The 72,089-nt window shown below is 42.4% G+C and overlaps 1 protein-coding gene across 2 annotated transcripts; it reads right to left on the bottom strand.

Annotated features, from left to right (window-relative positions):
- Nucleotides 1-14,383: 14,383 nt before the first annotated feature.
- Nucleotides 14,384-59,632, bottom strand: PKDCC (protein kinase domain containing, cytoplasmic). 2 transcript variants are annotated; one of them, XM_073339045.1, is made up of 8 exons: nucleotides 58,724-59,632; nucleotides 40,827-40,949; nucleotides 37,574-37,845; nucleotides 32,699-32,778; nucleotides 31,237-31,344; nucleotides 18,530-18,703; nucleotides 17,978-18,087; nucleotides 14,384-15,554 (listed from the first exon to the last, which is right to left on the bottom strand). In XM_073339045.1, exons 1-8 carry the CDS (start codon nucleotides 59,414-59,416, stop codon nucleotides 15,492-15,494), a joined length of 1,623 nt encoding a protein of 540 aa, XP_073195146.1. In that variant the 5' UTR covers nucleotides 59,417-59,632; the 3' UTR covers nucleotides 14,384-15,491. The 2 variants fall into 2 exon arrangements, with proteins under 2 accessions (XP_073195146.1, XP_073195147.1); XM_073339046.1 differs by lacking the exon at nucleotides 17,978-18,087 and having other exon boundaries at nucleotides 58,724-59,627.
- Nucleotides 59,633-72,089: the final 12,457 nt, after the last annotated feature.

Raw genomic sequence — 72,089 nt, 5'->3', positions numbered from 1 at the left:
GGGTGGGCAGTTTGGTGTTTTGGGGCCTGATCCTGCAGGCTTCATTCAGACCAGCAGTCATGCTGAAATGAATGGGACTCCTTGTGTGGGTAAGAGAACGGTGAGTAAGAGATGCAGGATTGAGCTCTCATTTTACGGTCAAATTCAAAGTGATGGATAAAGTGGTGTAAGTTTGACCCCTTTCAGTTAACTTCAGTGCCTTTACATTCACCCAGGCTCCTCTCAATCTACTGAAACCTGCTCTACCAATGTGTAGGAGAATCGGAGTGTAACTTACCCAGCAAGGAATAGAAAGAAGGAGTAAGAAGGGTAAGTTGAAGTAGCCTTTAGGCCTTTCAGAGTCACTTTTTTGGCTGTCATGCACTGAGTACTGATAGCAAGACGACGTATGTGCTGAGTCCAATGAGTAGATGTAACAGTTCACGGATATTGCAAGCACTCGCTTTCTCTAGCAGGAAACATTCTGCACACCTGCATTTTGAGAGATTTCCCAAATGTTTTTCTTTGGGAATACACGAGTAGCTCTCAGTGGTAAGGGGAACGTTGGTCTTAGTCTTCGGCTTCTGTAAACTGGCTAATCCGCACTGTGCTGGGAAACTGGCTGACAGTACCTTTGACATTTGGAAAACTAAAGGATTGTGGATAAATCTTCATGTAGTTTGAAAAGAGGATCAAATCTCTTTTTGTGATGTGCCGAGGCATTCAGTATATACAGCACGATGATGCTTTTGTGGGGTTTTCAAGTAACGTTGTCACATTAAATGCACTTGGAACTATGGATCAATAACTTCATACATGCAAATGTCTACTGGTAAGTAACTTTGATTTCATTTATGACCTCGGGGATGTGCTGGTCACACTTTGAAATTTGCATCTCATCTGTCCCTTCCAAGGGACAGCTGGCTACGCACTCTACAGACTCCAGCTCTGGTCAGCCATAGGTAAGATACGCGACGGGTGATGTGCCGCCACGGGCTGGGATCTCACCACATTCTGCAGATTTAGGAGTCAGATTACAACAGGCACTAAAACAATTGCGCAGACCTGCAGTGTCTTGTGTGACCTGCAGAAGGAGCCACCACAATTTTGTACTCCCTGCACCGAGGGCAGAATGGTGCCTCAAGGGAGGCAGAGATAGGCATGGAGGAGATGAGGCTATGACCCTGTCCTGTCCCTCCCCTCTCCCCTGGCCCATAGCTCAGGCCAGCTGCTCCAGGGGAAGTGGGCTGCATGACTCCAAAGGACAGTGCAGTCTATGAAGTTGCCTGGCACACTTGGTTGCTCACGGGGAGGTTATGCCTCTTTAAGGCACTATTCCTCCATGAATTCCTAACGCAGCAGCACAGCTCGGCACCGATCCCGTATCTCAGCTAGTGGCTAAATGGCCCAATTTGGCCTAAGCAGGATTGGATCTGGTCTGTACTTGGATGGGAGACCTCCAAAGGAATTCTAGTTGCTAGGTGAAAATTAGGCAGTGTTGATGAGTGATCCCGTTTTGAACCAATGCCCCCAGCATAATGTGGAAGAAGGAACTGCACTGCTGTGGGTGCCACATTTCGAAAGAGAACTGAGGTCCTGGCCACTCACATTCCTGGTGATCAAATGATTCCCTGGCATATACCAGAATGAGAAAAGCGATAACACTTTACACTCATGTAGAGCCTTTCCTCTGAGGATGAGTAAGTGCTTTAAAATGCTGGGAACAGCAAGGGTGTTTGCCAGTATCCTGGCAAATTCCAGCTTGGTTAAGTACATTCCTGCCTATATAAAATTTCCCCTGCAGTCTCGGTTTCAAAAGTTTATAGCAAGTGAAAAATAACCTATTGTGTAGCGTTGCTGGTACAGAAGGACTGCTTAGCCCCACCAAAGAATTTCTATGGTGGACAAATGATCCTTGTATGCTGCGTACAAGCTATAAAGGGCCTTGGGAATCCTTGTAGGCGACAAATGCTGTGTACATGTAAGCTATTTGTATGTGTAGCTGTGGCAAAGGTGCGGATAGGGTTTTACAGGGATCCCCTGGGTCGGATGTACACCTAATAGCTTTACCAGGATCCAGGAGCCCACTAGTCGTCATAATCACTTCAAAAATGTATGGATGGATAATATTTAAGGAATTATATATCTATACTGAAAATTACATTCTTAATGTCTCGGAGTAAAGGAAGTTTTGAAAGTTTTTTTTTTTTTTTAAAGAGAGAACCTTCTTATAACCGTAAGGTACATACTTGTTCCACATAGCGCTGCAAACTTTACATGATACCTTATATTACAGAGCTGGAAAAATACATGAACAGGGATTAATCTTTCCCTCTCCCTTCCATGTATATTTCCATTGGCAAATGGTACAGGTTAGAATTTAAACATTGTATCATTGATTGTTCCTTACCATGTTCAGCCAACATAAACAATTGTCAGCAACTGACGCTTCATTATACCCTACAGAGCAAGAGCCATAAGACCAGTAGAAAAGAGAAACTTTTACTTCTCTACTTGCACTTTGTAGCCTACCTTAGATAATGTAGCCAGTGCTCTGTAGGGTCCTTCCCAGCTGTTTGATTGTGTAAGGCAAATGTGATCCAAAAAGCACTTACTGGTGGTTCCTGGAAAACTCCTCCTTATTTACATCAGTTAGTTCACATCAAAAGGTAGCTAAACAAACATTAAATACATTCCTAATTTAAATTTTTCATGAAAGCAATTGTTCTAATTGCCATATGAATACAATGCAATTGTGAATAAGAGGGGGAGGGTGGCCTGTGCTGTTGTGAATGAGAGGGGAGGTGATTCTCAAGGTGATCCTTACATTAATATATGGTAAACTTTCTGAAAAAGTTTGAAACCACTTGATTTGGAGCAAAGTCCCTTTCACCATTGGGATTATACACCTACACTAACCGCCTGTTTTGAAAACCTCTCCCATCTAAACTCCCTTGACTTTGGGGTTTCCTAGTTCAGAGGGAAGTGTGTTATGCACCAACATCTAAAGCACTCAACATTTGAATGGAACTGCAGCACAATTCATATTGTGAATGAAAAACCCAGCAGCAAGACCACCAGACTTGCTGCACCCCTCTAGAAGGTCCTCAGCGCCAGAGAGGCGTCTATGGTGGACACTCGGGAATGAGTACATTACCTTTTTGAGGTCACAGGGAATGGGGAAGGCAGTAGAGGAGTAGTCTCATCATTTAATCCATAATAAAGGTTTTACTCCTGTGTTTTATACAGCAAGTCAGACTAGAGGATCACAGTGGTCCTTCTGGCCTTGAAATCCATGAATCTAGGAGTATGAGAGGAAGGCTGATCCAGTGGTTAGAACTTTAACCTGAGACTTCTTGCTCTGTCCCTGACTTCCTATGCATCCTTGGGCAAGTGACTTAATATCTCTGAATCTCACTTCCTCATCTGTAAAGCAGGGATAACAGTACTGCCCTACCTCACATGGCTGTTGTGAGGATAAATATATTAAAGATTATGAGGTGCCTAGATACTACAGTAGTGGTGGGGGGCATACAAGTGCCTCAGATTTAGGGCAAGGGGCTGAAGTATGGGCCAAATTGAATTGTGGGGGCGGTGTTTACATGATAGAGATGGAGCGAGCCCCATGGAACTTGGAGGTTATTCACAAACCCGAGTACAAACGCTTGATTCCATATCTACATAATAAAAATGTATATGGAAATGAATGTACTACTCTTTTTTTTTCTGATTGGTGAGTATCGATTTAAATATTTACCTAAAGAAACTTGTCCAAATACAGATTTTCAAAGGAAGGGTGACAGACAATGCCAGCCTGCATCTATCAGTGCCAACCACTGAAAGAGGTTTGACTTATTCTCCAATGAAAAAGCCCATCTGTCCTAGAGATGCCGCTTTATTAAATGCATGTTTTTTTACCATCTTGTATTGGCTCCGTGTGCTAATATGAAAGAACTAAACTGAACAGTATTTCTAACTTCCCTTGGAATAGATTTCTGGCCAGCGAACAAACAAATATTGAAAGTACTTTGCAGGGGAAAAAAAATACTGGAAACACAAAAAGATGAGTTCCATTTGTAGATTTAATTAGGAGATCATGTCAATAGAGCATTGCACTGTCACTGGATAATGGTCTCCTGCTGCTATACAAATAGTGAGGCAAAGCTAAGGCGTTTATTTTCAAAGCAGGAGACACTGGTCCTGCGACCCCTTTCGAGTGAAGTGACTTTGATTCTCTTATACCTAGTGACTGATGTTGATTTAATAATTTCCCTGGTGCAGTAGAGCGACAAGTTCTCGCTGTGGGCATGATTCCGATACCCTTCCTTGTGTTACTCCACAAGTGGCCCCTCTAAAGCCAGGTGCTACTCAGTGGGAGAAGAGGAACCAGACTCTGGTCCTGTATCACTATTGAATAGATTCATTCTCACTGATTAGTAAAAGAGGCTTATTGTGTGCTGTAGCCAATCAGAGAACAGCTTATCTATAAACATCTGGGGGGTGTGGGGTTTGAAAGTGAAATGAACAATTAACCTAGTGTCTGGCTAAAATATATTCTTTCAGATCTTATCAGAGCATAACAGTGATTCAGCTTTCTGACTGGTTGATGCATTTTTGATTGGACAAAATAAAACATACATGGAGCCAGATTCTCAACCTCTCTCCACTTCTTTTTGGGTCCCTGAGTAGCACCAAAGGACCTGAAGCTCCCTCAAGTGCCTTGCTGTGGATGCTCCCAGCATGAGGAAGTGCCCAGGAGGCCCAGCAATGGCAGAGCTGCCTGCCAGGCTCTGTGTCATAGTGGGATAGGGGTTGGGAGTCAAGGTGAGGAGAGGTGGCTGGAGCCTGATGCATTCTGGCATATGGTATGTAGGGAATCACAGAAAGCCAACACACTTCAGAGAATTCCCCTAGGCTGCTATACCCCATACCGTGGGCCAGGGTCAAGGAGAGAATCATGAGCTCCCTTTCCAGCTCTGCTGCTGCACTCAGCCTACGCTGGACACAGTGGAGGATACGACTGCATACGTTTATCTTTTAAAACAAATAAAGATTAGACCTTGGCTTAACATGCAAGAAGCTGTTTCCTTTTGAAAAAAAAGTAATATCAAAATGTTTATTAAACACCAAAAGGAAATCGCTGGCCTGGCCAAATTATAGCATGTGAATTTACCGTTTAAAGGGAGTATTTTCATTTCCTCACTGAGCTACTCTAATTATTTCAAGTAGAGCTAGATACCGCACAAACCAGAACACATTCTGGAGCAGTACCTTTCACAAAACATGCAACATTAGGTGTAAAACTTACAGTAAATCATCTTTCTGACAATGAGCATAATGTGAACAGAAAATGGGTTAAAACGCAACCAGAATCATGCAAAGGACATAACAAAAATGAGCATGCATTCAAATTCTTATTAGTACAACCTCAGAGTTCTTCTCAAGTTCCTTTTTGGATACTCTGGTTGCCCCACTTAAACAGAGACTTATATAACCGCCTAGGAGAAACATTACATTGGGACTAAACTACTAAATTGGCATTAATTACTTTACTCAAATGGTCTGCAAAATGAGATATTTTACTTCAGCCCTAATATTTAAGGTTCCATTGAATATTTTTGGCTAACATACTAGATGCTTTTGAAGTCTACTCTGGAGCATGAAGTGATAGTGTCTGCTGAATCCATCAGTTCTTATTGACAAGTCTGGTTAAATTATCAGGTTGTAGGTAATTTTATTTGAGTGTAGGAAAACGCATGTTACAGCCAGGAGCTTGGTGGGGTTTTTCTTTCCTGAGATGCTGATTTATTCCTTTTGGCTTCAATCGCTCTGGTGTCAGGCATATTTTATATTTCTCCAACTCTGACACTTCAAACATTTGATTTCCCTTTGCAACTTCCAACCTAAAACATGTTTCCCATTATAGATATTCAAGGGACTGCCATGCACATACTGAGTCAAGAGGCTGTTTTTTATTTTCACAAAATATATAACCCTATTTGAATAAAATACAGATGGTGTCCAATACGTAAAAAAAAAGCAAATTTGCATTCCCTCCTCCATCCTTCCCCCCATCTTACATCCCCCAAATTTTCTGCTCTACAGTGATATGAAATCTTATCACTCTGAGTCTGAATAGATCAGAGATGTAATGGCAACAGAACTTTTTATAACGTGTTCATATTTTGTCCATTTCACTAAATATTAAGCAGAAAAAAAAATGTAAGGACCCAGTTAGGCCAGTGCATGGTCTCTGAAGCTTTGTGAGGATGATCATAAATGTTAATGTAACCAATCTTGACCATCAGTGGAGTTTGAACCAGAAATATACAGTGCAAAAAGCATGAGTTTCTACCGCTGAGCTAAACACTAAGCTTAGTGGCACACTAAGTGACCTCTTATATTGACCAGCCACCAGAGGGGGGACAAAGACTTATATTGCTCTAATAGGCTGTGATCTATTCAGAAGAAAGTTAGCTTTGCTCAGAAGGCAGTGGACCCATACTGTAATAAGAAAAGGAGGACTTGTGGCACCTTAGAGACTAACCAATTTATTTGAGCATAAGCTTTCGTGAGCTACAACTCACTTCATCGGATGCATACTGTGGAAAATACAGAAGATGTTTTTATACACACAAAGCATGAAAAAATACCTCCTCCCACCCCACTACCCAGCTGGCAATTGCCCATCTAAAGTGATCACTCTCCTTACAATGTGTATGATAATCAAGTTGGGCCTTCTCCCCCCCCCCCACCACCACAAACCCACTCTCCTGTTGGTAATAGCTTATCTAAAGTGACCACTCTCCTTACAATGTGTATGATAATCAAGGTGGGCCATTTCCGGCACAAATCCAGGGTTTAACAAGAACATCAGGGGGTGGGGGTAGGAAAAAACAAGGGGAAATAGGTTACCTTGCATAATGACTTAGCCACTCCCAGTCTGTATTCAAGCCTAAGTTAATTGTATCCAATTTGCAAATGAATTCCAATTCAGCAGTCTCTCACTGGACCCTACCAACCCTACCAAAAGAAGGATTCTAGGTGGACTCCTCCTGAAGGTCAAGACAGCAGACTGGACTTCTACATAGAGTGCTTCTGCCGACGTGCACGGGCTGAAATTGTGGAAAAGCAGTATCACTTGCTCCATAACCTCAGCCGTGCGGAACAGAATGCCATCCACAGCCTCAGAAACAACTCTGACATCATAATCAAACAGGCTGACAAAGGAGGTGCTGTTGTCGTCATGAATAGGTCGGAATATGAACAAGAGGCTGCTCGGCAGCTCTCCAACACCACTTTCTACAAGCCATTACCCTCTGATCCCACTGAGAGTTACCAAAAGAAACTACAGCATTTGCTCAAGAAACTCCCTGAAAAAGCACAAGATCAAATCCGCACAGATACACCCCTGGAATCCAACCTGGAATATTCTATCTACTACCCAAGATCCATAAACCTGGAAATCCACACAACAGAACCACTAACCCAGGAACCTATCCTTGCAACAAAGCCCGTTGGCAACTGTGCCCACATATCTATTCAGGGGACACCATCACAGGGCCTAATAACATCAGCCACACTATCAGAGGCTCGTTCATCTGCACATCCACCAACGTGATATATGCCATCATGTGCCAGCAATGCCCCTCTGCCATGTACATTGGTCAAACTGGACAGTCTCTACGTAAAAGAATAAATGGACACAAATCAGATGTCAAGAATTATAACATTCATAAACCAGTTGGAGAACACTTCAATCTCTCTGGTCACGCGATTACAGACATGAAAGTTGCGATATTACAACAAAAAAACTTCAAATCCAGACTCCAGAGAGAGACTGCTGAATTGGAATTCATTTGCAAATTGGATACAATTAACTTAGGCTTGAATAGAGACTGGAAGTGGCTAAGTCATTATGCAAGGTAACCTATTTCCCCTTGTTTTTTCCTACCCCCCCCCGCCCCAGACATTTTTGTTAAATCCTGGATTTGTGCTGGAAATGGCCCACCTTGATTATCATACACATTGCTTTTTTTCATAAACAGATTTGGCAAAGTCCAACTTAAAATTAAAACAAAAAGCTATCTTCATTAATGTTTTTTGTCAGTCAGTTGTTGGAATCCCACAGAATCACCAAGAACTATGATGGGGAGCGGGAGGCGGGGAGGTGAGACAATGCATTTTTTTCTCACTTACGTGGTCAAAACATTTGCAGCCAAGAAAAAGATTTTATTTGGATCTTAAAATATAGCCACTCTGAACTCTAAGAGCATGATTCTGATCTGTTACACAGGTATAAATCAGGAATCAACGGAGTTATACCAATAAACCCAGATAGATAAAATCAGATTCAGGCTCTAATATGTCAAGTGGTGAATTGAAATTTTCTTCTTCCCTGGTAGCCTCACAGTCACTTGCTGAGCAAGTCTATTTGTTTACAGGATGCAGCTTCCATTAAAGAAGTTATTTTCCCTGTGGCTTTAAATCAAGGGCAATTTCAAATTGAGGGTGACTACTTTTTAATGTAGTTACTTTCCCCTTTGGTAAAGGTGCAGCTACTGACCCAGGGCAACTGCTAACACAATGAAGGGACAATGGGTTTTTTTTCCAAAACTTTCACATGCATCTCCTAAAAGACTGAAAATCAATTAGATGAAAATAAAAATACAGGACTTGAAAATCTACAAAAGGTAGACCTGAAAATGTAGAGATTTCAAGTTCTAGGTCTGTCTGAGGGAGGGCAGAGCATATGACCACACAGTGAGAGCTGTAAGTGGCACTGGACTTATGCTGCAATTACAAAAAAGGAAATTGGCTCATGCCTACCTAATCACTATTGTTGTACCTTAGAAGATGTGGAAATCCAAAAATAATTACATTCTTGATAAATTCCAATTACCAAAAAGAGTCCACTAAATTTGAGTATACATTGGTTTTAACAGTATTTCATAATTTTCTGGTTTTTTTTTAATTAAGCCAGGGTTCTCTGGCTTTTCCATTCTGTGGGACACTTTGTAAGAGAGAGACCCTTTCATGGATCCCTCTCCCCTTCCCAATCCCCCTCTGCTTGTTTCCACAGATGTTTGACACTGGATAAAGTATTTTATCAAACTTTTATTTTAGAAAATCCTCAGTTTTTTCATTAAAATTTCAAATTTTAGCCAAAAAAAATTAGGACCATTTTCTAAGAAAATATTCATGAAGATTTTTCCCAATTTTTGACTGGCTTTACTTATTTCTTTATTGTACAAGACACAAGAAAGGGTTCTCTGGACTAAAGTTTGAGTACCTCTGTATCTATTTCCGGTTCTTGTGCTTTGTACTGCAATTTTCATTATATTTGGTGTTTTTTCTTAGTCAGCTGACTCAAGGAGCTGTGGATTTTATGTGAGAACTTCAGTGTTCATTTTTAGAAAAGCTAAGTTTCTATCCCTTCTGGTAGTGGAGAAAAGCTTGGAAATATGATCCAAGGGGTCCCTCAAAAACCAGACAGCAAAGAAAAATTAGAATTCTTTTTAATCTCATGATTTTTGTAGGATTGACTAGCGATTTTCAAATGCTTCAGGTTGGCAATACCAATCTCTGTCTCATGGCTCCCTCTAGTCTTTTTGTCACTGGATTCCGCTAGTGTATCCCCTTTGCTTTTCCTCCCTGGGTAGTAGCAGTATTCTACCACATTTTACCAACTGCTTATTCAGGTTCATTCAAATAGGCTTCTACTCCATCCCTTCTGATGGCTGTCTGCTGATCAATCAGTGTCTGGCAGGGGTAGGACTAGCTGTTAAGTAATCACTCCTAGCCTGTAGTTTCCTGTATTAACTCCTGTAGGAAAGGGACTGCAGATCTAAACAGACCCCTAAACTTTCAAGCCTTTCCAAGAGTCATCAGGCCTTCCTTACGCTTTGTCAGATTTATACAAATGATCAGAAAGAGCCTTTTGTGAACAATGCTCACTATTTTATAGATCTCACTTCCCCCAGTCTCATTCAGTACATTGTTGGCAGTTCATTTCATATGCAGTCTGTTGGTTTTGCACTGAGTAAATCTCTATTCAGCTCTCAGGATTTATTTCTTTTTTTAATACCAAGAATCAACCACGTAGAGCCTAGTTGGTGTCGTCTTTCCTTTTTCCACTTCGGAGCTGCAGGAAGCTGTTTGAAGATGCCAAGGAAATGTAAGAAACAGTCCAAGCCTTCAAGAAAAGATAAAAATACCTTTTTCCAGAAAGAAATTTATATATGATTGCTGCTCCAAGTCTAGAAAGGTCTCAGGGTTTTCCATGCCACAGGTATGCACTACATAGTAGTCTGCCCTCACGTTGCCCATTGTGGATAAGTTTAACAGGTGAGGGATTTAAGGTCGGGGACGCTTGGTAAGCTTCATGGTCCGCAGAGAAAGTAACACAATTATCTTGTCTCAGACCCTACCCAACGTCTAGCTGGGTTTGATTTACAGCAAAGCAGTCTTCTGAACCAGTTTTGTACTGGACATGAATTTGTGCTGCAGCAGAATTTTGGTGGCATTTTAGAGACAGTCAATGTCAATATGGGCAGCCACAAACCATGACACAGGGTTGAGGACTGCAAAATGACTCCACTTCCTGGAGGTCTTCATGCCTTGAACATCGTGGCTTGGCTTGACCGTATTGCATATACCAAATAAATAAATGCCACAAGAACCAGTCCGAGCATTTGCTGAATCAGATCTTAAGCTGCCAAAGACACATTGCCCTAGATAGTAAATATACTTCTGTTACCAGTGGTTATTCCAGCTTAGAACTACTAAAGTGCTTCTCTTGTTAAGATTCTATCAGCATTTCCATAGGAAACCCCTATTTTCAAAGGGTTATCAAATGGTCCATATAAAATTGATCACCACTGAAATTTGTCATCCAGTCTTTTGGCTCAAAGCTATAGGTCTTTCTTTTTGCAAATTTTGGTGAGAATTGTTTTGACAGTTTTTCAGTTTCCATGGGGCAGCATGTTTTTTGGTTTCAGATGTTTTTAGGAAAACTTGAAAGGGTAGAATGAAATTATCGTGATCATTAGCCTTTGGATCAATTTTTTTTCCTTGAAATTTAAAAACCCTGTTGGATACTTTTTATTTAGAAAATGACTAATTAGACAACCATTTATAAAATACTTTGCATTTTAAAAAAAATTAATGTATTTTATGTAATGTTTAATATGAAGGCACACAACCAGGGTTAAAGGCTTTCAAAGTATGTACTGACACCTCAATGCCAATAAGGTGGATCATGTCAGTGGTCTGTACATCTAAGTACAGTATGTGTTGGTGTAATGAATTTTAAAGGACTCCTTACTGTGTGTTTATCACCATTAAATGAATGATGGACTCCTAATTATACAATCAGTTATTGCAGCAGCTAAAATGCTAATCTGTGAATTACAGCATGTCATTTTAGTGATTTGTGAGACATTATTACAGTATAAGTGATCTCTGAGAAACTGCAATCACTAACAGGGAGTTTCGAGAGGGAGTTCTCCAGGTGAAGGAGGAGCAAATACAGGACCCTTGGGGTAAGTGGCTGTCTGTAGTGTGTGTTTGTGGGTTACTTGCTGTGTGCTGAGCTTGTTTGTCTGAAAGACTGTGTGCCGTGGCCGGCAGTTGGAAGCTGTGAGCTTCTAAACAAGGTTTGAAATCTAGAAGCCTCTGTTCATTGGCTGAGCCTTAGTCGGGGGCGGGGCTATCAAGAAGGCCAGGGCTTTATAAAGCAGTGAGCAAGCGACCAGGGACCGCTAACAGGGAGTTTCAAGAGGGAGTTTGGAAAGGGGGTGAGGTATACTTGCCATTCTTTAAAACCTTTAAACTAAACTATAATCAAAACTTCTTGATTTAAACAAAAACCCTATCATTAACCTAGGTAGCTGTAGAAGAGAATGCCCAGCAGCAGAGTGGGGGCTATCCTGTTTATTGCACTCGGTGTAGCATGTATAATTACCTGCCCTGTGGGCGGGTGGCCTTGTGTGCATTTGGTGCGAGGGGCTCCTGGCCCTCAGAGACCGTGTACGGGCTTTGGAGGCCAGGGTGGCGGAACTGAAGGAGCTAAGGGAGGCAGAGAGGTATGTTGATGAGGCTTTCCGGGACACTGTAGATTTGTCCCACCTCCGATCAGACAGCCCCTGCGCTGTTAAGGAGGATGAAAGGCCCAGAGAAGGAGAGCAGTCAACGGGATCAGAGGGAAACCTTCCCATAGTTGGGACCCTCCTTCCAGATGATGTTGGGGTATCCGCTCGCACTGAGGTTACCTCTCCGGGGGAGGGAAACTCCAGTGATTAGGAAAAGGCAGGTGTTAGTAATGGGAGATTTGATCATTAGAAACATAGATAGCTGCGTTTGTGATGACCAGGAGAACCGTATGGTGACTTGCCTCTCTGGTGCGAAGGTTGCGGATCTCCCGAGGCATCTAGATAGACTTACGTGTAGTGCTGGGGAGGAGCCGGTGGTCATGGTACATGTAGGTACCAATGACATAGGGAAGAGTAGGAGAGACATCCTGGAGGCCAAATTTAGGCTGCTAGGAAAGAGACTGAAATCCAGGACCTCAAGGGTGGCATTCTCAGAAATGTTTCCAGTTCCACGTGCAGGGCCTGGTAGGCAGGCAGAGCTTCAGAGTCGCAATGCGTGAATGAGGCAATGATATAGAGAGGAGGGGTTTATTTATTAGGAACTGGGGAAACTTTTGGGATAGGGGGAGCCTATACAGGAAGGATGGGCTCCACCTAAACCAAAGTGGATTCAGACGGCTGGCACTTAACATTAAAAAGGTTGCAGAGTAGTTTTTAAACTGAGAGATGGGGGAAAGCCGATTGCTGCAGAGGTGCATGTGGATCAGACAGACTTCTCTTAGAGGAGAGTCTATTGATAGAGATTCTTGAGTTTGTAGTCAGGAGGAGGGGATGGAAGAGGATAAAGTATGGGCCTGATCAGACGAGAAACATACACGAAAAGAATCTGACACATCAGAAAAGGACAGACAAATAAACAGTGACAAGTATTTAAAGTGCTTGTACACAAATGCTAGAAGTCTAAATAATAAGATGGGTGAACTAGAGTGCCTCGTGTTAAAGGAGGATATTGATATAATAGGCATCACAGAACCCTGGTGGAGTGAGGACAATCAATGGGACACAATCATTCTGGGATACAAAATATATCGGAAGAACAGAACAGGTCGTGGGGGAGGAAAGAAAGAAATGTGTGAAAGAAAATGTAGAATCAAATGAAATAAAAATCTTAAATGAATCCACATGTTCCATAGAATCTCTATGGATAGTAATTCCATGTTCTAATAAGCATATAACAGCAGGGATCTATTATCGACCACCTGACCAGGACAGGGATAGTGACGATGAAATGCTAAGGGAGATTAGAGAGGCTATCAAAATAAAGAAAACAAATAAAAGGAAGTTCTTCTTCACTCAGCACACAGTCAACCTGTGGAACTCCTTGCCTGAGGAGGTTGTGAAGGCTAGGACTATAACAGTGTTTAAAAGAAAACTGGATAAATTCATGGAGGTTAAGTCCATTAATGGCTATTAGCCAGGATGGGTAAGGAATGACAGCCTCTGTTTGTCAGAGGGTGGAGCTGGATGGCAGGAGAGAGATCACTAGATCATTACCTGTTAGGTTCAATCCCTCTGGGACACCTGGCATTGGCCGCGGTCGGTAGACAGGATCCTGGGCTGGATGGACCTTTGGTCTGACCCAGTATGGCCATTCTTATGCTCTTATGTTCTTATATGCAGTGAGGTAAAGACTTTTGCTGAATGTGCTGCCCCAAGAACATCCTCTCTGGCATAGTCAGAAAGCTGAGAGAACTTCTGCTTCGCAGCTGTAGCTCCCTTCCTCCCTGTCCCCCACTGCCCTGAACAGAGCCCAGAGAAGACAAACAGAATTTAGTCCTATGATTAATTACTTCAGATTCTATTCTAATCCACTGTTAATTCAAAATGTTTGAACACCAGCGAGCTATATTTACATGACTGAAGTCACAAAGAAAGAGAAGCTACTGAAACATGGTCTCTTGACCTAAAGGTCACTTATTTCAGCATAGACAAACACACATACAGGGCCAAACTTTGCTCTTGGCTATGCGCACCAGATTCCCACTGAAGTCAGTAGGGAGTCGTGTATATCCTAAGGCAGAACTGGGTTCTCTTAGATCCCAATTCTGCAAAGATTTGTGCACATGACTCACACTATTCTACGTTAAGAACTTACATACATCTTCACAGGGTTCAGGCTTTAGTCTGCAGCACAGAAAAAAAATGACAAATTTAAAATTTTATTTTTTTTTTTACAAAAATAAACAATTTAAGGAACAAAAGTACAAAAATTTCTGAATGTACAAACTACAAAATAGTATGACATTGGTCACTTTTAGCTTTTAATTTATTGCTTTCACTGAAAGCAAATCCTCTAGACACACTATGCCTATAAAATGCATCTATTTATATAGAATTTCAGGCTAGTTTTTTCATTTTTCATTTCATTTGTTCTAAGAATTAGTAAGAAGCACCTTAGAAAACCAAGGATTTGAGGATAATACAAATGGAAAGTCTTCCATGGCAAGATTTTCATCAAAAATTGTGTTGTTCAAACTGCTAGATTGCTTTGCTGATCTGTCAGTGAAATATTTTAGGGAATATTTTGGACAGCGATTAAGGCCTTAATTCAGCAAAACACTTAAATATATACTTAAAGCTATCCCTATTCAGCAAAGCACTTAAGCATGGGCTTACATCCCCATGGCTTCAGTGGGACTACTCATGCTTAAAGTTGGCATATGCTTAAGTGCTTTGCTGGATCAGGGCCTAAACAACTGAAAATATGGCTTTATTAAATTAAAAATAAATGTTTTCATAAACTTTTAAAACAAAATGAAAATTGGCTACATTTTTGAAATTATAAATATGGCTGAGATCCATTGATGACAGGCCCATGGTATTTCTACAAATGTTTTTGGTCTTGCATATCTGATAACATTGACATAAATGTTGATTGTCTTCTATAACATTTGATATTTAAAGCTTTGTAACTGATAAGCTTCATTAACTCTGTAGTGATTGTACTTGTCTAAATAAATATCATGGCAGAGGACCCAGACTTCCTATGGAACTTATGAACTTCCAGGTCTGTGCAAATATGTACAGACCTAATTAACCTTGGTTAGAAAGGCTTGGGTTACCTACTGCTTTATAACCCAACTTATATTCCAACAGTGTATCACATTTTGTATTTTGTTCTGTTTTAAAAAAATCACATTTTGAAAATGTTGTTGTATTGCACATTCATCCTGGTCATGCAGGTCATTTCTTTAAAGTTTTGCTTAGCACTCTAGATTAGAATGAGTAATAGTGCAATTATCTCTCCCTCCCGCAGACATCTTGTACATAACAGCTGTCTATATTTATACACAAACAGCTCCTGTCATTTACAAGTCAGACTAAGCCACTTAAGCTGTCAGCCTGTCACTTTCACATATGTTATCTTGTCAGGATCAGGCACGATATGATTTGAGCCCATCTTGAAGAAGACAAGCTGCCGACCTAAACAGAACATGAAAGAAGAAAATAATTAGAAGTGATTACCAACATTTTGGTCTATTCCAAACATTGAAATCTCATATCCTGATTCTGTCTCTGCATTCTTTAAACTACACAGGAGGCCAAATTCTTCTCTCTCTTAAGCTGGTATAAATCTAGAGTCTTTCTGCTGAAGTCACAAGGGCCAAAGTGCTCTCTGTTACACCAACACTACATTGATTTCCATAGGTTTATTATGGATTCAAACCAGTATCACTCAGAGCAGAATCTGGCCTAATATAGCTACTCCAGGTAGATGCTAGGATAAGTGTGGTCAAGATTTGGCTCTGTGGGGTTGCCTAGGTGTAACTAAGGGAAGCATTTCAAGATTAAAATTGTATTAATCTGATTTATTTATGGAGTTGAAGGAGCTGCTGTAAGTCATCCCATTGACTTTAATGGGCTCTGGATAACAGCTTAAATGAAGAGCATTCACTAGATCATGCAAGAATATCTTCTTGGACTGCTTGAACCTACACAAAAAATGTATATATGCACCAAATTTGGCCTACTCTGAAACACAGATGCTAAATAAGTCATCTCCTGTTGTTCTGCAGCTCAGATTTTTAAGTCAACTGTAGCAGATTTTCCACTCTTACCAACAAACTAGTACAACAAAAACCACTGAGTGATGGGCAGCCTGTACCATTTCCATTACGTAATCAATCCTTTCATAAGCCAGAGTTCATTTAAGGCTGTCCTTCAGTAAGGTGTTGGTATTTGCTGCTGCCTCGCTAGCCCTTTCTGCTCTCATCATGCTTGTCAAACTAGGATCTTTCTTACATCCCCTCTATCTGGATGTGGTCCCAGCATACTGAAATCCCTAAGGCACCCGCTGTAATTGATAAAGGAGAGTCACTGGAATGTACACTACTATGTCCTTATGCAGTTATTCAACCTTCCCCTACCTTCTGTCTCAAGGTAATACAGCCAAACGTTATTCCCACAAATCCTGCCTCTTAAGATGGATTACAACATTTCCCTAAAAATCATATCACATTCTCATTTGTATGTCAACAACTATGGTTTTAAATAATAACTCGTCAGAATGCCTGAGAATAAAGTGATAATGTAGCAGCAATTAAAGTACTATTTTAAATAATTATTTTGATGGTGATATGCAATTAAGGGAGTTGTTCCTTTCTTCCCACAAATCTCACCAGAGCTCAAGAAGGTGTTTTTAGTGGCATCTTTGATAAATCTGATGGTCATGTAATGGACAGTGTGGTATGATAAGCTAGAAAGTGTTGGCTCCTCAGGATAAGACTTGCATAAGCCTGTGATATATTCTTGGTTCCAGGTAGGCCTCTGTTCACGTCTTTGGGGTACACAATGGCTGTGACGACCCACAGCTGCATACCACACCTTACAGTGAATATCATCCTATGGACAACTTTATATATATATATAAGTGTCTATTGTGGGTGCCTCCAGTTTTGGGGTACTTGAGTGAGATAAAGAGCCAGATTCTGGCCTGGTCTAAATTAACATAGCTCCACTGAAGTCAGAGCTCCATTGATTTACACTAACTGAGAATCAGCTTTAGGGGGTCTCTAGCTGGACACCAGAAACCAAGCTACCAAACTAAGTGGCCACTTCTAGATATGTAGGCCTGCATCTTTGCTATCTACCCACAATGAGGCACAATGCACGAGCAGGTAAAGTAGCCCAATGTTATGCCCAGGTAGTGTCGTCATTTCTACATTTCTGCCTTAACTGTTTACTCCCTTTTTGTGTCACTGTTGTAGCATCATTTACATATAGATCTTAGTACACAATGACTTTTAAGATTAGAACGGACTTTCCCAGAGCAGAACACTACTGTGCGGAGAAGCTGAAGGAGATTTTTCTTGTGCAGTCATATCGTTTCTTTAAACTAGGGTTTTACAGCCTCAAGTATTTGTATGGCTCCTATTACCACAGTATCTGAGCCCTTCACAAATCACAAAACCCCTCTGAGGTAGGGAAGGGCTATCGTCCCCTTAGACGGGAACGGAGACAGGGAGGGTATAGCTAGACTGCTTTTTAAAACCTGCAGCAAATTTCAGTTACCAGGGCTACCGACAGGCTCACACCAAAAACAGCTGTGTACCCGGTGCAGCTCAGGCTCCAAAACTCACCGCACACTGAGCTTCAGAGCCCAAACTCCTGCCCAAGCCCAGACGTCTCCACAGCGGATTTTAGTGCTGTGGCACAAATCTAAAATTCACCGCAACAGGTGTTCACACACAGTGTAGACATTTCTCTGGACGTGAAGTGACTTACCCAAGCTCACCCAGGAAGTCTATGGCAGAGCAGAGATTTAACCCCAGCTCTCCCAAATCCTAGGACGGTGCCCTCGCAACTGAACCATCCTTTGTCTAGAAAGTTGTGCCAACTCTCCTTACCAACAAACTGCATCTAAACCAGAACACCGACTGCTTATTTATTACAGCTGACAACAGCACAGCATTCCCGTCAAGATCAGGACGCTCTTCTGTCTGCCAGAGGGTCACTGCTGAGTGATAGAAGGAGGGATGAGAGAACGTGTTTGGCCTAATTTCAAACCAGATCACATGCACTTGAATGTTTCTTTCAAATTCAAATGTTGGACCAAATTTTGCCTATCTTACTCATGTGAAAACTCCCAGGGAGGTCAAGTCCCTGTGATCCCTGTCCAGCTGCCCCCAACTGATCCCCTCATGCAGGGCTATTCTTAGTCAGTGCATAGACCCCCCCTATGGAGCACAAATAAAGTACAGCCTAGCCCACCTCCTCTGCTCAGCTCCAACTGAGGGTTAAGAGACATCCTCCCATCTCTAGCAACTATGCTCCCATGAGCCTACTTCAGTGTAACTCATTCACCAGATGGTTTCAAAACCATACATATTTATATGGGCCAGTAGCTTGTTTTGGATTATTAGCACCAGCTGCTGCATTTATTCAATGGCACCCGTTACCTGTCCACGTTGTCTGGTTGGTCAGGACAAAAGCTTTGCACTGGGAGTGATTCTCACAGACCTCGATGGCTTCGCCAACATCGAACACAGAGAGGAGGCAGCCCTTGTGATGGTAAGAAGGCCAGCACCTGTAGTTCTCATCAGGAATAGCAGCTTCAGGTATCGGTTGGTACTCTGCAAAAAACAGAGCTAAGTAATCAGTTGGAATCTCTTCTGAAAGAGTTTGTTAAATGCCGTGAGGGGTGGGGAAAGAAGGCGTACGAAGGGAGGTGTCTCATAATCTATCACATAAGATTTTCATCACCTCCATTCGCTAAAACCTCTTTGGTACTCTCATTTATTTATTTATAGAAAAGGGTCTGTCCATAAAACTGTCCGTACACAAGATGTTTTTGCCTCCTTCCTGAGCAGGCACGATAGATTTTATGTGGGGTTTTACTGAGAGAATGTCCCATTCAATAAACAGCATCCACTTGAATGAACTGATTCCCTGTCCTCGTTCTTAACACTGAATGGGACTGTCAGGGTGAGACCTGATCGGGCACTCCTGCCCCTCCCTCTCAGTCAGGAGAGCATGTTATTTTACTCTAGCTTCTTTAGAACATGAAGAAAAGACAGGCTTTTAATTAAGCAAACTTTTTTCCTTGCTCACATTAACACAAAAGGGGAGTTGCTTGATGGGCCTCAGGGGTGGGGGGGAAGAGGAGAGACAAAAAGAGCCCATGAAGCATGTCAGCTTTGGTTCTTGCCCAGCTCCTCTGCATTGCCCTGTGGATTACTTGGCTCCCTTGGCTGCCGTTCAGTCTCTCTCTTGCCTTTATGAGCTCCCTCTTGTTCTCTGTTCACAGCTCCTCTCAGTCTCCCGGCTGCTTTTGGGCTTCTCTGATGAATGCATCAGCAAAATTAAACTAATCATTTATAAATATTTCTACTTAGCTCCCAGGACACAGAAATAAAAAATAAGTTATTCTAATTGCATCCATTAAGGAAATTGTAGCTGTGTGCCCTACTTCTTTAGTCACTTTAGTTCAAGGATCTTTTGCTTGCAGCTGCAAAGTTCCAGCCTGCTAATATTTCCAGAGAGAGCTTTGTAAGGATGCTCCCAGTCCAACAGACAGTGTTTACTATAGACTTAACAGCCAACAGTTTGATTCATAAAACAATTATTCACCATCTACGGTACATTCCATACTATTTACATAGAAAGTGTGTGAAATATTCAATATGCTCTTATAAGGCTGGTCAAAACAAAAATAAGACATACACCAACACAGTAAGAGTCCAGTCATGTCCCATTTAAGCCAATGGCAAAACGCCCATTAACTACAGTAGATGCAGGATCAGACCCCAAAATGGATTTTAAAAAATGGGGAAAAATTACCAAAAAATGTCTCCTTAAAAAGCTGCTGCATGAATAAGAACAGTCACCGATCAGACATATGTCATTCAGTATTACATGTAATGGAATTATTTGGCCAGAGCTACAGCAGAGAGACTGATTTATGCCTTCACGCTAAGGTCAATGAGACTATCCATGTAAGACAAACAACGGGTCCAGTCTACAGCTGCCCTGCTTCTTATTTAGTCAATTATATCAGTGCCAACCGAATGCAAAGTGGAGATGAAATGCTCACCTTGCAGTGGTGTGACTACAAAAGGTGCAAGGCAAAGGTGAATCAGTACACCTAAATGGACACCTGCAAGCTGGACATAATTTTCCTCTGTTACTTAAAAGGTAACATCTACTACAGTGCTGGAATGCCGGTAGGGATCAAGCCCTGGGCCCTTACAGGGAATTCTCAGAGCTTGCCAAGCTCCTGACAACAGTGTCGAAGGCCAAGCTCTAGCAGGCTTCGGCAGGAAGTCTGAGTAGTTAGCATAGCAACCCCAACATCATGTGATAGACCTTCACTATACAAACAGAAATCTGTCTCCCAGTAACCCACCTGTCAAACTGCAATTTACTTTTCAAAAAACTCTTTCACAGGCAAATATATTTTAAAAGTCTCTCTACTACATATTACATTGTTTCATTTCTAATGTGTTACTATATATTCAATGTTTCTCTCAAGTTTTCCTCAACTCCCAACCCTACCTACCATTACAATTCTTTAACCACAGTGGGCCAGAGCCTCAGGTGGCACAACCTGAGCAGCTGAAGCCCTATTTCCTTCATACAGCTATAAAGAAAAGCAGTTCTCAATAACTTTCAGAGACCGACGGCTTGCTTTGATTGAGGGGTGTGAATTATAGAGTGAGCTAATGTGTTGTGATCTAACCGTCCCGTGTAGACCCTGCTGGCACAAATTCAAAAAGGTACCTCGTTCGTGTTCATGTAAACATTAGAGTGAAGTTAGTCTTCCTACTTGGAGTAGCTCTGAGGTGTGCAGCAGTGACCTCTTTGTCCAGTTCCTAGAGCAGGGAAGCCACAATGGTCTGCAAAAGTCTCTGAGCTCTGTACTAATGTAAATAGTGTTGCACTGTATTTAGTAAATGATCATCCAAACCACAAAAATATACACAGAGGAAGACTAATACATTCCCTGGCTGGGATGTTACTAAGCTTCCTTGCACAGTCCAGGAAGAGGTAGAAACATAGGAGGCCAATGGGGAGTGTGGACGAACAGGACCTCCCTGTGGATAGCTCTGGCAGAACCCCAAGAGTGGCACATTTTGCAGAATACTCACAAATTCTGGGGTTTTCCAGCAGGGGTGCTGGAACAATTTGTATAGTGGAGGTGCCGAGAGCCATTGAACAAAACTGTAAACCCTGGATATAAAGGACACCACTTCAAGCCAGGGGGTGCAGCAGCACCCCTAGTTCCAGCACCTATGTTTTCCAGTATGGGGAGAGTGTAGGGAGGAGGGGAAACGAGAGGGGATTGTCATGGGGTTTCCTTTCCATTGTGTGGGTTTTCCTGTGGAAAGGCTGATGTCCTGAGCATGATGCATTTCAGCAAGCACAATGTGAAGAGATGCACAGTTTACTTTTTAAAAGCATTAAAGTTTTCCCACAAAAAGCCTGATCCAATATTTACAACTGGACTTTGCATGAAATGTAGCTCATTATGGATCCTCTCCTGCTTCCCCTGAAGTCAACAGAAAATCTCCCATTGGCTTCAGGGACAGCACGCTCGGGTCCTTAACATACGAGTAACTGCCAAAGTGAGGACCATATGGCAACCCTGACAGCCACATCAAGACACTCTTCAGCTTCCTTCTCCATACATCACTTTTCCCCTTACCACTAACGTAATAACTCTTACTACATTTTCCCTTTAATCATTTTTTTATGTCTATTTTTAAAATAGATGTGAGGGGGTGAGCTGCTCCCTAAAGGCCAGCTGTGCCTCTGCCATAAGTGGCCCTGCAGGGCAGGAACAGGAAAGGAGGCTTTGCCCCTACTTGTGTGGCCTACAACAGGAAAGCCTAAATCATAGCCCTGAATGTAGGGGCTGCTGTCAAGAGGCTTTGGTCCCCTGGCAGCATCTCACCTGAAAGAGGGCAGCAAGGATGACAAGTAGGCTGAAATGTAGCTCCTCTCTCTCTCTCTCTCTCTCTCTCTCTCCAGCCAGCAGAGCTTTCCAGCCTTGCAGTAGAACAAGTTTGCTATACCCCTTTAAACCGGTGCCACAAATTATTCCTCCTCCTCAATTAGGGAGCTCCAGGAGACATCCTTCCCCCCCAAGGGCGGTCAGGCCCATGTGGTTTTTTGGGTTATAGAAAATATCTTCGAATTGCTTGTAACCTAGAAAAAACTCTAACTCAGAACAACCACCACTGAATACTGGTCTGAAAAAGTGAATCCTTTTCCAAAGATTCACCTTGTCTCATAACATGGTGATCTAGTATCTTTGTAATTTGCACAAAGAAGAAAAAATCATGTGAATCTCACGTGTATACACTTCAAAGCAAGGGTCTGATCCATAGCCTTTACTTGTGTGAGTAATCCCATTGTGCTGTGAGTATTTGAAACCAAGACACTTTACTCACTTAAGCAGGGCTATCAGGATAAGGAGCCCTTACTTGAAGGCAACTGGACAGTTACTTAATTAACAGGAGTTCTGACAACACTAATTGGTATGCCCAATTAAAAGGAAAGCTATGTATTTTAGATATGCCCAAATGTAAACATTCAAATACATAATGAATCAAAATACTGATAAACTTGGTACTAATGCAATGGTTCAGAGAGCATTCCTCTCCTATTCAAAACTTGCTCAATCTGAGATAAACCATCAAGATGAAAAATAAACCCACTAAGTGATAACTTTCCAGTCACTCACTTTCTATCCATTTGTTTTTATGTTCATGTCACTCACCTACCTCTTTGTGGTTCACTATGTAGTATATAGCAAGATAAAAATGTTACATAGCTCACTTGTACTTTGTTGTATGTATCAAAGAGAGGTTTGAATGAGATTTGTAAAAGCCACATCAGGACTCTTTACCTGCTGTGTGAAACGGCTTAAAAAAAAACTAAGTTGCATTTCTTACACAACAAATTTAAATGTTCATCCTGGTCACAATGGTTCAATGTACTTGTTCTATTTAGAAAAACCCAACTGATTTAAAGACAGCTTTAGCTCAGGTTTTTGTCTTCCCAAACCTGAAACTTACTTAAATGGAGTTCTTGGAATTTGAAGGCTCACAGCAGTAAATCACATCATAAAAAAGGTCAAAGTTCTGGTCGATTTCCAGACTAATGGTGTTTAAAACCAATAAATACTTGCCTAATACTATAAATGCAGCAATAAATTTACACTTTCACATACATATACACAATTTGACATAGCATACTTAAAGTCTATCGCTGTAAAGTCAAGGAATAGATCAAAGAATTACACTGTGTTCATAAATAACTCCTTACCAATGCCCTAACCAAAAGTATTCCTTTTCACTTGTACATATTTTTGTAAAGGTTGAAGCAAATAAACTTTTACTACACTAGGCCTGATTCTGTTATCACTTATGCCATTTTTCATACCAGTTTAATCTCTGGGACCAGATTCTCCATTCACGCTAATTTAATCAGAGCCGGGCAGGAAACAATTTCCCATCCTGCAAAAATTTGAGATTTCAAAACATTTTCCCAGTCCAAATCATGATTAAGTTGAAATCTAAAAATTGTTCATGAACCAAAACTCCAAGATGTTTTCTTAAATCACTCATATTTCATTTAGGTTTTTTTAATTATCTATAAATTAACCTGAATTCTGAAGTAAAAAGTCATTTTAAATAAAAAAAAATTTCCTTTTCTTTCTTTCTAAATGGGAAATTAGTTGAAACTGACCCATTCCCATGAAGTTTGCTTTGTTTAACTGGCATTTTCCAACAAAAAATGTTTAGCTGAAAAATTCCCAGGCAGCTCTAGATGTAAGGTAAGTAGCTCCAGCAAAACTGGGGCAGTTACACTGGGAAAAAGTCAATGTAAACCAAGATCAGATTCAAGCCCATTCATTTATGTTACTTGTCAATTTACGGCAGTGTAACTTAGATCAGGCCCAAAATGTCCTAAAGGCTCTGGCCCACCCCTATATTGCAGAAAAGACATCTTGACAATGTACCATTTCACAGGATAAAGTGATACATTTAAAAACTGAAATCAGTTCATGGCAAACTAACAAATCACTGACCAAACACTATCATTACAAACAAAATAGCAAAGCTTAAAAGGTTCTAACATCCCAAAATTACCTTAGCAAAAAAATCACCTGTGTTGTCCCAGTGCTGACTCTAATATATAAACATGCCCATTTTCACAGTACCAGAGTCAATCATATAAATAACTCAGGACTACATTATAAACAGGCTGTGGTTTCCCCTTTTTAAGTTGCTTAAATCACCCTAAATCTGACTTTAATCAATCCTAATGACCATTTATTTCAGCCACAGTAGCTAGATTGCATTTTTACTACCAGCTACAGCTACCAGTTGGAAAATTGCCCAGTCGTCTTTTCCAGTTATCACCTGCCAATACACCATGGGTCAATGACACAACTGCATCCTTGACAAAGTAATCCTGTTACTCCCTATTTCACCTGCACTTCCATTGTAATGATAAAATAATGAAACCTGCTTCTGGATTTCTTTCCCCCCAACCGCCCTTGCTTGTGGTTAAACATAAAGGGCCTGATTCTATCAATCTCAGTAATACCTTGCTATACAAATAGTCCCACTGATTTCCCAATGAGTACAAACAGCAGAATCAGACTCTGACTAACAGAAGAATATACTTATTGCTTCACATCATACGTTCAGAGTAAGAAACAAAGTGTAAACTTTGATATTACTAACGTTTGCCCTCCTGATGTTATATTGGTTTGCTTGACTTTCAGCAGATCTCATTTACATTTGTCCATGTTTTCATATACTATATTAAATTCGTTCCAAAAGAATGCCCCATAAATATGGCTCTTAGGCAAAAGTTAATGTGAATCTGCATTATACAAAAGCTGTTTTGGGAGGGGGCGGGGGCGCTACATGCCCATGCCAGCAATAAAACAGTAGTATAGCAGGAAAAATTACTCATCAAGTTTATTCCATTTATCTCCACTTCCAAGCACACCTGCCCTCCTCCACTAAATCACTGCAGCCATTTGGAGAGTGCTGTAGTCAAGTGAAAAAGGCACCTGGATAGGACACTGACCTGCTTCATGATCTTGAGTAAGTAGCTTCTCTGTTTCCACTCCATCTTTTGTCTGTCCTGTCTATGTAGACTGTCTGCTCTTTGGAGCAGTGACTGTCTCTTTTTATGTACCTGTACAGTGCCTAAGCACAATGAAGCCCTTGTCTTGATTGGAGCCTATCAGGGCTGCTGCAGTACAAATATTTACATTTTGTCCTCCTGTCAACATTGCACCATGAGAGGAGAAAAAGTTGGATTTTTTTCCTGGCTCATGCATTGACAATAGAACTGTTAACCAGGGTCCAACTACAGGGGCAGCTTCTACCTGCAGTTACGCCTCTGCAGTGCAACCTCATTGAAGGTAGCTGTATCGGAGACTGGGGTTGCACAGATGTGACTGAGGCAGAATTTGGCCAGCAAAATCTTTATTGGTGTATGAAAAACTGTATTAAAATTGTAGAGCTATCACATTAAATGCTCAGGGGATTCCCAGGTTCTACTTGCAGGCAGTGAGCTTTGGAGGGAAGTGTGTGAGCAATACTCTCGCAGCAGACAGGCAGTCTAAAATAAAGTGAGACGACCTGTGCCTCTCTGTCTTAGGGAGCAGCCTGCTTTGTCTCTCTATTTTTGGGTTCTTCTGTATTATTCTAAATTCTAAAAAAAATCAAGTATTGTTACAATACTTTTGCTGGAAGGTAGCACTGTATTGTTTTATCTAACTCCTCTGTTCCTATGCTGAAAACGTACCAAATGGGCGTGATACCACACAAGCCAGAAAATGTATATGGTCAGATTTTTAAATATATTTAAGCTGCTAAAGATGCAGCTGGACACCTAGTGGAATTTTCAGAAGCTCCTAGGTGCATAGCTCCCAACTGGAGTTCGGCATCTCGTAGTGAGATTTTCAACAGGACTTAACTGCCATTGGAGTTAGGTACCTCAGCACTTTTGAAAATTCCACTAGGTGCCTATCCGCATCTTTAGCGGTGTAAATAAAATCTGGCCCCTAACACATCTGAAGGTCCAGCCCAGCAATTAGAAAAAAACATTTTTACTACTAAATGTGTGTGATCAAATTTGACCTAGAGCAATGGAAAGTTAATAAATATGAAACTCCATGATGCCATTTTTAGAGCCACTTTTCAGAGCAGAAAGGAAAGGAGTACCTTGGCTGCACAAGGGTAGAGATGTATATCTTACTGTCTACACATGGGGGAAAGGTATTTTCTCAGGGCCATGTCATTATATTTATGCTACAGGCCTGTGAAAGTGAGTCAGACCTACCCCTATGGAAGACAGCTACTGTCTCTCTGGGGCTGCTGCATGCTGATGGTAGAGGTGAGCACTCTGTTCCATAACTACACACTCCCAGTGGATTGGCCCCACTCCATGGGCCAGTAAAGATGGGGGTCAGACCATGCCTCTTCCCTTCTCATTTTCAGGCTCCTGCCCCACATGTGGCTGCCAAAACAATCCTTGTGCTCCCTAAAGTGGAGAGAGCACACAGACTGCTAGCAGGGGAGGCCCTTGCATGACCAATGGGAGGCTTCCTCCATGCTCCTCTATCCCTACGTGACTCAGTAAGAAGCCTCATTCAATCTGGACCTATATGGTTGTGGAAAAGGACACCACAGGGGCACAATCCTGGCCAAAACGAATTCATTTAGAATCTGTGAGACTATTTGTAGGGAACTGTTTATAATGTAGTCCCAGCTGTAGCATATATGTCTTTAAGTATCTTCAAGAAAGTGCATATTGTCTTTTGTAGCTCAACCTAATATGGGGTATAAAAACTGCCTGAATATAATCTGTTCCCACCCTCCAATGTTTCTCTCTCTCTCTCTCACACACACACACCCCATTAAATTTTCTCGAGCATGTTGCTACAGTATTTTTTAAGAAATATTATTTCACTGTAAATATTTACATACAGCACAACCCTGTCAAAATGTCAAAGGACAAAGAAAAACAGGGAATGTCTTTTTACCTTACTCCTTGGCATTCTGTGTCTAGAGTCCTGTAAATGTACTTGGTTCAACAACTTCTTTTATTTCTGCTAATTATGCCTTTCTTTTGGCTAACCCACGCCTCAAGAATTAATAATGGGTCACCTATTTTCTTTAATGAATAACAAATCTACACGATTTACTAGCTGTAGTGCACCTCATACATTTTTGTGTAACTCCTGAATTCAATGACAGGTTGGGCTGAGGAGGTTAGACTAAAACTCCAGAGCCAGACCCTCAGCTGGTTTAAATCAGCATCACTCTTGAAGTCAATGAGAGTTTTGCTGTAGACTTCAACGAAGAAGGAATTTCACCCATAAAATCCAATGGGTTTGTACAGTATAGTATTCTTGTAGTTATAGCAATATTACTGTCATTTTAGAAATTTTTTTTACAAGGAAATAAATATATGATCCACATTGTTCAATGTTTTCAGAAGAAGAGACTAATTACAGAAAACGTACATGGCTATTGAAGGACTTCTTCCCCAACCCCTTCTCTACTTAGCTTCAGTAATTTAGAAGCAAAGCCTAGAGTATAATATAAATTTACAACACTGTAAAATGTTTTACAGCTGAAACCCAGTGAAAGCTTAAAGACCCAAGTCCTTCTGTGACATGACCGTGGTTCATGTTGTTAAATTTAATTTATGGACAGGCTCAGATTGACAAGAACTTTCCTAGTGTTGCTTTCCTACTGATGGTCAATATCACCTTTCTCACTTGAAAAGGGTTTCCTTGCAAAAACATAGGTCATATAAAGAAATCTGTTTCATGAAAGGTCAGATTTCAGCTTTTTCCTTACGTCCCTTTTCAGAGATCACCATTACTTCTTGTAAGGATTTACAACTCTCTATTAAAGACAATGGATAACTCAGTTTCTAGATCTAAATCAAATTATGAAGCACCATGAGTTGAACCTTCTAATGTTCCTTTTTTAAAAAGAGATATCACTTGCAGTTCCTGGATCTGAACCCACTATTGTGGCTTTAGTTTCAGTATAGATTCTATACCAGAATGAGCTCATTTTCTAGGTCTCTTTCAGATGCAGCAGGAATCTGTTGGTAACAGTTATTTGGTGAGATTTCAGCCCAAAATGGAGGCAACCTCACATGAGCTGTTAATTTCTTGAGATTTCCATTATTCGAGATGGTGGAAATCTTGTGAGATCTGGTCACCTGATGAGATTTCCACCATTTAGACCGAAATCTAATGAGAACAACCTTGTAAGATTTTGCCTCATTTTAACCTGAAACCAAATCATCTTTGGATTGAGAGTTTTGGTTTAACCAGAAACCAAAGCCTGGCTCCAATTCAGCCTCGAACCCAAACCACAATCCCTAGCCCAACCCTAAATCAGCTCAGCATCTGACAAACAGCCTCCTCCCCCCTCACTATATTATAGAACAAGACAGAAAAAGAACAAACAAGCCACCACTTAAAAGAATATTTTTCCCTTGCCTTGGGAGAGAGTTATACAGCGTCCTGTGACGTGCTACTGGTTTCACTGTCTTTCCACAGACAACATTTTGAGTGGTGTTTTAAGGTGAAATTTGTCTCACCCACATAAAGTGCAAGGGATTAGGGAGTTGAAATCCTCCTCTCCCCCGCCCAGGCAGGGTCAGAACCTGAGTGTGTAACTGCCTTTGTGGCTGCTTTTGCCTCTGTGGCTGCTGAACTGATGGGTTGGAACAGTATTCATGACCCCTCCCCACCACTTGCAGTTGTTACATGGCCCAGTGGCCTAAACTACTTATTCTGTGGTCCCAGCATGGCTTGGGAGTAGTGTTGCCTTGTGTGCTGGACCAGCATTCGGCTGTTCTCCTGAGCACCCAATCCTCCCCTACTACCACACCCTGCCTTGCAGCTCCACTGCACCATCAGGAGAATTTCACCGTTGGGAAAATCATCTTTGGATTGAGAGTTTTAAAAAAGTGAGTCGTCATGCTAAAAGTGAAATCTTGAAAGAGAGGAGCCTGTGTGGAGAAGGAAGGATGCGAGTGGACACATGGGGCCTCATTACACTCATTTGCCCTGAGGCCTTTTTAGACTCCTCTGGGAGGATAAAGTAGGGTGACCCAACGTCCCAATATTAGGGGCTTTGTCTTGTATATGCAACTGTACTCCCCCTACCCCCAAAAAGGTATTCCGATTTTTCATGCTTGCTATCTGATCACTATAGGATAAAGGGGCCTTAAAATATGAATACATTATATATTTACACTATAGTGGTGTACATTTACATTATATATTTACACTATAGTGGTGTAAAATGGCCTTAGTGCAAATGAGAAATAGGCCCATGCATTCTGAAGACATGGTATCGAAGTATGAAAATTTACCCATAAGTCAACAAGGTCTTGTTTCAGTGTAATTTCTGCGAGGATATTTGATTTCTCTTGATTACCATTGGCTGAATCCTCACATAAAATAATTTAAAGAACCTAAATGTTGTGTTAAATCAGAATTTTATTAGAATTGCATAAAACTGTGCTCACATACTCTATGTGCTGTTACACAGAGCAATTTCTATACCCTTTACTCATGTTGAGTAGCACTTTGCTCCCTGAGCAGTTCCTGGGACTACTTGCAAACAAAGGCACTAGCCAACATGAGTAAGGGTAGCAGAATCTGAGCCACAGTTATTCAGGATTATACATAACTAAACCACATATGAAATACAGAAACCTAATCTGAGTGCAGGTCTGCTCCATATCAGTGAAACCTTGCACTGTTACATCTAGCATTGCTGTCTTGGGTTTTCTCCTGGCAATTCTTTATAAGCAGGACAGCCTTTAAAATTCAAAACCTCATATTGTCCTGACACGGCAGCTATATCTGGAATCAGCCAGCATCATAGAAAAACCTCAACCTTCCTGGCACTTCCTCAACAAAGGATGTGTTTGTACTGTTGATTGTGCTGCTGAGAATGATTTGACTGTGTTGACAGGTATCACTCAGCAAAGACTGTGATGAAAATCTGAACATTAGAAAGTTAAATGAACACCTGAAACAATTTTCTTGCCAATTTTACAACTAAATAAATATCGAATTATTTGTGATTAGTGAGCCAAATTCATCCCTGGGGTCAGAGTCCACTAAAGTCAGCAGAGTTACACCAGGAATAAATTTGACTCATGAGTCGGTCACAAGGGAAATGCTTCACTGAACTTTTCTAATCCTTTACCCTAAATCCATCTTCATTTACCACCCATCTCTTTCTCTCTGCTATGCATATGCAGGAAAACCATCATATTTTCCTATCACCCTCCAGCAGCTCAAAGTATGACATGGATATTGCACCTACAAAAAGATAAATTCTGCACAGCATCTTTTTTAAGTGGTTTGTCTAAACAAGAACATTTACCTATTCCCCTCTTTCAAATGTTACATTCTGTAATGTGGTCCTCAAGGTAGAATACTGATCTGTTCTTATGTCTGAAAAGCACTGTTTTCATTTATGGTGCTATACAAGAGATTTTTGTTAAGATGTGAAAGAAAAACCTTAGCATGTAAACTTTATGCAATTTCTTTGTCAATTTATGCAGTTTTGTTACCTTATCACTTCTGCAAGCTGAAGGCTGCAGGGATTTTCCCCTGCAGAGTAGGTAGGAGGCTTAATGCTTCTAACCTGCAGCAGCTGCAAGATCTGCAAGGAAATCCCATGAATCTTAAGATATCCATGCAGAGCTAGGGTATTATCATGGAGATAAATTGGCTCTCTCTTCATGGGCTCCCTGCTCTGGCCTGCCCCAAACTCCCACCTCAAGGAGGTTCCAAAATGCAGGTTGAGAGATAAGTGTTTTGACATGATTTACCTTTCAGCAGGAGTTTATACTGAAGATTTCCCACAGGTTTGACGTGGTTGATAGCTACTCTCCATGGCATCAGCAACCCACCTTAGTACTTTCCTTGGTACCCGTGGAAGTCTGACTATCTGGAAGCCCTGCTGTGGACTTCAATTTCCATGACTTCAGGGACCTTTTTGGTCTCTTCTCCTTATTTCTGCTTCCCTCTACACCTCACAGTCTAGATTGAACCAATAGCTTTACATTTGTCAAAGGAATACTTTACCAGCTTTCGGCATCCGTGTAGCGTTCTGTAGGTATGTGCCACTCTTGTATAAATGCAAAACTCTTTCTAGCTGAGCCACTGTTTCATCTATTCCCCAGTGGAGTTCTCCTTTAATAGTACAGAAAAACAGTGATTTAGACAAAGAATTTGGAATTAATAGGGATTATATCTGAGTAAGGTTCCAAAGGATCAAGATTCAGCTGTGCCAAACTGCGTGATGTTTTTGTAATGTGGACTTAAAGTCCATTAGGCATTACAAAGTGACTGCCAAATTGATTTTCATATGTGCGATGAGTCAAGCCCTAAACCTGTGTCTCCAAAGCTGTGCAGCTAGTGTACTGAGACAACCAGCTTCCTGTCTGAATAGGATAGGATGGGTTACCCACAAGAGATGGAAACTCCTTTCCAGTGAATTCCCTTTGAAATTATTTATAGCCTGGCACATTATACCCCCCCATAAAAATGTACTGAATACAAGGCAGGGAAAAAAAACCTCTGGCATGAAATCAAAAGTACAGTTAAGACATACTCAAGCTACTCTTGTCTGAATGTCATTTTATGGTAAAGATAATGTTATGGTCTACTCTGGATTCTGAAGCATAAAATCATCTCTAATGTCATCCAGGCGATGTATGCAATAAATTGTCTCCAAGGTTCAAATTCCTCTCAGTAGAGATGGCCCATTCAAGGCCCTCCATATCAATGAATCCCTTAACATGGGACTAACATTTTGCAGAGGGCTGTGCATGGGCCCTTTGATCAGGATGAATTTCATTCTGTGGCCTGGCTTGTTCCTCCTGAGAGCTGCATACAGAGAAGACCAAATTTGGAGTCAAATACTGCTCCGGTCAAACTGCCATCGACTCGCAGTGGGAACTGTACCTATGTAAGGGTGAAATTCATCCCTGTGCTGGGGTCCAGGACAAGGCACATACCACTTAAATACTACTTAAGACCTCAAAATAGAGAGTTAAATGGTATATAGGCCTCATCTTGGCTCCTCTGAACAGGAGTGAATTTAATTCTAAAGGCACATCTACACTGCATCTGGAGGTGTAATTCCCAGCTCAGACAGATATTCATGGGCTAGCTCTGCCCAAACTAGCACCTAAAAATAGCAGTGTAGCCAAAGTGGCATGAGCAGCGACTCAGGCTAGCCACCCAAGTACAATCCCATCGGAGATACTAGGTAGATACTCCAGTGACTAGCCCATCCACCACAGTTACACTGCAATTTTCAGCATGCTTGCTCAAAGCTAGCCTGGGTACATCTCCTCAGGCTGGAACTTACACCTCCGGCTGCAGTGTAGACGTACCCTAAGTGAGAGCAGAATCTGGCCCTAAAGCAATACATGTAAATGTAGCGCCCTTCCCACCCTCCGCCCCCAAACAAACACTCAAGTTTACAGTAATATGAAAAAGAGAGACATTTGGCAGTATCACATATTTACAGTGGGATTACCTGTAGCATTGACTATCATATCCAATAATGGTCTTAAGGAGGATGGAGCACTGTGTGGCAGAAGATATGTAAAAAAAAACCTGCAATGGAAAAGTAACCCATATTTTAAAATAAAGTTTGCATGGGTCTAGTAACCACTGAACAACATAAACTATTAGAATTTTATTTCTTAAGTCCTTGACCTATTCAGGAAATATAATCATATTCTATAATCAAATAAATATACAGCTGAGACTAGTCACACAGCTGTCTGGCATACCCAGCCTAAGCTGCGATATACAAGGCTGCCTTGTAACTACCTGTAAATGTTCCATTAACACAGAAATTTGCTGTGAAGCCCTATGGATTGTGACTATTTGCCAAGCTGTCTGTACTTGGACAAACTTTATTAAAGGGACACTGTCAAACTCTAAAGTCTTGTTTTTTCCCCAAAAATCCTTAAAAATACAGGTCAGATTTTTGCTTATTTCATTTCAACGATTATTTCCTTTGCAGTTCTGCATTATTTTTAGGCTTTAAGATGAATGCGGGGGGGCAGGGGGGATCATTCTACACCACCGAAATTCAGGACATCTTCAATATTCCCAAGAATATTGGTGTGGTCATCATTAACATGCATTCATGATGTTCCCGAATGGACTCCATGTTTGAATGCACATTCTCTGCTGAAAAAAAAAAACAAACCAACAACAAAACCTGCTAGGGATTCAGGTAGTTTGTATTGCTTTTCCTAGGAAACAAAAAGTAAAGCAGGTTCTACAATTTCTGGCTTAATTTCTCACAAGCTTGAAACAAGCATCTGGTTATGAAGGCTCTTGCCCTGTGCTCAGTGCCTGGTGATACCGAAATGCAAACATTTAACTGGTAATGCAAGTTAAATGGTGATGACTTCACAAAAACACATCTAGGGTTTGGAAATGCAGGCACAGCAATAATTTCTTGGAATTAAAGGTATGCTGATTTCACTTCTCTGTTATTATTTAAAGGTAGAAGTAATTTCACAGTGCCCCTTTAAATTTCTATTGCTAAGCCAATATTACTAACCTCTACAAACCCTGTTTCAGAGGGAACATTAGATAAAGATGGACAGTTCAGGATCTGGTAATATAAACAAAAGTACCAGACATAAATATTAGGTAATAACCAGAATGGTAACACAAATAGGAAATTTTACTGAGAAAGTTGCCTTGTCTATCCTGTAAAGTACAGCTTCCCCATCCCCCACACGGCCATAGAAACTGCAGTGAATCATACTCACTGGAGAAAATAAAGCAGGTTTCACATAAGCATAATTTTTTTAAAGTTAAAGTTATTGATTGGAAAATGTCAGCTACAGGAGCCAGTATTGTGGCCTATTCAGCTGACATACTTCCACTTTATACAATTAATATTTTCTGAAAATGTTAACTTTTTTTATACAAGAGTAAAATTCATCCCTTCTAAAAAGGATATTTACAAAATCCCCACGTTAGATTATTATAAAAGATTTCTTAGTGTTTTATATAAAAAGCAGCACTCTAAATACATAGTGTTTTAAAGGTAAGCAGATCATTACCAATGAAGAATTCATCTGGTAAATGTTTTGTACCTGTAAAATCCATAAATGGATTGCGACTGATCACCAGAAGCATTCTGAAAGTATTTGAAGGTCACAGTTTGCTTTTCAGACTGGGTTGGATATTACAATTGGACAGAAAAGTCACATAGTATTGTTTCTGATCCTCAATTGAATGAGCGTGCAAACATTTTGATATGAACACTCACACGTGTGACTTTGAAATGCATCGACTTCAGTGCCAGTGAAACTCAAACTGGCACTGATGCATCTGATGAAGTGGGTTTTAGCCCACGAAAGCTTATGCCCAAATAAATTGGTTAGTCTCCAAGGTGCCACAAGGACTCCTCGTTGTTTTTTCAAACTGGAACATTCATGCAGAGGCACCTTGTGGCAGGGAGGGGATGCGGAGTCACGTGCGCCGACACCCCCTCCTGCCCCCCAAGATTTCTGCCAGGGTTTATATGCCCTGCCCTGAGTCCCACTGCTACCACCAGAAGAACCTTCACATTGTGCCCTCCCTCCCCCCACTACCGATAGTTACGTTACATCTCTGCATTTATGATTTGTAGATTATAAAGCCAGAAGGGACCACTGTGAGCTTCTAGTAGTCTGACCTCCTGCATTACACAGGCCAGATAACTTCTTTGAATACGATTCCTTTTTGAACTAGACCATCTCACCTACAAAAAGATCCCATATTGTTTTAAAAATGTTCAGTTATGAAGAATTCACCAAACCTATTGGTAAATTGTTCCAATGGTTCATTACCCTCACTGTTAAAAATGTGCACCTTGAGGGCACAAAAGGATGCATATGTGACTGAAGGAAATAATTTAAACATCCAAGCCAATACTTGCACAACAATTTTTTGTAATATTTTCTCAGCTCTAATAATCCACCCTGAGAAGGAACCAGGAGACTGGCCTAGTGATGTTTCTCATGGGTGACTCTAATAAATTCAGATACTACTGAAAATGTATACCATTGGTTAATGTGCTGCAGGTTTGGACTATCAAGTAGCACCAGATATGGACAAGAAACCTTTTTTCCAAGCTTCAGAAAGTAGTACTGCCATTCACCTGCCATCACAGTGTCCCAATACATGGGAATCTGGGAACTGGAAGACCTAGTCTCTACCAAGTAGATTGTAGTTTTGTCCTTGCTGAGTGAGCATATAGAGATTGTTGCAGATGCATTCATAAGGGCAGCTGCAGCCTACCATGGTGTAGGTCTGCTTTCATACCAAGACCTATTGTGTGAGCATAATAATAAGCAATAGGGGGTGCTAAAAGCATTAGGATTTTCAAAGTGTAAAAACAGATCTTTAGAAACTGATGACCAGATGGAATAGTTCAGGAGTTCTCAACCTTCATTGCACCGCGATCCCCTTCTGACAACAAAAATTGCTACACGACTCCAGGACGGGGGACTGAACTTTGAGCCTGCCCGAGCCCTGCCGCCCTGGGTGGGGAGCCAAAGCCAGAGCCCCACTGCTCTTGGGATGTGGGGGGGGGGGCAAAGCCAAATCCCAAGGGCTTTGGCCCCAGGCAGGGGGCCTGTTCCCTGAGCCCACACACACTCAGGGCTCAAGCCCTTGGGCTTCAGCCCTGGGCAATGGAGCTCGGGCTTCAGTCCTAGGCCCCAGCAAGGCAAATGCCAGCCCTTGGCAACCCCATTAAAACGGGGTTTTAGAACCTCTGGAATTGTTCAATAGCACTCTCACAAATGTTAACCACTGTGATAGAAAAAGACAGCTTTCTTCAGTGAGACCAGCAACCATTCCATGAAATCACTGTGTCATGGGCATATCCCCATTTATGATAGTGTAATGGCTGAAAAGCACACTTAAACATTAAACGTTTTTTTCTGGCCAGTCCAGCAAAATGGCCCTAATGAAAAACTAATTCACTAAGGAGGATCTTTAACCCAAGCAAATGGAAAATTTTGCAGAATACACTAAAAATTGCACTGTGCAAATGCACATGACAGTCATGTAGTGGAATGCATTTCAGTGTGGTCAGATAATGTTACACATATGCTGGTAAGTGCATTGGGACAAAAGCAGAAGACTCTCCCTGGAGAAGTTTCTTCTAGCTGTGGTCTGGCAGGGAATGAGTGGTGTGATACTTGAAAGAGAAGCCTAAGAAAGGAGCACACCTAATTATGGCATTGCCTTGAGACCTTCTACCGTCCCATCTGGATCAGTCCACAGCACTCTGTCTCTCCAGCGCACTTGCACATCAAGCCACAACACAATTAGAAGCAGTGCATTAAGAATGAATTCTTGATCCTATGAAAGCCAATAGTAAAGTTTCATTGGGATCAGTGTTTGGCCCAAAGAGTGAGTTGAGTGATCAGCGTTAGTGAAGAGCCAAGACCACAAACATAAAACCCTCACGTAAAATTCCTCAGTTGTAAATCTGAAGAAACCTTAAGAAACGAAATTCTAAGAAACACATTTGAGCTTGACACTTTCTTCAGAGTTCTGACTGGCCAGACATAATATCACCTGATTACCTATCTGCCATGTGCAGACCTCAATGAGGGGCACTGGAGGATGGGCAGTAATGCAAGAAGCAAGCAAATCATTGCCTATTCAAAGAACAGCAATTGGTTTGTTGGCGTACAGAAGCATGGGGTCAATTGTCAGGAGAGAACTATATCACTATATTCATTATAACCCCTGGGAGATTGGTCTACACTAAAGTAGTAAAATGACGTTACAGGTTTTTGACTATCAAACAATTGAACCAGCAAGTTTTATAATCAGCAGAAAAGAGGCATGGTCTAATGAGAGAGGCATATGGTTTAGTGGTCAGAGCACAGAACTAGAAGACAGAAACGTTTGAATTCGAATCCCAGCTCTGAAGTCATTTCACTTCTCAGCCTCAGTTGACTCATACTTAAAAGGGGATGATAACACTTATTAATCGACAGCATTGATGCATTGTGTGAATCATTTCATTAATAATGCAGTAACTGTGCCCAAATCATCCTAAGATTACCCCAGTTTTTCATGGCTATAAATCTTTACTGTGTAACTGACTTTGGTGGAGTTATACCAAAATAGACTTTAGTAGTGAATCAGACCCAATGGTTGCAAAGTACTTCCAAGATATTAATGTTATGTATTATTATTAATGAAACAAATATTTACAACACAAATTATTCATTGTTATAGTTATTATAACTAATTATAAATTATAATTATAAAGGCCCGATCCAACATTTCCATTGACCTCAATGGCTATAAATGACTATACAGAATTCTTGTCAAATTTTATTCACTTTATCTACTTAGATAACTGGTCAGCTACCTGTACGCATTATAAAGATTCCTCTTCTCATTCATATTTCGACATCGGCCCTCCACAGAGCAGGGAAGAGTGAAATTTCTGGCTGGAAACTCTATAAAACAGTCCCGGTTACTGGTGCAAGAGCTTTCTTCTATGCTGGCATCATCCAAATCTGTCACTTTCAGTTCTCCATCTACAATCACAAACTGTCGAGGGCGAAAATCCAACAGCGTCACAGAGCCAAGAGGCGAGTGAGCCAAATAATGCAAAAGCCGAACTAAACTGAGACATATCTGAAAGGTAAAAGCACAGTCTGGGTTACTTGTCTAGTATGGAGCACGTAAAAATAATAATAATAATAATGCATCTGCTTTAATTAAGTTACACACATAATAATGAACCAAGATTGGCATAAATTTATCATCAGAATCAGAGAGTGAGTACATTCCAGGCATTCTTCATAAAATTTAACATTATTCCTTCAATGTAACCTTTAGAAGCTTGATACTAAAACGTGCTTCTTTACCAATTTTTCCCCTATGCAATTTTATTATTGTAGAGTTGCTCATGAGTTCTGAGCTGCTGAGGCTTTTTTGTTTTGTTTTTATTATTTTAATAGAAATAAAAGCATTTTTTTTAATAAAACATCATACGTAGACCCCGATCCTGCAATCTAAGTCTCTTATCCTCTAAAAATGGACACGTTCTTAACTTGTCACACTGAGAGTAGTTTGACTTCAGTGGAACTAGTCTCAGTGCATAAAGCTAAGTCTTTGTAGAAACAGGGCCTATCCATGTAGACAGACCCTTCTGTCCACACAGAATCCCATTCAAGTTAATGGATCTCCACACATGTGCAGATTGGGGCCATAGAGGGAAGACTTATCTGGGCTTTGCAAATAGATAGAAGAGAATAATATTTGGAACCTTCAAATTTGGACCCAACCCTATAGTTTTTATTACTGTTGGCAGTTCATTTATGTGAAGACTTGACAATATTTCTTTGTATGTATTGTATAACACACTAATCAAAAACAATATTAATATGCACGCAGCTAAATATTTGCATGCTCATTCACTGTATTCAATTAATGACATGTCTTATGCAGGCTAGAAAGCTTTTTATTGTTTAACATGTTAGCTTTGGTTTTTTGTTAAAACTGTTGTTAAGGCCATATGTATTAAAGTAGTCAAATCACAATTCAGTCTCAGGACATAAATGATATACTCAGGGAAATACTTAAATGCATACTTCAGACGAAAATAGAGGTTGAATGTGGCTTACATTATACTTCACAGACTTTACGTCTGTGAGATATTAGGACTATCCAATACTTCTGTAATCATTTCCCCTGCCTTACCAACCTGAAACATTTTTGTTCCACTTAAGCAATATCAAAAGTTTATGGAGAGATACTTGTAGGTATAAATGAATACAAGCATGGTTATGGGATGTCTGCACTGACTGCTTTTGTTCCTCTTGAAATTTATAGAAATCTTCTATACAGAGTCCCAGAGGATGCTATATATAAAAGGCGTATCGTGTTGCTGAGGAAATGAAAGTAGACCAAATTGAAGCATTTAACATTCAGAATATCAATGTGATTTTTTCCTTGGGTCAGGAGCACTGCACAGAACCTCATTATAGGAGCTGAACACTGTGCTAAAATCGTTACCATAAGCTTGAACAAAATTATAATTAACATCTAACTGCTCAAAGGTAAATATAGAAAAAAAATCACTTTTCACAGATTTCTTAAACTACTACGGAAAACTCTGCATAAAAGTATACAAATGTTGCCAAAAACTAAAGAGGGATTTTTGTTTGCAATCTGAAATCATTCCTCCTTCCTCAAACACTACCAAGGCCCTGATCCTGCAGATGGATCCACTGACACAGACCCTTGTGCCTGTACTGAGCCCTGTTGAAGTCCTTTATCTATGTACCTGCCCTCAGTGTTGATATAGGCTGTGTGTGTGTATATCCCCCACAACAAGATTAAAATACACATTTTAGGACTCAGTTCTGCACCATTGCTTTCCACTGATTTCAATAGGTTTGGGGAGATTTGGTCCCTGTCCTGTAAGCACAAAGGTACTACCTCAGTGTATAAAGTTAAACAACCATGTTAATGTTTGCTTGACTGGGGCAGATACATAAACAATTCTCATGTATTCAGCTGAGAACTTGCATCCTTCTTCCTCTCCTCTATGACAGCTGCACACTAGATAAGGTAATAGTTATGACATTGCCTAAGGCTTCATTACAGTAGTTCCAAGAATATTCTATTTATAATTACATCTCTGTGATTCAGACCAGCATTGCCAAGGTATTTCTCCTTCATCTCCCTCTAACTGCCCTGTAAGGGATACCCATTCTAAAGAGAATTTCCACCCACATCCTATGTGATATGGTCAAGCCAGTAATCTACTGCATCTTTTGCAATTTACATCACTGTGCCATAATTTGCAGTTGCATGGGTGAGGTGTGGGGGAGACAGAAGTACACTTCATTGGCCATTGCAAACTAAAAACTCAGATTGAGTCATCATTAGGAATTTATTTCTTTCAGAACAACATAATGGAAGTTTAACTCATGGGCCAAATGCAGTTCACAGAGCTCTAAAAGAAGCCTGTAACTGCCCTAATCGTTAATGGTAAGGTACATCCCACCGAGACTACAGCTCAGCATACCCTGTCATGATGAAAGTACCTCTACAATCTGGGCTCCATTCCATACAAATTAAATGTGACCTCCATGTTTCTGTTAAATTGCCAAAGTGGGCTTCACTGGGCAAACTCTGTTTTAGGATCTGTGTACATTTATAAACTTGCTTTACCCTTTACTCTCCCCTAGTAAAAGGCAACATAACAGGAAACAGTAGGAAATAATTATAAAATCAGCTTATGATAATGATCAAGATAGAGATGTCACATCCTTCTATTGTCTGAATTCCAGTTGCAGAGCACAATGTTCAAGCCAAAAATGCCAAGCTCTGAGTTTTTAACAAGTATGAAACCTTTGAAGATATAACATGAATAGCACAGTACCATCAACAGACATAATAGCGCAGTGTCTTAAAAACTGAAAAATGGGAGTGTTATGTCTTATAGACAAACCAAGACTTAACATTCCCAAGCAAAGCAGTTGTTTAATAAATGCGAACAAAGCTGTAAATTATGTAACCTCTCTTTCCCCCCCACCCACATGCTTGGAGTTGTGTGTTCACATCCTACTTAAAAGTCCTTTAGATACCATGGTTGTTGCACTTACTCGAAATCTGTCCTCCCAAGAGGTCTGTAAAAGCTGAATCATCTCCAGTGGTGAGCCTAGCTCAGTGATGGTAGTCAGCGTGTCTGGGATGTCATTGCTATCCTGATAACAGTAACCATAGAGCTGAAAAAAGTACACAAAGGGAGAGAGATTAGTGTAATACTTCTTGGCATGCTCTTCTTTTCTCCATGGATGCAGGAAACAGTCTCCTGTATCCTCCTTGGACCTTTGGATCCTATATGTTTTAGGACGCTGCCCTTAAGGCCCCATGTCGCAGTCATGTATCCTTCCATCTGAGAAGTCCTGTCGAAGCCCATCATTGAAACTCTTAAGTTGCCCAGTGCAGGCTCTGCAGGCCACACATGGGTGGCTGGGTATGCAGTATTTGCATATCCTTCTGGCTAGGCTTTTATAATCAAGGCCCTTATCAAGAAACTTATATGGAAAAATATATATATGTGTAGATATGGGAATTCATTTTAGCATATGCACTATCTGGCATAATCATAATAATTCTGTACTTAAAAATAGGCATTAGAAAATCTCATGTAAAGATCAAGGTTTTTTGCAGTACTATTGCTAGTGCACTGAGTGTCTATTTGTATTTAAATATGACAGAGGGTTCAACTATATCTTTATAATGAACTTTAAAGAGCCGTTGCAAATGTCAAGGCATATCCTTTTCAACACAGAAAATGCTTCTAATAGTACTTGTTGAAGTTACATGTGCAATTATGTTAGAGGGGTGAATACTGCAAAATATTTTAAAATGAATGCACTTCAGTCATGCTCTAGCTCCTTTTATGTTTGCTTTCCAAAAGTCACATGAGTGATCAATTTTTACTTGCACAGACACTTCCACAGTAACAACATTTGAAGCCTGTGCTTGAAGTGACTTATTTCAGATGGGATGGGGACTGTTTTACACAGCCAGGAGACAGGCTTTTAGAAACTCCTTGCCAAAGCCTTGGCAGAGAGGCAGTTAAATGAGCTGAACAAAGATCTGATTACAGACTTTGCAGCAGGGACAATTTTACACTCTACTCCCAGCCAAATAAGTCTTATGGTAGAAGAGCTGCCATGATTTAAAAGGTTAAAAATCCCCTGATCCTACTCATCTCCTCCCCATACCTAAGAGGCTCAAAAACACCACGGCTTCTTCAAACCCATTCGTCTCCTGATTATGGACATCATCCAAAGCTCATTGAAGTCAATGGGAGTCTGTATTGACATCAGTGTGCTTTGAATCAGATCCTATAAGAACTATGCTCAGCCAATGTAGGTTCAGAAACAATACCTTGTGTGTTACGTGATCAATCACAACTAAGCAACATTTGAATAGCCAGAGCAATTAAATGTTCTCAATCAACTAACAATGAAAAAAAAAACATTGCAAACAAATTCACTCACTACTCTGAATAGCAAGCAAATTTGTGCAATACGCTCACAAACATTTAACAAGCAGAAAAAGAGGTTAAATTCAGTAAGCAAATTATTTGTTATGAATCATCCCCTTAGCTCTATCGTTGTCCATGTTTAAAGGAAAAAAAAATATTCCAAAAACATAAGTGAAGTAAGCAATTATTCCTTGCAGTGAAAGAATAGCATTGTACTTCAAAACAACTGGTAAAACATGTACATCAAACAAAATGAAAATGAAAAGCTAGAATAGTTTATTTTAAAAACATACAACAGAAATTTTGGCATGGGAGATGTACTTGTAGCAGGTATTACTACACTAGAGACACATGGAATTGAAATAGGGATACACCATAGTTTTAATAATACACATTAACCTAGGACTTCTTGGACCAGATACAGGGATTGTCCCTTAATATCTGTGACACAATTTTTTATGGAAGCATGTTTCTGATATAGGTACAGTAGTCAAAACTTAGCATGACACAAACTATCTTAGAAGAACACATCAGCACAATTACCACCATTACAAACCAAAAAGAACACAAATATAAAGAGAATATTTTATAGAATATGCATCTTTGCTAGAATGCTACTGGACTTGCCTGTGAATTTTTTTATGTTATATATAAAATATGCCTGATCACACAGTCCTCACAGTTTAGCCTTTGTATGGATGGGGACTAGCAGTGTAAGATTGAGCCCATTATATTTAAAGGTTAATTTCTGGTGTCAGAGCCTAATAAGTTCTCTATCCTTCTGAAGTCTAGTTCTACAGAATCACAGAGGGGATTTATAAAATTGTATTGTCTGGTGGAAAAAAACTAATAAAACAGAAGAAGTAAGATTTAGAAGGCAAATTTAATGAAAAATGTCAATTTTACAGTAAATGTCAATTCAGAGCAATAATGAATGACAAGAAGAAAAGGAGGACTTGTGGCACCTTAGAGACTAACCAATTTATTTGAGCATGAGCTTTCGTGAGCTACTGTAGCTCACGAAAGCTTATGCTCAAATAAATTGGTTAGTCTCTAAGGTGCCACAAGTCCTCCTTTTCTTTCTGCGAATACAGACTAACACGGCTGTTACTCTGAAATGAATGACAAGGACATCAGTCTTCATGAGCCATTCAAGCCCTCTGAAAGAGTGCAATAAAAACAAGGTAATTTTAATTACGACAAAGTATCTTTATAGCAAATGTATATGCATATTAAAAGATTATGAATTTATCTTAATTAAAATATATATTTAATAAGAATAAATTCAGAATACTTTTGTAAGTGTTAAATCTCAAAATATGGGTTCCAATTGTCATAATAATATAATAGGTTTGTTCTCGGGGGTTGGGTAGCACTGCATTTAATTATCTCAGTTTAGAATACAATTGCACTCCTGCAAAAATCATTGCTGACTGATATTTATGTTTAGTACAGATTCTGCTGCTTTGAATTGCTGTGAAAGCTTAAAGGGCCCAATCCAATTTTCCTTCCACAAGAAACTCTCTCTTCAAATCGCAATGGTAAATTTTCTTGCTAAGTCCATTTAATTTAATTAAGTCCAGAGTTAAATACATTAAAAATTATTTGATATTTTTCTTCATCACACGTAATTCTAACTAAAGAAATAGATCTGGCTCTTCTTTATCACTATTATTTATGTAAAAGATTTCTAGCTATAGAATTGCTGTTTTGTTATATAGAATCATTGACGCATGGAAGTCATAGATGGAAAGGAGATATTGGGCTACATTTCAATATATTTTAAATGAAGGCTGGAGGCCTAAAGTAAAACTGCAAATGCAATACACTGCAACATTTGTAAGTACAATTGTGGTGACTGAAAATTTTAAAAGAAGCTACGTCCCGATGCAAACAAATAATTAGGTATCCACAATGGCCATTTATATGTGCACAGCCACACAGCATACAGATGTATGTGTATTTTCCTTTAAAAATTTAGCTCATTAGATCATCTAGCCCTTCTTCCTGTCAATGCAAGGTTGTTTCCCAAAGTATACTTTCTTGATTTTTGTCCAATCTAGTTTGTAAAGGTTCCAAATAGAACAATGTCATTTTCACTACCAATAATAAAGTAACTAATTTGTATACATACATATTTGGATCAACCACCTGCAATTGGAAAAATAACCACACAGACAATTTGAATGAAACTGGAGTCAAAAGATTATCCAAATGGGAAAGATATAAAAGCAGAGCAAGCAGAGTGAATCAGGAACTTCCACAAATGAAATTCTCTTTGTAGGGACAGCATTTTTTCTATCATCTAGTTACATATTATACTTTCCAAATATGTTATTATTTCATACCCCAGTATGGCATGGCTTCAGTTAAATGTATCAAAAGAAATATTATCCAACGAATATAGTTGGATATGTCAAGCCATTACACTGAAATACTACAAATACATAATTTTGTATAGAATCTGTATACAGTTACTAGCTGGGGATACTTTTCTTTTTCCTTAGGAAAATATAAGACGGATATAAAATTTTGAACTGTTGTCATATTGTGCACAATAATCCCTGTAAAGCAGGTGTATTTACTGAGTTCTTCACTAACTGTTTAGATTTTCTCAATCAAAGACTGTATTCCTTATGCACCTAAAGCTCCCACTGACTTCAGCAGGAGTTTTAGATGCCTAAAGAACACAGGGTCAGCCCCTGAGAAAGTTATATTCTTTTGTAAGATTTCACGTCTGTACTGCCAGTCAGTCCACATCCCTTTAGAACTGCCTTTTATTACAAATTATAGAGACAGAGGTGCCCCTTTCAGACAAGAAAGGGGGTGGTGGGGAGCAGAGGTCAGACTGCACACAAAAGCCGACAAGCTTACTGAATAAAAACACAAAATAAAGGAGCTTATTAAGCTGTCATCAGAGGGTAAGTATATGCAAACAACAGGCCCTCATGCATTAGTGTAGTCACCAAAGCTGGATTTAAAAAAAAAAAAAAAGGTCAAGAGAAAGCCTTAGCAAAAGTTTTACTTTTTATTTATACAGTTTGCTCAGACAGGAGTGGTACAATTGAAAATCTTACAAAATAAAGCCAGATTATGTTCTCACACTGGTGTAAATCTAAAGCAGGATTGCCAGCCTGAAACATCCAAAGATCAGGAGTCTGGCCCCCAAAAACAGAATACTGGCCTAAAAATCATGAGATGTTAAAAAAAAATGATAAAATGTATTTGCATTCTAGTTTTTGAGCCCTGAGGATTCCCCCCTTTAGCTTTCCTCTGTAACCAGGAGGGCTAGAAATTTACTTGTTTTTGTAATGAAAACTGAGATTGTTCATATAATCACATGACTCCAAGAACTCGAGCTTTCAGGGAAAAAAGGAATAATCGCCTTTGATAGAATTGTGAGAGTTGGTAACACTGCTAAAGTAACAGCATTAGTTCTGATTCTCTTCTCACTCACACCTCAGTGATTTCACTGGAGTTACTGCAGATTTAGTCCAGTGTAAGAGCAGAGTTTGGCCCTGAACTGATAAAAATTTTCTTGTTCATGTGCGCACTGGAGCTCGTGGGCACAGTGCGCACAGGATGGTGTTTATTTTCAAAGATACATGTACACACCTAGCCAAACTGAAAATTAGTCCAGAATTGGACATGGCAAGGCCAGTCTAGTAGTCAGCTAGGGCCTGAATCAACGCCCATTGCACTCAGTAGAAAGACACCCATTGACATCGCTGAACACTGGATCAAGCGCCAGGTGGCTAAATTAGAGGAATCAATTTTAGAGCGCTTTGACATTCCTATGGCATCAGACCAAATGACGACAAATTGGGGATAAACTTTGGCCATGCCCTCTGTTGCCAGGGCAATGGGCCAGTCCCTCCAAAGAGGGATATACAAGAACAGCCATGATGCATAGCTGTTACTTAGCAATAAATACTCTAGGATTTTCATGTTGGCCTAAAAGCTGTTTTTTCCCCTCACATTTTAAACATGTTCTAACTTTACGGAGTATATTATAAATATTTCTGCCACCCCTCCTCAATCCAAAAGCATCTGTAAACTGTAAAACTGTAAAAGCATCTGGTGAGCACTTTTACATGGCAAATGACTAGATTATTTCATTAATTTTAATCTTCCTAGGTAAATGTAACATACAGAGGAGTCGCAGGGAGCAGAGGTCCCTCAGCACCATTCAGGATGCATTCAGCATCTTGTAGGATTGGGACCAAAGCTGGATGTCAAAGCCAAGAGGCAAAATGTCTTCCTGTTGCCTGAGGCTAGAGATGGAAATTGTAAGCAAGCAGTGGAAAATTTAAATATTAAACTAACTGCTCACAACTATCTTTAGGAGGTTTTTTATTAATAACTTTGCTATTATTAATAGTGCTGCATGCTAGAAGAGCTAAAGGTTACACAAATGTCATCAGAGCTGCCATCCATATTAATAGCTTCAAAAGAAAGCAGAACAAAAATGAAATTCACGTGTATATGTATATATTATACTCACACAAAACCTGTAAGGCACATATTTTGGCAGTAAACTTGAGGCTTACAAAAGTTCTCTCCCCTTTTCTCCCCTCATTTTATTATAAAAAATTCTTTATAGCACTGTAAATTTACACTGTATTGCACAACCCCTGGGTCCAGCCCAAGAAAACACTTATTCCTGCAAGCTCTTGCCAATAGCTCAATTAAGGTCAATGGGACTACTAATTTAACCATGATTTCAATGGGACTGGACAGGTATAACTGAGGGCAGAATTTGAAGCCAGACCTTAAATAATCGGGAACAAAATCTACCCTGACTTCCACCAGCGATGACTGCATCCCCTTCAGTGGAGTTGTGTGGAAGATTGACTCTAAATCAGTGCCGGGTTTACAATGATGCCAGTGGCACCATGGAGCCGGGCTCATGCTCAGAAGGATCCCCGGCCTGCTCTGCTTGCACTGTGCCCTGAGACCCAGCCAGCCCACTGGCTCCCCCCCATCCCGCCACCACCACTTGCTCCTCTCAGCCAGCCGATGGCTTATCTCTGCCCCCTGGCCAGACCCCAGTGCACCTCTGGCTCCAGACAGTCTCTGCTTCCCACCACCTGTCTCCCCGGAGCTGAGCTACCTGGGACTGGTGCAGAAGCCTGGCCAGTCTCAGCCAGTTGCAGGGGGAAATGGTGGGGGGGGGGGGGTGGCTTGGCTGGACCCCTCCAGTCAAGTGGGTCCCGAGGGAGCACAGCTGAGGCAGGCCCTGGCCTGGCTGTTCTCACCACTCCCGAGGGGCCAGAGCGATTCGCCATCCCAGGACCAGCCCTGGCGGCTCAGCCCGGCAGACAAAGTGGCCTCCCAGCAGGGCCATGGAGTGCAGTGGGGAGGTGCTGCTGGGATGCGAGGAAGATCTCGGCGTGTTGGGGCACAAGGGATTGGGGGTTCTGTGTGGAGGGCTTGGCAGTTGTGATGGGGCTATGGGCAGGGGGGCACTGGGCAGGGGTGGTGTTGTGCAGGGCACTGTGTGGTGCAGCATGGACCATTGTGCGTCTGGCAACTGCCGGTTTGTAAATAGTATCCTCGCACTGGGCTGGGCGGACCATGTCATGCCTCTGGCCGGCCCCTCACTCTGGGGACCAACAGCCCCCGCACCACACCATGCTCCATTGCCCCAGTCGGGGCCCACAAGTATGTTTGGTGCCGGGCTGACAAAAGGTTACTCTGGCCCTGCTCTAAATTATGCAACTATTTAAATGATTAATCTCTGTCTGTTTTCTGTTCTGAAGCAGCAAGCAAGCAGTGCTGTTGAAATGTTCATGAGATCTGGCCATATTAAAACTGACCCCTTCAGTATAGTTCTATTAAGTTAAGTGTCTCAGTCTTCTTCACTGCTGGGCTTACTTCCCTCAAGTGAGCTTTGTTTAACTCAGAGTCGGTCTGCAGTTGCAAAGTCCCAGAATAAGTAGCTCTTCCTATCATAGATCACTCTGAGTTTAGCCAGAAACAATATATGGCCGTCAAGGCCTAGGTCCACAAATACTCCACTGTCAGTTCTTTTTGCCTAGCTTGAGTGGCCAGGCTGAGACTGGGGGAAAAAAAACAAAACAAAAACAGTTTGCTCCTTTATTATTATTGATAAATTGTATTGCCATAGTGCGTAGGACTGCCAGTCATGGAGCAGGACTCCATTGTGCTAGGCACTGTACACAGTCCTTGCCCCAAAAGCTTACAATCTCAGTAAGTAAGAGACAACAGATGGATACAGATGGACAGCTGGAGGCTGTGGTCTCAGCAGCCTAACCCCTGTATCGTTTTTTATGTTTGTTTGTTTTTTGAAGGCACCATGGAAGAGGAGAATTCCAATGAGAACTAGGCACTGAGACACTTTGCTAGAGGCCTATTTGCATCTTTAGGTACAAAAATGCCTTTAGCAATCTGGACCTAAGTGAAAAAGTATTAAAAACATCACTGGTTGGTATATATGATGTATGAACACCACCTTGTCTCCTCAAATGCTTTACATGTGTATGTCACAAGACTGGAGAATGTGGTCTTTAACTCAAGTCTGAGTGAATCAGTGCACCTTACAACAGTTTCTCCCCATTGTGGACAAGGTTGCCACATGGGTGACAGCATACTGGTTTGGCTAATCCCCATGCCCTCCCACAATGTAGTAATGCAGAAATTATTCTAAAGCCACCCTCTCCTCTCAGCAGCAGTGGGTATTATGGGCTAGGTCCTACAGGCATCTTAGAACTACAGCTGTTACAACTACAGTGTGTATGGTGTGCGTGGACACACCAAAACCATTCTGTCAAAATAGCGTTTGTGGGTGGGTTAAACCATTGCAAGGATGGTGATGCTAGAAACCATTCTGTGCAGTCAAGTGCCATTGAAGCTAGGGAACTGAATTGTTTGTTTACAACAGCTGTCAGGAAGTGATCCTTCTGAACAGGTGCAGAAGGATTTTAATAATTGCTAGTGTAGGAGGTCCAAACCCTTTACAGAACCATAACAGGAAGTATGAACGAGACAAGTTTTCCTCAGCTTAATGTAGACATACTCATTGATCAAGGGCAGGATGCAGATCTAAAGAGACAACATGGGTACATGGGACCTTGGAAGCCACGAAATCCTGTGTCTAACCCCAGCTGTGGCAGACTTGATGGGTAGCCTTGGACTAGTTATGTAACCTCGCTCAGTCTTTGCTATCTAATAAAAGAAGTAGGACAATAGTACTTACCTACCTTACAAATTAGTCCAATTGGTAAGTGATAAAGCAGGTTTGCCCTTGGAATCCTCATTATACAAAATGTTATATTTTATTGAAACATAGTGTCCTGGGCAGGATACCCACCAACTTGAACAGCTTTATATGTGCAGTGTGTCTCTGAAAAATTCAAGTAGCAAGGGTGATTTTTGCAAAAGGTGAAATGGTGCTATTGGTCTCTGTTCAGTTCTGCACAGAGAGGAGACTGCCAGGATCCTAGGCAAGGAAAGCTGATGAGATTGCAAATCATCAGCTCTCATAAAGGAGCCAGAAATTCAAAACAGAGTCTTTTGGGGTAATTTACATGGCACATAACACAGAGGAACAATCAGAGAAATCATTCGACAAATTAATGGGATTAGTTTTATGAACGATTTATTTGAAAGTGAGTAATGAGGGTGTAGCTCTTTAACTAATTCTATGGTTTTTGCCTCGTGGAAATCCCTTCCTGCCAACAGCTCTGTAAGTTAAATCCCCATCTACAATCTCATGCAATTCAATGGGAGAAAATATTATTTGGCCACTTCAGAGTTGAGGCATATGGCTTGTCTAATAATGACATGAATAGTTATGGCTGGTTTGCAATTGTATCAGCTCTGTGCTTCCAACAGCCCTGGAGTTCCTGTTAACAGATCCTTTCTTCACTCTTAAAAGTGCAGGATAACATCTGGGCCTGTTGGGAAGCACTCTTGCAATAAAGAAGTACTTTGTGTAATTCATCTTTCCTCGCCAAGCCACATCTGTCTGCTCTCCCTGGCCTTCTCCATTCCCACCCCGAGCTCCTCAGGGCTGTGGAGGCATACTGGAGCTGCAGCAAGCTGTCTCCATCAACAGGTGGCACTGTTCGCTTTTTTCCTCCTCACCCTACAAAGCGATCCAGTGCTGCCACCCCACATTACATCTATGGTTAACATTTTCAAAAGTGCTTACATCACTAAATCTCCCTGTGGATCTAGTGCTAACTCCCACTTCAGGGTCTTAAATATAAAATATAGGCACCAATGATAGCCTCAAAACCCCCACTCAGATGCCACCTCACCCTATCAGTGCCTAAATTCCCTAGACACCTCAATTTCTGCTGGTGAGCAGGTGTAAAACCACCTAGTCTAACACCACCAAGCTGCTCAGTGCCCTAGTTCATGCTTTACCCCTGGTGGGATTCTCCAACTTGGCATTCCTCCATCTATTTTGCCTGCAGGGACAAATCTGGTAGGTATTGTCAGAGCATGCCTTGCCTGCACAAAAGACAACCGGATCTAGACTTTTTTGATGCGGGTATGTTTGTCTCAGAATATCTGACAACCAAGTGGGCAGAGCTCTCATGCAGAATATTGGAGACCCCGTTTTCAAATCCCCACTCTGCCTGATTTGGAGCAGGGACTTAAACCCAGCTTTCCCAGAGACATGCCTTAACCATGAGGCTACTGGGTATTCTAGGGTGGGAGTGCTCTCAACTTGTCCTGCTGAAGCTGTTCCCCTGTGTATTAGATAAATAAATATTAACTGGGCTCAAGAGAGACTGACTTCATGGCCCAGTGGTTAGGGCATTTGCCTGTGATGTAGGTCCCTGCTCCAATAAATATTTCATTTGTTATACGAAATGGAACAGCTTGAGAGATTGAGAGAGTCCCACCTCAGCACGCCCAATAGCCTGGTGGTCAAGGCAGTGATAGGGAAGACCTGCTCCAAATCAGGCAGAGTAGGGGTTTGGAAACAGGTCTCCCAGAGCCCAGGTGAGCACCCCCTAACCACCTGGCTATAATGTAATCGGTCGGTCTCTCTCTCTCTCTCTTTGAGAAAGAGCTGAGGTATCTTAGGAACCTCGCTCCAGGAGAGGGTTCACAGCTTTCAATCCTGAGTAGAAATAGATAACAGGCTCAGACCCCACCCCTCTCCTCAGTGTTTCCTACTGGCTAGCATAGACAGAAGCCAGCAAACCAGAAGCCAAGTTTCCCATGCATCTAACTCCTCCCACCCTTTGCATAGGGGAACCTGGGTTCCTAACTCGGGGCTGTGAATTCCACTAGGCAGCTGGGCGCCTAGAAGTTAGGTGTTGCCATGCCTATGTCCCTTTGTAGACTAATCCTTAGGAGCCAACCTTACACAGAAAGTCACTGGGACTTAGGCTTCTATGTTCCTGCATCACTTTGGGGATTTAGGCTCCTAAGTCACTTAGATGCTTTTGAAAATGTTACCCCAAGGACCTGCCTACCCTGGGAAAAATTTCTGAGCAGTTTAAAAACTTGTTCAGCTAAACTCATTTTAAAACCATCAAAGTCCTGGTGTGCACTCGGTTTCAGGCAGTTTAAAAATGCTCCAATAAAAACAGCTTAACAGTTAGAAAATTTCACAGTGTAGATAGGTCCTTGGAGCTATATTGTGCCCTTTATCTATGGATGCAGATCAAGCACATAATAAGATCCCAAGCTCTCATTCTAGCAGATTAATTCTCTCTAATTAGGGGCTCTGTTTTGAAGGTTCAATTACAAGGGAAATTTCTACACTCCTCTCCCAATCCAAATTTCATAATGACAGTTTCCCCAAGTGATCAGCTACCGTCTTGCCTGGGCTCTTTGTTGAGGACACCTCACCACAGTCTACTCAGAAGGTTGCTCAAATTTTCAATGAAAACAAAAAGCTCTTCGGGTTCACCACCAAGTATTCTCCACCACTACCAGCACAAAAGTGTTTCATGATTTGAGCTCCTGATTCCACTGGACCCCACTTTCTTGAAACAACAAAGGATTTCCTGAGCATCTGACCCTTCCCCATAACTAGAGCTCACCCCATTCCCATGTTGTAAGCAAGTTTTGTTGATTAAAGATTAGTGTGGACTCTGAATGAAGCAACATGATATAATATGACCTGATTCACGTCAACTCATTTAAGCTAGAAATGCATTTTAATTAATTTACCCCTTGGAGAAATTATTTTCTTCTATACAGAATTACCAGATTTTAATATTAAGACTTCAACATTTTAATTCTCAAACTAAAAATAAGGGTCCTGCTTTTGACCTCACTAACTGGATTTGTCTATGCTGAGGAAAAGCACCATGTTAGAAAACATGTTAACTAACACAATGGTAACATGACTTTACATCCTATTTAAAAGAGGAACAAGTGATGTTCAAAATGTGTTAGCTGGTTGTAATAGCCCATGCCAGGACCACCTAAAACGTTTTCAAATACCACTGGATTTGTCCACGCCAAAGGCAAAAATCTTTTAATACCATGTTTTTTAACATGATACATTTTCAGAGTGTAATCAAGGCCACTTACACAAATGTAAATCCAAAATAATTCCCCTAAAGACAACAGAATTACTCCAGATTTAAAATGGGATAAAATCATAATCTGGACTGTGATTTTTAAAGTGTATTTGCTTTAACAAACCAAAAAAAGGGGGTTGGTCTTAGTCAATAAGCCTCTGGTCTGCCATCAGCTGCTGTTCAAGGCTGTTCCTCCCCACCCCACCGCCACTGTTCTGAAATGAACTCATCGCTTATTTTTTTAAATAAAATAAAGATTTATTTTAGTTGACGTGGAGACTCTTTTTCAGAGAAACACACTGAATTACGCTATAAGTGATTATAAAGATACCTAAAAACCTACAAAGATAATCTTGAGGTTTCATAAAACGTATGTCAGTTTCAAACCTACACTCCCTTTCATTCATCTTCAGCAGTGTAATAGGAGAACCAATCAAAAGATTGTTTATACCCATGAATGGCAGCACCCTTAATTCAGATCTACAGGGCTGTAATTATATTATTACAGGAAATCAAACATTGCCAGTGTCTTTCCAATCGTATTCATTGTCTGAAATTAACAGCAAATGGTGGTTGATTTTCTTTTCTTTCCGGATACAGACAGACTGGAGGGAGGAATTAGAGCAAACTCAATCACTGCACGGAAAAGCTGGATTCAAAAATAAATATTTTAACTTTCTAAGAAAAGAAACCACGGCGGAGAGGGAAAGGAAGAGGAGACCCGCCACAGCACTTGATAGAGAGCAAGTGCAAAGCAATTAGTGGGCTGCTGAATCCTGTGTTACAATAAATCAGTGACCCAAATCCCCCTCTTCCCCAATGCCCCTCATTATTAAATCAACTTTAATGAACTAGCCCCTTCTCTCTCTCCCTCCAAACCAAACACGGTTCCATTTTCATCTGCACCTGCCTATCACAATGGCTGGTGTGCGGCGGGAATGTTTATAGGAAGCGATCTAGGGCAGTGTGTGATTGACAAGTTCCCAGCCTTGCCCTTTGAATCAACGCCTCTGCCCAGATCACGATGCAATGCCCCATCAGACAAACCAAGCCTGACTCAGAGACGGTAAATACACTTTAAAGCGAAAAGCACCTCATGTTTTCTTTGCATTAACACCAGCTGACCCCTGTATCTAACACTAACCCACACTCCCTTTTCCAGGTTCTCAGCATTTCGTGTGATAGCCTGATGTGCCACATCTGGCACCTAGCCCGAACAGGCTCCATGCATGACCAACGTGTCAATATGGGATGCGAGGACAGGGCTACGAGCTGAGAAGGGTTGGGGTTTTTTTTTAATTTCAACGTATATTGTGCCCTAATCAGGTATTCTAAAAGGATGCCTGGGGGGGGGGGGGGTCGCAGCAAAGCTGGTTTTGACAAGAGACAGGCCAGAATGGGAACTATAGCGACAGTCAAGAGCAAGTTTGTTATCTTACAAAGTACACTTCAGGCTGTCAGCTGCGAGAGATTTACAGGAAAATCCCCTTTCCTGGGACTGAACCTCCAGGAAAGAAACGCTGGACTTCCCCCGAGCAAGACTCAAACGTATTTCACCCTAGATAGCCCCTCATAACAGGCCTGAGTGGGGACATGCGCTGCAGCGCCAGAAGGCTAAGAGTACAGTGCGGGGACAGCCACTTGGCAACAATAACACTGCACACCGCGTTGAGCCTCTCTGTGTGTGTGATCTGTGGGTGGGGGGCTATTTAACTGTCCATGTTTGACTCTATGGGAGACGGGGAGATCTCTCTTCTCCTTCTACAAACCCCACTTCCCTCCAGCACCAGCTGCAGTTAGCGGGAAGGTGGCTCCCGTTTTCATGCTCAAGTACAACTCTTTGGGAAGGCGGTTTTAGAGGGCTGCTGAGCGAGTCAACACTGAGCAGCTCCAGCCCCGAGCCGTGCTGCTAATTGGTCGCAGCTGGCTGAGGGGTGTTAAGTGTTCACTGTGGGTTGGGGAGGGGGGAGATAATTGGAAGGGGAAGTTTGAGAAACAAAAGTGCAATATTTTATGGCTGGTTTACAGTGATGTCAAACTCCGTAGTAAACACATTGCTATTGAAAACCCACTCTGTGAGACTGACTATCTGAGCTGTCAGGAGCAGCTAACCCCTGGTAGCTAACAGAATCGCCGGGCTAAGCCGTGGCTTGGCGTATTTGAATTTTTTTTTCCAGCACATTTGATTTTTTCCCATGTCCGAGATCGCTAAGAAGGTCCTTACCTGAGAGGGGCGGTAAACTGCTGCTGGCGGGGGTGGCTGGATAGTCATTTCAGCTGGTCTCCTTAACTCTTTCGACTCAGGGAGAGCGATGATGAAGCTGGAAATTCTTTTTAAAACTAAGCCCAGCAGTAGGCAGAAGTCTTGTATTTTGCTAAATTAAGATCCAATAAAGTAGCACTGCCCACGCAGTCATTAACTGTATGTAGCAATGTTGTTTTAGCCCTGTAGCTCCCGGGATATGAGAGAGACAAGGTGGGTGTCAGAGCGTCTCTCTCTCTCTCTCTCTCCCCAACAAAAGCTGGTCCACTAAAAGATATCGCCGCACCCACCTTGCCTCTTTAACGCAGAAACGGACTGTCCCTTTTGCTAGGGAAGTAACTCGGTGGTTGATGGATACACTGCATGCAGGGAGAAAGTGAAAAGCGTTTGAGGCCAAACTGAGTACTCTCAATGGTGTTTCTACAGTGCTGGATGAAGAAACCGGATGAAAATGAGCTAAGAAAAAGCGTTTTCTTATGAGGACATATACAGTTGTGCTGTAGTGAATTTGACATCAGTTAAACGGTTTGGGTCCTTTACACTCTTTTCCTCTACTTAAAATGGATGCTCATGTCAAAACCCAGAATAGACTGGGGAAAGTATGTTGGCTTTTGAGTTTCTTCCCTCTGTCTCCGGCAGAAATGTATCATTTCTAAAACCAGATACGCCTTAGAGGCCTAAGCCTGCGTTAATGTTGTCACTGACCTCAGCAGATGCAGGACCATGGCCCTGTGGGGGATTTTACAATAGACACAACAAAAAAGGAGCAGGCTGATTTGGAAGACGCTCCCTGTTCCCCGTTGCACGCGCCCCGATGACCCCCCCCCCCCCAGGCCAGTATGACATTACAGGTCTACTCCTGGACCATAAGTCTGCCCAGCTGTGACCAGATAAGGCCCGCCAGGTTTTTATAGTCGCCTGGCAAGGTAAGGTCTTAACAAACATTGGTGTTCGCCCGCGGCGGTCACCTTGCCCCGCGCTCTACGCAAGGAGCGGAACGTGGTAGACAAGAAGGCAGCGATGTAGGCGGCTTCGCAGCTCTCTTTACTAGCGCATTTGCAATCTGATCAGAGCAGCCAAGTCGAAAGGAAATTCTGCTCCTGTCTGAGGAGACCAGGAGCGGCCAAAATAATAATAAAGAAAGAATCTGAGCCAAATGGAAAACATGTTTCTGATTTAAGTTTAAGCTATTTTGTAAGTAGATGGCATGTAATTTGTGAAATCATAATTAACACAAGGGATTTTTGCTCATTAGAACGTTCTCCCAGCGCAGCGGGCTGGGCGTGTATTTTCTAATTGGCGTTTTTAAAAGCGTCTATTCAGGTGTTTGTTCTAGTTCAGTTTCCACGTGACGTGACTGCTCACAAGGCAAATGTGACATGAAGAAGAGTGACTTCATTTACCTATTATAGGGTCCACCAGCCTTCAGCAAACAGGGGAATTAACTGACAGCGCTTCCTCTAGTCTTTGGTACAAAAAATAATCACTGATCGTGAGCAGCTTTTTCGATACGATGTTCCATAATGCACACCCCAGTTTAAAGGAACCCTAGTGTCTACACATGTGTAAACACTGAAGTTTGTTGTTGTTGCTCGTTGCATAGATAATGCAGGACAGAATGTTGGTTTCCATTTTGTGAAGATGACTATTTCCAAATTATTCTCTGCATACGATGAAAGTATCTATTTGAATAGCTTGTGAAAGGAATACAGCACGATCACTATAACCCACCGAGGAAGGCAGAGAAACTGCAATTCTAAAATGTTTAAATCATCATTTTTGCCAAATTGTAGAGACACTGGGTTGCTTTCTACGGAATAAGAGAAAAATCTTGAAAACCAATATTTAAAAATTGAGTTTATTTCCTGCTGTCAAGCTAGTATCGATATCCTTGTTTGCATTACAGTGATAGTAGGAATTTCTTCCTATGAGGATATATGACATCATATATAATAACTGAAAACCTCTTCACAGTGGTTGTAGCGCAGCATGCGAGATGTTGTTTTCATTATGTCTCATACCTGGCAGCATATAGGCAATAATTAGCAAACGCTGTATTTAGTTGTCGATTTTTTATTCTAAAGCTACAAAAAATGTTTTCTCCAGTTTTATCCCAAGAAAGCAAGCAAACTGACTTCCATTCCCAATTTTTGCATGTACTCATGGGGAAGAGGAGATATTAAACTTGCATCTGGCCCTTCCTAGACTTCCAGTGTATGAAAATTGACTGTTTTGTTCATTTCGACCTTTAGTTCTTATGGGGGAATTGGTAGCTTTTGCTACAGAAAAAAATCAAAAGCTGCCTATTTGATTTCTTTTTAAAAATAGCTACGGGGAATGCACGTTCTAACGTTGTTTTCTTTTTCATCAACGTTCACACACTGTGCGAAATGCAACAGGAATTTCAATCCAAATGGGCACGTTGAAATTAATGTGAAGGTGTAATAGTCGCACAATGCAACATTTCTGTCAAGTGGAGTAATGTCAGTGTACCTTAAGAATAACACTGCGCCCTGTTACAGTTAGTACTCCTTCTAATCTTCCATTTGCCAGGATTCTGTGTAATTAAGATTCACACGACAAAATACACAATAAACCTAAATAACGACTACAGTGCCAGGTGAGGAACAATCACATTTCCATTCCCACAATATTCCGGGGAAGGGGAGTTGTCGTTTGTATTGATTAGGGTTAACATTTTATTGTACGTATTCTGAGAGAGTTTATATCTTCTTACGCTTCCTTCGCTTTTCAACATCACAATTTTATTTTTTTATTTATTTTTTTCTTAGGTAAATGAACAACCAGAAAAGGCTGTTAGGCCTTCTCCCATAATGACATTACTTCTGCACCAGTTATCAGAATGACAATGTATAATATTCCTAATCTTTCCCCAGTGCTTTCCTATACAGGCCAGGGTAAATCTGGCAGAATTAATCACTTCAGAGAGGATGTCAATATCTTTAGTTGTGCATGTATGTCTACTGAGCGTTTTTGTGTATAAAGGTTTCCTATCTTCTCCGTATTATAAGTAAAGAGCTGTTAGAAGAGAGCAGAAACTATAGATCTGTATAGATGATAGATCAGAAGAGATTTTGCGTATATTACATGTAAATGGTGAACTAATAACTACAAATCTTTAGAGAACATTAACTGAAGTAACTTATTTGACTCCATAAACATTAGTCTAAAAGGATGTTAGAACTATACTTGTCCAAAGAATGTTACATCTGTATTTAAAGGGAGGCTTGTTATCACAAGATGGCATTTTTCGACCCATTGGGTTGACATTAGTGATAGTCAAATACTATTTATTCGATGTACTATAATCACTCGGTATGGAAGGCCAGGAACGGCAATGTTATAGGTATATCAAGATCAAAGCTTTCTAGTTCTTTCATACAGATCACAAATGCAATCAACTCCACCGTATATACACCCCTTTCTGCGGTTACTACATACTTTTATTCCCTTGGTATGAAGGGCGCCAACAGGTTGCCTGTGGTGAGAAATAAACCCTTGACACATTTTTCCACATCCTATCTGTACACGGCGGCTGGTTTTCACTCACTGTCTGGTACAAGCCCTGGCAATTTTTAAAGAAACCCGAAAGAAATGACCATTGCCTACCGTGTCGCGATCTGCAAAAGCTTTACCTGTAATTCCTTTCGAAGAGCCCACACGGCACCAGCGCCAGAGCGCCCCACCCCCTGGCCTTACCTGGAGGATGTTGGAGTGCTGTAGCCTTTGCAGGAGGATCATCTCCTTGACGATTTTGTAGGAGGCTAGCCGGTAGCAATCTTCTAACGCCGCGTATTGCTTCACGCAGTTCTCGATGTCGTGCCCCCCAAAATCGACCGATTTCAGCGCCACGGCCAGCGTGCGGTTCAGGACGACCTTGTAGACAGCTTTGGTGTAGCCGGAGCCCAAGTAATGCAGGCTGGTGACATTGTGGATGTCTCGGCACCCCAGCAGAGGGGGGTTCAGAGCCAGGTCTACTTTGGCTTCGGGATAGGAGCCCCCTCGGCTGCCAGCCTGCGGCGCTTTCCCCTTCTCCAGCCGAAGCGTCTGCTCCGAGGAGGTCCGCTGCTGGGCGAGGTCCATCAGCCGCCGCTCCAGGGGTCTCACCAGCCGCCGGGCAGCAGCCGCGGGCGGCTGGTGCTTCTGGTAGCGGAGCACCTCCTCGTAGCGCTCCCTGATCTGCCGGGCTAGCTCCCAGCGCCGGCTCCCGCGGTCCTCCCCTCGCCGGTACCAAGGCGAGCCCGCAAGCGCCGGGGTGACCCCGCGCCGCGGCGGCGGCGGCGGCGGCTGCTGGTGCGGATCAAAGCCCGGGATGAACAGCACGTTCAGCAAAGTGCCCAGGAAGAAGGAGAGGCAGCAGCCGGCGGCCACCGCGATCTTCCTGCGCCTCATCGCAGCGCCCCAGCCTCTCCCCCCAGGACGCGGGTTTGGGCGGAAAAAGGCTCCCCGGGACCGCAGCCCCTTCACGTGGCCCCGCCGGCCCTTGCCCCGCGCAGGCACATCAGCGTGACACTTGCCTCCCTGCTCATGAGCTTCTGGAGCGCGGATTATTAGCCAGACCCGGAGGCGAGCGGGGGCGGGGGGGGGGTGGATAATCACCCTGAGCCCTCTCCGCTCGCTGACGTCCCCTGATTGACAGCCCGGCCCGGCCCGGCCCGCGGACCGGCGGAGCAGCAGGGGGCCCTGGGAAACGTAGTCTCTTTAACGACTCTCCCCGCCGCCGTTTGATAGCCGGGAAGTCAGGACTACAACTCCCAGGCGCAGGCGCAGCTCCCGTGCGCGGCCGGGCCGTAGGCGGGACCGAAATGATAACGGTGTGCTCTGCAGAGCGGGGAGCGGGCTCCGGCTGGCCAGCCGCGCTAAACACGAGATCATACCCCCGGGGGGCCGGGGCCGGGGCCGGGGCCGGGATCAGTGAAGCCACTTTTCTCGCAGGAGCCTCTGAGCTAGACGCAGAGCTGCCGGCTGCGACTTGGAGGCGCCTTCATTGGGGGATTCATTTGTAAAAATCTCCCCCTCTAGTGATGAAGGCTTGTCTCTCCCCCCACGGTGCGTGTTTCTGTTTGCGCGGGACGTTTAAAACCTCACCCGTAGTTATTTGTTCAAGCGCGCTCGTTCCCCCTCTCCCCGTTTGACAGCGCGGGTTGCACGGGCATCACGCCCGTCACACCTTGGAAAGCGTTTTGCGGCTGAAAAGCCACGGCTCCGAAAGCAGCACGCACACGCCGACAGAGGTGAGGATAAGCACACCAAGGGAAGGTTTTGCCGATGAATTTTCCACATATTTTCTTGCAGTTGGTTAACTTACCAATAAAACAATCCGACTAAGATAAATAACAGCTAATTCATGATGTCTGCGTGAGGTGGTGTATATATTTTCTCTCTCAACGCAATAAGCTGGTACATTAACCAGGAAGGAGTTATGGCCTTGTGTCCTCTGGCAGGGCTAAACTGTGATTTATCATAAATTTACTGATAATATAAGAACCGAGAGCTGTGATTTCGAGATGAAAAATGAAAGCCACGGAGGAGATAGGTTAGCTGTGTCTCTCTAGACTAGATCTACAAATCATGGTCTCAACATGGGGTAGCCCCTGCCCTGCGGGAGATGTGAATTGCAGGGGTGAGTGCTAATGACATGGTTATCCATCAAGCCCACATTACGATGCTGTTAGCAACTAATTAACAAATACAATCGGCCCAAGAAACGTCACAAAGAAAAGCACATCAACAAAAGAAAAGCCATAAAGAGTCTAGGGGGGACTGCGAGCTAAAGTTCACCGGGACGCAAAAAGAGAAGCATTTCCAATAAAGGAAGGGGATCATTTAAAGCACGAGTCATTTAGGTAATACACATCGGCTACAAAAATTCCGTTTACCCTCCCAGGCGCGTGTGACCGATGCTGGAAAGCATTTATTTTTGGTGAGAGTAGACAGTAAAGCAATCTACTTTGGATGGCTCACAAAAGCTGATGCTCAAATAATTTGGTTAGTCGCTAAGGTGCCACAAGTACTCCTTTTCTTTTTGCGAATACAGACTAACACGGCTGTTACTCTGAAACCTTTGTATGGCTTGTAATTAATCAAAATCCAAAGCCTACTGTTTGTCCATTTTTGCTGCATATGTTACACGTGAAACTCTAGGACTGCATGCTGACTCATAAGGAATACTGTTTTCAAGAGACAAGATACATTAATAAGAGGCCTATATGGTCAAGATAATCGGGAGAGTTTAAAAGATTCAGTTTACTTTTACAACGTAATCTCTTCAATCACGGGTTTAACTAAGAACCGTCAGTCACTTGTAATAAAACTGTCCGGAGGGCGAATTACAAGTTTATGAGAAGCGGACAGCAGATCAAACGGTTTTTAATGAGGCCTAATTTTGACATATTTTAATAGTGGCTGTACAGTCAGGCTTGAAACATAATACCAAGAGCAAATGGAAGCGTTAAGGTCAAACATGATGAGAGCCCCCGAATGAGGACAGTAAATTACCAGTGAAGAGACCGTGTCTGAAATAGGTGTGGGGCTAACAAGCCATTAAGTAGCCTGCAGCACATTTCCCGAACGCCTCGCGGGGTTCTCATGCCATACTGTCCCGTTAGCTTTGTGGCCATTGCAGCCTTTGTATGTGAGCAGAACTGAGCTGTGTAAGGAGGCTGGGAGGAGATCGCATTCAAAAGCCAGGTAAATACTGTATCAGCTAAGCGCCACCTACTGTTCCTTGCAACTGAATGCTCAACCAGCCGCACCCCCTCAGTCCCCCGCAAGCTTATTGCAGGACACAGTAACCGGGTGAAGCTTTGCGTGGTTGGATGGCAAGTAACAATGCATAAAACACCCCAACGGTGCCTGCTGCTGCATCTCATAGTTTTTTATTCTTTCCATTCTTATCTAATTGTCACCACGGACAACATTCTCTCCTCGCTGATACCAGGGCAACCCAGCGGCAGTTATCCTGGGCCACAGCCTGCTCCCAGTCATGTAAATGAGGGCAGAATTTGGCCAGTGATATGTCTCCCAATATAAACTCTGATCATAACGACTGGCCTTATTTTCAAAGGCGCTGAACGCCTGCCGCTCCCGTTGATTTCAATGGGATGTGCGGGAGACCAGCACCTTTGAATCCACTCCTTTTTATTACATTACAATACTAGGCCTCTGAAACTCGCATACAACTAAGTAGATTGTACTTGGGTTAATGCAGGGCCTTCCCACTCTGATTTGTCAGCCACACCTGTCTCCAGTGCTCGAGCTGGAGCAATGAATAATATAAATGAGAATCGTGCGTATACCTGGACCCATGTACATTCCAGATCAGGTAACCATTAAGCGATCACCAATCAAAGATCTCCAATCACAATGTCAAGTCTCTGCCCCACTCCGCAGCAGAAATAAAAGACTCTCCCAGAGCTATATGGGGGAATAATTCCCATCCCTCCAGAAATATTTTAAATATCTATTTTTACGCGGTTTTATGATTTGTTTGATTTTAACCAATGTTTCCCATTTATTCCAAAGATGTAAGTACACGAATTAAGTTGGAGCGTTTATGAAACGGGAGAAAGGAAGAGCAGAAGGAAACCCTGTATATAGTAATGGTACCATCTCAGTTTTATTTGGGTTTATAATTTGCGCAGTAACATCCAAGGGCCTAGACAGACTCCGTCTGGTGAAAACAGTGAGGTTTAGGAGAGCAGGGCTAAATTCTTATTTTGTTTTCCCGTGGGTTTAACGTTACAGATTAATCTCTTTTAGAGAAGAAAACACTGAACTACTAAGGCAAACTTGTTGGAGCAGATCTTCCTCCCACTGAAGTGCATAGCTATTTCGACTTCAGTATAGAAAGGATCCAGCCCCATTGCTTGCTACAACTGAGGTGGTACTTTCCCCTAGGGTGGAAATGCTCTCAGACTCGGGGGACCGATTTTCGGTTGATCTTTTTTTTTAGCTCCTGTCAAGAATCACTGCTACAGTCTTAATTCACCCCCAAATGCTTGGGAATGGATTGAAGTGCTGTGATCTGAGGGAGAGAAACACCGACCCTGCCTGTTCAGTCCAATGCCTTTCCCAGGCAGTTCGCTTTGATTACAGCACATCGGCCAATCTCTTCAACGTGCACTACGGAATCAGTGGGCCAGGTTACTTCACGGTTCTCCGCCTCCCCGTTCCCCCAGCCAGCAGCCCCGAGGGTGACACCCGCGGAGCGTCTTATCAGCCCTGTCTTCTCCAGGGTTCTAATTTAGAGCTTCCCCCTGATCGCTCGCGTTCTTTGCAGACACCTAACAGCTATTTACCATCCTCACCTTTGAATCGCACAAACCATTTAGCGCGGGATTATCGAACTTCACACACAAGCAACGGAAAGCCCCTGAGAGCTCACAATCCAGCCCCCTCCCTCTGGAAGATTTCTATCAGATAATAGGCCAAACACTGCCTCATTGAAAGGGAGGGAAGGGAAGCTTGTTTAGCCAGGTACTTTGCATTACAATTTTACCTGTGGGTGGTTTGGGGGGAGGGATGTAAATCTGCCTGTATGGGAGAAAGGTTGGTCCTGCCTGGTGTTCTGCAAGGGCTTCCTGCTGGGAGCAAAAATGAACTTTTAACTGCTTTTCATTATTAAGGCTGATTTAAACAATTTCACAGGAGGATGGGGAGTATCCAGATTCTCTTCCTTCTTTGCCCCCTAAACACACACACATTTTAGACTTTGTCTCAGCACCCCACCGCTGAGTCATTTTCTCACCCCGCAGTGCTTTTGCTTTCCTCATTGTGAATTACTAGTTTGTTTCAGACCTTGTGATCAATCCTTTAAGTGGACATGACCGCTCATATTCTGCCTCAAAGGTTTAGTTATGGTGGGAGAACTTGTTTAAAGCAGGAAACATTAATACCTTTGAATAGTAAGCATAGTGAAACACTAATAACAGTGCCCCTGCAAAATGAGTTTATTGCCTTGCTTTCCTGGGTGCATCGTCGCAGACAACTTTGCAAGCACATAATTTGTTTGGATCTGACGCTAGGTTGTTGGTGCATGCATGCTAAGTGTAATATCTGACATTAGCTTGTGCCTTGTTTATGAAGTTTACAGGAAAAAATACAACTGCAAACAGATGCTTCCAAACTCATTCAAGTGGGCCAGCTGTTTTTTAAATCAGGCCTCTCTCAAAGCCGGTTTTCTTCATTATATCATTCCCGACAGACACCATGAAATACATCACTCATTTAGATATGGAAGCAGACTTTGGAAGAGGACTTGTGTGGAACACTTTGATGTTAAAAGACAGATTTCAAAAGGCAGAAAACTTATTCGATGTTTCTAATTACAACCCATTCTGGGCCTGTCACTGATTATTGCACTGGTACCTATGCCACATAAACTGGGAGTGCTGTTAAAAACACAATCTAGAAATCAAGAGTATGGTGAGCCCAGCTGTCTGTAGTCTACCTAATTAAACTATGCAGGGAGAAAAATCAACAAGGATTTATAAACAAAGCTACTGACTAAAGTCAACAATGAGCTGCAGGGGACAGCAAACATACTTCTTAACACTTCATAGCTCAATATAAGCCAAGGGGGAAGGGTTTGATTTAGGTGAAACAGAAATTCATAAATCTGCATTAAAACTAGGCAGACAAAACATTTTTTATGTTCTGAAACAGATTTTTTTCCCCACCAAGAAAATTCTGAATAGATTTTATCTGTTCTCTATAACCAAAACTTTTGCAATAGTGAATGCAGAAGGCATCACAGGCTTGGGTATTTGCTAACAGTTCTGCTCACATGCTAGCCTTTTATCTCAACAGCACAGTTGGGAAAGATTGAACATTGCAGAAAGGCTAAAAGCTGCAGTTAATTTTTTTATTTACAAAAGGCAGCTCTTTATTTGATCTTACCAGTTCCTATTTCTATCAATATTCCTAAGGCTGTGGGATCAAACACAGAAAAATTAAAACCATGCTACCATGCTAAATAAGATTAAGATTGTGGCAATGTATTGACTGCTCCTGGGGGAAATCACTTCGCTGCTCCAGGAACCCTAACAGTCTTGGAGGGCTGAGCCTAAGAAAAAAATTGTGTTCCAGTGACTGGGGATGGGAAATAAAGGTTTAGAAGCCTTCTGATCTGCTGGACCCAAATGTTTGCATAAACATTTTCTGTCCTACACTTGTGCTAACTTTTGGGCTGTGTTCACAACATAAGCTTCATAACGGACTGTATAGTGAATTAAGAATTCCTTTGCAAAGCTAACATTTCTCAGTAGCTAGCTGTTTTTAACAAAGTTTAACACGCACATACAAACACACTCACAAAAAGACATTTAGCCTCCAAAGGAACCTTTGCCATTGGACTTTAAATGAAGCTCCAGAAGACCAAATTCCAGATTTTCAAAAAAGTTCAGGGCCTGATTTTCAAGAACCCCATCAGCACCCACAAATGGGGATAGATTTTCAAAAGCGCTCAGCCCCCACTGAGGTACTTGAGTAAGAGCAGGATTTTAAAAGCCCTCAGCACCCAACAGCTCCCAAGGTGACACTTTCAGGTGTATCATTTGAATATCTAGACACATATTCCGGTGTCTGAATGGGAGTTGAAAATCCATCCTCAGTTGTGGGGGCTGCACACTTTTGAAAATCTGGTTCCGAGAGCCTGCAACCTTCTCTGTGAGAGTTCCTCAGTGTTGGAATGCTCTCCCATTCCTTTGTTTGCCAGAGCCCAGATTTGACAGCCTTCAGGCATGCAACGTCTCTTCCTTTTCTCAGGCTATTTGGAGGGAGTAAGCATAAGGTTGAGGTGGTTATATTCAGACACATTTTATATTGTCTTTCTGCATGATTTTCTGGGCTTTAAGCTATGGGACAGTCTGAAGTAAATTATACAGTGCCTTACACAGTCACTTTAGACATGATTTCATTTGGCCACTTTCTCAGTAAACCTGCTCTCATGTATATTTGAAACAAGCTCAGAAGAAGCCAATTTTATTAGTTCTGGCTAGAGTAAAAAATGCATCATGAAAGGCTGGAAATGTGCTGGTCACTAGCCGAGCCAGCAGAATCCCTCCGGCATAGAAAGTTGCAAAAAGGGAAAGCTTGGATTCTGCCTGTACTGGAGGTACCCATCAGGACTTTTCCAACAGAAAATTTAATTTTACATCAGAAGGGTTTGGAGGAAAGAGATTTGGGAGCAGTCCCTTATCATGTTAACTTTAGGAATCGTGATGATTCTTCTGTTGCTGTGCACACAGTTCTTATCTGGGAAGTGGGTTAAGTGAATGGTGGCTTACAGCATATCCATATTTCCATACAGTTCTAAGGGGAAATTCTCTGTATCTGGGTTCCCCATTTGTAAAATGGGGTAAATGCTTCCCTATCTCACAGAGCTGCTGTGAGGATAAATGCATTAGTGTTTGTGAGAGACTCAGGTATTATAGTGATAGAGGTCATATAAGTACCTAGACAGAGAAAGAATGCCTAGGTCCTCCTGGGAATTATAGATTAATAAACTTTACTTCATTACAAGAAGGTAGTTGAGAAAGTCACTAATATATTACATGAACTGTTGTTATTAGTTAAACATTGACAGTATACTTGGTATGGGTCCAAGATACAAAATACAGACAGTTGGTGCTGTGAGGTGTTTACAATCTAGAGAGAAATATAAAACGCCCAGAAAAGTAACTGATCAGGACAAAGCAACATAGTTGCTATAAGAATAAATCTCGCCTGTCTAACCTTTTACAATTCTAAGAGTTAATAAAATAGTGGGTAAAGGAGAACCAAAGGATATAATTTATTTAGACATTCAAAAGCCTTTTGATAAATTCTCTTACAAGAGGCTATTAAGGAAACTTGGTAACCACAGAGTGAGAGGTAAAGTTCTGTCATGGATTAAAATCTAGTTATAAATGGCCATGGAATAAATGGCCAATTCTAAACCTGGAAAGAGATTAATGGTGTGGTGCCCTAGAGATCAGAACTAGGACCAATATTGTTTAATACTTTATTAATAACATGGAAGACAGGGTGAACAGTGAAGTGGCAAAATTTGATGTCAATAAAAAAATTATGTGAGTCAGGTCAAGAGCAGGTTTCTGAGGTACTTCAATAGAATTTTAATAAAATGATGGGACCATATGCAAAAATATGCAGGGAGCAAAAAATGCAACGTGTCTTTGAAGAGCTGCTGTAGCACTGTATTGTTCCCCTGGCACTAGAGGATTGGCAGAGGAACACAAGAAGCAGGGCCCCAGAGAGATTTTTGGAGGTTTGGGGCAAAATCTGAAATGGGCGACTCATGTGAGGGACACAAGGGGGCACCAGCTAGAGGGAGGCACGTGACCTCCCCGCGTGACCCCCCCCCCTCACGTGTCTCCTCCTCACCCGGCCCCCAGTGCTCTCCCCGTCCCATCCCCACCCCACATTACCTGGGGGGGGCCCTATGTCCTCCCGCCGTACCCGACACTTGTCAGGTGAGAGGAGGGCGGCCCCGTGCCGGCATTTCCTCCGGCGCAGCTGTACTGCCCCCAGCCCTTCCACGAAGCCGCGTCCCCTGGGGTCTGTACAGCCCCGCCGGAGGACAGGGCTGGGGGCGCTGGCGGTACAGCCGGGCCGGAGGGGCGGCCGGTGTGGGGCTCTGGCTCCCGGGAGCGGCAGCCCCATGTTCTGCCCCTTTCGCCACTGCGGCTGAACGTGCCCCCCGCGTCTGGGGAGGGGCATGGGACCCTACGTGACCCCCGCCCCGGCACTGCCGCGGTGGTGTCTTCTGTCCCACAGAGGGAGCCCGGCTCCCCACGCCAGGCATTGCGCGATCTGGAGGACGGGATCACTACCCCACTCACTCAAATGTGGCCCAGCTGCCTCTCCGTCACGACGGGGGAGTGGCTGGGCCAAATTTGAGTGGCCCTGAGGCCCCATGCGCCAGGTCGCAACGCCACTCAGTTTGAGGGCTCTCTCAAATGCGGGGGGGGGGGGGGGTCCAGGGCAAACTTCCCTTCCCCGCCCCCCAACCTGAGCAGCCCTGATAAGAGGTACTGGGCATGTCCTGACCTATGCACAGAACTGAGGGATCTGCCAGATCCCATGGATCTCAAGCAGGCTCTCCAGACATACCTTCGCTGCCTCTAAATCATTCTTCCCAGCCCCTGCCTGCCCAGATGCAGCAGTGTTTCCTGTGCCATGTGAATAGGGCTGGACACCTACCTGGCATGCTCCTCCGACAGTTTGTGGAAACAGTCATCATTAAAAAGAAAAGGAGGACTTGTGGCACCTTAGAGACTAACCAATTTATTTGAGCGTGAGCTTTCGTGAGCTACAGCTCGCTTCATGTAGCTCACGAAAGCTTATGCTCAAATAAATTGGTTAGTCTCCAAGGTGCCACAAGTCCTCCTTTTCTTTTTGCGAATACAGACTAACACGGATGTTACTCTGAAACCAGTCATCATTAAATCTCCCAGCAGTTTTCTTTATAAGCAGCAGTGTGTTTCCATGGGAGCTTCTCCCTCTCTGCCATGCCAAAGAGGAGAGGGGATAGCTCAGTGGTTTGAGCATTGGCCTGCTAAACCCACGGTTGTGAGTTCAATCCTTGAGGGGGCTGTTTAGGGATCTGGGGCAAAAAAAAAAAAAATTGGGGATTGTGCCTGCTTTGAGCAGGGGGTTGGACTAGATGATCTCCTGAGGTCCCTTCCAACTCTGATATTCTATGATTCCCTAAGGCCCCTAAAGCATATGAATATAAGAATGGCCATACTGGGTCAGACCAATCATCCATCTAGCACAGTAGCCTGTCTTCCGATAGTGGGAGGTGCCAGATGCTTTAGGGGGAATGAACAGAACTGGGCAATTATTGAGTCATCATCTCCTGCCATCCAGTCCCATGTTTCATGAGTATCTCAAAATGCATGTATTCGGACTTTTGGGAATGACTTGGGAGCAGTCTGCAATACTGCTTAAACTAGGCTGTAAGCTCTTTGGGGCAGGGACCTTTACTCTATGGTTGTATGGCACCTGGCACAACAGAGCCCACCTGGCTGGGGCCTCCAGATGCAGCTGTATCACAAATAGTAAATACATACATCATAGTTGTAACTTATAGAAAAGAAAATATTCAACTAAATACATAGACTGCGGAGGGCTGGACTCACTGCTATTGAGATTTTGGGTTAGTTCTTTGAATATGACCTGTTTTTCCAGTGGTGATTTCTGTGGTATTTGTGTCACTGTGTGACATGGCTCTGTCTTGCTCACCCTTATAGCTGTGAGTGGTATAGTCAGAAACTTTCATATGCACTAATGCTCTTTGCATACTGTAGACTTGTGCGTGTTACAGAGAAATTGAAGTATTATTGGTTTATTGGTTTTTGGCTTGACAATCTAGGACAATAGCTTTTAAAGGAGCTGTTTAACCCAGTAATCTTATTACTGCTGGTGCTCTCCTTCCCCCACTTTCCCTCCCCCCCCACCCCCCACTCAAATGGACAAATGAAGGCAACAATATCCCTGGCCATTTGAACTGTTGTTTTCCACAGAGATTTATGATACGTTTTTAACCAATGGATCATTTCCAAGGATACTATTCTTGAAAACAAAAGCAACTCAGAAAGACAGAGGAAAAGCTGTCTTGACATGGCCTGTAAATTATTCTAAAACAACAAAAATCACTTGAAAAATTGTCCTCTTTCATCTCTATTATTATTTTTATTACTCTACATGAGCAACCAGAGGCCCCAGCCAAGATCAGGGCCCCATTGTACTGGATGCTGTGCAAACACAGTGTCTGCGACAGTCCCTGCCCCGAAGGGCTCACAGTTTAAGTAAACAAGACAGACAAGGACTGAGTGGGAAACAGAGGCAAGGTGGTGAAATGACTTGTCTCAGGTCACACAGCAGAGTCAGGAAAACAACCTAGGTCTCCTGTCTGCTATGTCACTGGTCTAGCCATTGGACCATGCTGACTCTCCTTATTCCCTCCTGTAAGCATTTGACTTTTCACCTGCTCTATGATAGATTTGTAGCTATTTCACTAGCACCTATTTTTTCACAATTTGAAATAAAAATATTCTAGGAAGTCCATGCAGACTAATAACCAGAGGTGTACTTTCAAGGCAGTGGGCCAGATCCAGCTGGTGTAAATTGACTTCATTTATGGAGCTGTGCAATTTACACCTCCTGAGGATCTGGCCCAGTATTAAAAGCCCTTTAATAGGTTTTAAACTAATGTGCCTTTGTTTTATCACATGGGCCCTGATATGCAACTATTTTTGCCTCTGACGTTCAATAAGGAAGGAACCATTGAGAAGGCGATTGAGCATCTACAGAATGTTCATGGGAGTAGCACATAGTTATTTACCACAGGCCACTGAGCCCTACTGTCAAGATATAATGGGAAATTATACAATTCAGACTACCTCAGGCCTTGTCTACACTATGAAATTAGGTCGAATTTATAGAAGTCGGTTTTGTAGAAAGCGTTTTTATACAGTCGATTGTGTGTGTCTCCACACAAATGCTCTAAGTGCATGTAGTCGGCGGAGTGTGTCCACAGTACCGAGGCAACCGTCGACTTCCGGAGCGTTGCACTGTGGGTAGCTATCCCACAGTTCCTGCAGTCTCTGCCGCCCATTTGAATTCTGGGTAGAAATCCCAATGCCTGATGGGGCTAAAACATTGTCACGGGTGGTTCTGGGTACATATCGTCAGGCCCCTCTTCCCTCCCTCCCTCTGTGAAAGCAAGGGCAGACAATCGTTTTGCACCTTTTTTCCTGAGTTACTTGTGCAGACACCATACCACGGCAAGCACGGAGCCTGCTCAGCTAACCGTCATCGTATGTCTCCTGGGTGCTGGCAGACGTGGTACTGCATTGCTACACAGCAGCAGTTTATTGCCTTTTGGCAGCAGACAGTGCAGTATGACTGGTAGCCGTCATCGACATAGTCCTGGGTGCTCTTTTAACCGACCTCTATGAGGTCAGGGGCGCCTGGGCAAACATGGGAGTGACTCAGCCAGGTCATTTCCCTTTTAAGTTTTGTCTCATGGCGATTGAGTCCTACCGGCAGTGCACTGTCTTTTAATCTGCAGCCAGCAGAAGACGAAGGCCAGCAGTCATACTGCACCATCTTCTGCCGAGCACCCAGGAGATGACGATGGCTAGCAGTCATACTGCACAGTCTGCTGCCAGCAAGATGTACAAAGATAGATGAAGTGGATCAAAACAAGAAATAGACCAGATTTGTTTTGTATTCATTTTCTCCTCCCTCCCTCCATGAAATCAACGGCCTGCTAAACCCAGTTTTGAGTTCTGTCCTTGAGGTTTTAAGCTCTATCCTTGAGGGGGCCATTCTGTTTCTCGCAAAGCCAACCTCTTTGTTGATTTTAATGCCCTGTAAGCCAACCCTGTAAGCCATGTTGTCAGTCGCCCCTCCCTCCGTCAGAGCAACGGCAAACAATCGTTTCACGCCCTTTTCCCTGGATTGCCCGAGCAGGAGCAGATACCATAGCACAGCAAGCATGGAGCCCGTTCAGCTCACCGCAGCAGTTATGACCATTGTAAACACCTCACGCATTATCGTGCAGTGTATGCAGAACCAGCACCTGAAAAACCAGGCGAGGAGGCAACGGCAGCGCAGTGATGAGGACATGAACACACTTTTCTCTAAAACCACATCCCCCCACAATTTGGAGATCATGGTGGCAATGGGGCAGGCTTATGCCGTGGAACGCCAATTCTGTGCCTGGGGAAACAAGCACAGAGTGGTGGACCGCATAGTGTTGCAGGTCTGGGATGATTCCCAGTGGCTCCGAAACTTTCGCATGCGTAAGGGCACTTTCATGGAACTTTGTGACTTGCTTTCCCCTGCCCTGAAGCACAAGAATACCAAGATGAGAGCAGCCCTCACAGTTCACAAGCGAGTGGCAATAGCTCTGTGGAAGCTTGCAACGCCAGACAGCTACCGGTCAGTCGGGAATCAATTTGGAGTGGGCAAATCTACTGTGGGGGTTGCTGTGATGCAAGTAGCCAAAGCAATCACTGAGCTGCTGCTATCAAAGGTAGTGACTCTGGGAAAT

Source organism: Lepidochelys kempii, chromosome 3 (assembly GCF_965140265.1).
Source record: "Lepidochelys kempii isolate rLepKem1 chromosome 3, rLepKem1.hap2, whole genome shotgun sequence".
In the NCBI taxonomy this organism is placed as follows: Eukaryota; Metazoa; Chordata; order Testudines; family Cheloniidae; genus Lepidochelys; species Lepidochelys kempii.
This window is presented reverse-complemented; position numbering and strand designations above follow the sequence as displayed.

Bases quoted from the DNA above. Each gene is read 5' to 3' on its own strand.
- PKDCC (XM_073339045.1), bottom strand. From the start codon at position 59,416: ATGAGGCGCAGGAAGATCGCGGTGGCCGCCGGCTGCTGCCTCTCCTTC. The intron at 40,950-58,723 runs GTAAGGCCAGGG...TACTTTTTTCAG, and splicing joins AGCACTCCAACATCCTCCAG to CTCTATGGTTACTGTTATCA. The intron at 15,555-17,977 runs GTAAGGAGAGTT...TGTTCTGTTTAG, and splicing joins GGTTTAGATGCAGTTTGTTG to GTCGGCAGCTTGTCTTCTTC.